The 72,089-nt window shown below is 30.9% G+C and overlaps 1 protein-coding gene across 1 annotated transcript; it reads right to left on the bottom strand.

The window, feature by feature from the left end:
- Window positions 1–18,100: 18,100 nt before the first annotated feature.
- Window positions 18,101–40,877, bottom strand: LOC101894963 (uncharacterized). The gene is made up of 10 exons (XM_059122532.1): window positions 39,911–40,877; window positions 32,620–32,998; window positions 32,113–32,549; window positions 31,959–32,038; window positions 26,761–26,859; window positions 23,960–24,216; window positions 18,980–19,171; window positions 18,738–18,907; window positions 18,488–18,664; window positions 18,101–18,411 (listed from the first exon to the last, which is right to left on the bottom strand). The coding sequence occupies exons 1-10, from the start codon at window positions 40,875–40,877 to the stop codon at window positions 18,104–18,106; spliced, it is 3,066 nt and encodes a 1,021-aa protein (XP_058978515.1). The 3' UTR covers window positions 18,101–18,103.
- Between the last annotated feature and the right edge of the window lie 31,212 nt (window positions 40,878–72,089).

The raw sequence follows: 72,089 nt of genomic DNA, 5'->3' as shown, positions 1-72,089 counted from the left end.
TGGCTATGTAAGCATGGATTTTTTTAAATACTTTTTTTCATGGCTATAAAAGCGTTATTTTTTTTAATATTTTTTTGGGTGCCTATATAAGCGTGGATTTTTTTTGTGTGCCTATATTAAAAATTATCCTTGCTCAAGTATATTCAAGTATTATCCTTCCAAAAAATATTCCTAAAACTATCCTTGCTTCAATATCCTTTCAAAAAATATTTAAAAAATTATCCTTGTTTAAATAGCCTTTCAAAAAATATTTTTAAAATTATCCTTGCTTAAATATCCTTTTAGAAAATATTAAAAAAATATTTTACTTAAATACCTGTTGGATTTTTTTAAATACTTTTTTTCATGGCTATATAAGCGTTATTTTTTTTTTAAAAAGTATTTTTTTGGGTGCCTATATAAGCGAGGATTTTTTAAAAATACTTTTTTTGGTGCCGATATTAAAAATTATCCTTGCTCAAATATCCTTTCAAAAATATTCCTAAAACTATCCACGCTTCAATATCCTTTCAAAAATTATTTAGAAAATTATCCTTGCTTAAATATCCTTTCAAAAAATATTTCTAAAGTCATCCTTGCATATCCTATTAGAAAATATGTGAAAAAATTATTTTACTTAAATATCCTTTCAAAATATCATTAAAAAATTATCCTTGCCTAAATATCCTTTTAAAAAATATTTCTAAAGTTATTCTTGATTAATTATCCTATTAGAAAATATGTAAAAAATTTATTTTGCTTAAATATCCTTTGAAAAAGTATTATAAAAAATTATCCTTGCCTAAATATCCATTCAAAATATTTCAAAAATTATTCGTGCTTAAATATCCTATTAGAAAATATTTAAAAAAAATTTAAATAATTTTGGAAAGGATATTTAACCTTTCCAAAATTATTTAAAAAATTATTCTTGCTTAAATATCGTTTCAAAAAATATTACAAAAATTATTCGTGCTTTAATAACCTTTCAAAACATATTTCAAAAATTATCCTTGCTTAAATATCCTCTTAGAAAATATAAAAAAAAATATTTTACTTAAATATCCCTTGGAAATTTTTTTAAAAAATTATCCTTGATTAAACAACCTTTCAGTAATCATTTAAAAAATAATCCTTGCTTAAATATTCTTCAAAAACTATTTCTAAAATTATCCCTGCTTAAATATCCTTTTAGAAAATATATAAAAAAATTATTTTGCTTAAATATTATTTAAAATATTTAAAAAAATATTTTGCTTGAATATCCTTTGGAAAATTATTTAAAAAATTATCTTTGCTTAAGTATCCTTTCAAAAAAATTATCTTTGCTTAAATATCCTTTCAAAACATATTTCAAAAATTATCCTTGCTTAAATATTCTTTCAAAAAATACTTCTAAGATTATCCTTGCTTAAGTATTCTATTAGAAAATATCCTTTCAAAAATTATTTAAAATATTATCCCTGCTTAAATATCCTATTAGAAAATATGTAAAAAAATTATTTTGCTTAAATAACCTTTCAAAAATTATTTGAAAAAAAATATCCTTTCTTAAATATTCTTTCAAAAAATATTTCTAGAATTATCCTTTCTTAAATATCTCTTAAAAAATTATTTAAAAATATTATCCTTAAAAATTATTAAACAAATTATTCTTCCTTAAATATCCCTTCATTTTTTTTTCTAAAATTATTCTTGCTTAAAAATTATCTCTAAAATATTTGAAAAAAAAAAAAATAATTTGGCCTAAAAATCTTTCAAAAAAAAAAAAAAAAAAAAATTAAGTTTTGCTTATTGCAATATGTTTTTAAATAAATATTTTAGGTTTTTTGTTACAAAAATATGCTTTCAATAATATTGTAAAAAATTTCCATGCACCCAAATAATACCCACATCAACTTGAATAATATTTATTTATACTACCACCAATTTGTTTAATAAACTCAACAACAATGTGATTGAAATTGAGCAGCATCGAAGGAATACGATGAAGACCAACTATATTAATGTCATTTTGTTTATCAAACATACTGACACTTCATATTTCCACACAAACTCATTCATCATTTGCAAGTCCGCATGGTTGGGTTCGGTTGCTTGGCTCGGGACATGGGCTATCTATCAGCCGGGGCATGACTTGTAACAGAAAATCATCATCAGCAGCAGCAGCCACAGCAGCCAACACCAGCATCATTATAAGCTTCATTATTAACAACACCAGTAGTGTACTGGGAATTGTGAATCCGCATGCATCTCTATGAGTGACAGACATATTCAATTTACCCACACCACGGCGAAGGACGTGTTTTTGTTTATCCCTCATCATCGTCATCATCAGAGCCTGACTTCTGTTGTTGCTCTGCGTTCGGGTTTTTTTTTTTTTTTTGCTCGCATAACAGGCATGTAGATGGTATTTTTTCTTTCAATTTATTCACAATTTCCATTAAATATACTTGATGTCCTTTTATGTTTATATTCACAGGCAATTCATTTATCATCAGCCATGGGAAGACAAGGAAATGAGGAAAATGAAATATATATATAAAAAAATAAAATAATAAAAAAAAAAAAAAAAATAATCATGGGAGTGCTTTAAATAAAAATATTTTTTGGATGCCTCCATAGGTCTGGATTTAAAAAACAATTTTTTTTTGAATTCATACAAATATTTTTGGATTCGTTTATGAGCGAGAATTTATGAGAATTTTTGAAAAAAAAATATTTTTTTTTGGATGCCTATATAGGCGTGGATTTTTTAATTTTTTTCATGGTTATATAAGTGCGGATTTTTAAAAAAAATATTTTTTAGATGCCTATAAAAGCGTGGATTTTTTAAAAAATATTTTTTTTTGCATGCCTATATAGGCGTGGATTTTTTAAAAAAATATTTTTTGGATGCCTATATAGGCGTGGATATTTAAAAAAAAAAATATTTTTGGATGCCCATATAGGCGTGGATATTTAGAAAAAAAAATATTTTTGGATGTTTTTATAGGCGTGGATTTTTAAAAAAATATTTTTTGGGATGCTTTTATTGGCGTGGATTTTTTAAAAATATTTTTTTGGATGCCTATGCCTAAGCGCCGAATTTTTAGAAAAATATTTTTTAGATGCCTATATAAGCGAGGATTTTTTAAAAAATATTTTTTTGGATTCCAATATAAGCGGGGATATTTAAAAAAAAATTTTTTGATGCCAATATAAGCGTTGATTTTTTAAAAAATATTTTTTTTGATGCCAATATAAGCGTGGATTTTTTTTAAATATATTTTTTTGGATGCCAATATAAGCGTGGATTTTTTAAAAAATATTTTTTTTGATGCCAATATAAGCGTTGATTTTTTAAAAAATATTTTTTTTGATGCCAATATAAGCGTGGATTTTTTAAAAAATATTTTTTTGGATGCCAATATAAGCGTGGATTTTTTAAAGGATATTTTTTTGGATGCCAATATAAGCGTGGATTTTTTGTGGATTTTTTAAAAAATATTTTTTTTGGATGCCAATATAAGCGAGGATTTTTTAAAAAAATATTTTTTTGGGTGCCTATATAAGCGTGGATTTTTAAAAATACTTTTTTTGGGTGCCTATAGAAGCGTGGATTATTTAAAAAATATTTTCCTTGGATGCCAATTAAGCGTGGATTTTTTAAAAAATATTTTTTTTGGATGCCAATATAAGCGAGGATTTTTTAAAAAAATATTTTTTTGGGTGCCTATATAAGCGTGGATTATTTAAAAAATATTTTCCTTGGATGCCAATATAAGCGAGGATTTTTTAAAAAAAATATTTTTTTGGATGCCAATATAAGCGTGGATTTTTAAAAAAAATATTTTTTTGGATGTCAATATAAGCGTGGATTTTTTAAAAAAAATATTTTTTTGGATGCCAATATAAACGTGGATTTTTTAAAAAATATTTTTTTTGGATGCCAATATAAGCGTGGATTTTTTAAAAAATATTTTTTTTTGGATGCCAATATAAGCGTGGATTTTTTAAAAAATATTTTTTGGATGCCAATAAAAGCGTGGATTTTTTAAAATATATTTTTTGGATGCCAATATAAGCGTGGATTTTTTAAAAAATATTTTTGGATGCCAATATAACCGTGGATTTTTTAAAAAATATTTTTTTTTGGATGCCTATATAGGCGTGGATTTTTTAATTTTTTTCATGGTTATATAAGTGCGGATTTTTAAAAAAAATATTTTTTAGATGCCTATAAAAGCGTGGATTTTTTAAAAATATTTTTTTTTGCATGCCTATATAGGCGTGGATTTTTTAAAAAAATATTTTTTGGATGCCTATATAGGCGTGGATATTTAAAAAAAAAAATATTTTTGGATGCCCATATAGGCGTGGATATTTAGAAAAAAAAATATTTTTGGATGTTTTTATAGGCGTGGATTTTTAAAAAAATATTTTTTGGGATGCTTTTATTGGCGTGGATTTTTTAAAAATATTTTTTTGGATGCCTATGCCTAAGCGCCGAATTTTTAGAAAAATATTTTTTAGATGCCTATATAAGCGAGGATTTTTTAAAAAATATTTTTTTGGATTCCAATATAAGCGGGGATATTTAAAAAAAAATTTTTTGATGCCAATATAAGCGTTGATTTTTTAAAAAATATTTTTTTTGATGCCAATATAAGCGTGGATTTTTTTTAAATATATTTTTTTGGATGCCAATATAAGCGTGGATTTTTTAAAAAATATTTTTTTTGATGCCAATATAAGCGTTGATTTTTTAAAAAATATTTTTTTTGATGCCAATATAAGCGTGGATTTTTTAAAAAATATTTTTTTGGATGCCAATATAAGCGTGGATTTTTTAAAGGATATTTTTTTGGATGCCAATATAAGCGTGGATTTTTTGTGGATTTTTTAAAAAATATTTTTTTTGGATGCCAATATAAGCGAGGATTTTTTAAAAAAATATTTTTTTGGGTGCCTATATAAGCGTGGATTTTTAAAAATACTTTTTTTGGGTGCCTATAGAAGCGTGGATTATTTAAAAAATATTTTCCTTGGATGCCAATTAAGCGTGGATTTTTTAAAAAATATTTTTTTTGGATGCCAATATAAGCGAGGATTTTTTAAAAAAATATTTTTTTGGGTGCCTATATAAGCGTGGATTATTTAAAAAATATTTTCCTTGGATGCCAATATAAGCGAGGATTTTTTAAAAAAAATATTTTTTTGGATGCCAATATAAGCGTGGATTTTTAAAAAAAATATTTTTTTGGATGTCAATATAAGCGTGGATTTTTTAAAAAAAATATTTTTTTGGATGCCAATATAAACGTGGATTTTTTAAAAAATATTTTTTTTGGATGCCAATATAAGCGTGGATTTTTTAAAAAATATTTTTTTTTGGATGCCAATATAAGCGTGGATTTTTTAAAAAATATTTTTTGGATGCCAATAAAAGCGTGGATTTTTTAAAATATATTTTTTGGATGCCAATATAAGCGTGGATTTTTTAAAAAATATTTTTGGATGCCAATATAACCGTGGATTTTTTAAAAAATATTTTTTGGATGCCAATATAACCGTGGATTTTTTAAAAAATATTTTTTTTGGATGCCAATATAACCGTGGATTTTTTAAAAAAAATATTTTTTGGGAGCGAATATAAGCGTGGATTTTTTAAAAAAAATATTTTTGGATGCCAATATAAGCGTGGATTTTTTTAAAAATATTTTTTGGATGCCAATATAACCGTCGATTTTTAAAAAATATTTTTTGGATGCCAATATAACCGTCGATTTTTAAAAAATATTTTTTTTGATGCCAATATAAGCGTGGATTTTTTAAAAAATATTTTTTTGGATACTAAAAAAATTTAAAAAAATATTTTTTAATGCCAATATAAACGTGGATTTTTAAAAAAATATTTTTTTGAATACCAATATAAGAGTGAATTTAAAAAAAAAATATTTTTTGATGCCAATATGAGCTTGGATTTTTTAAAAAATATGTTTTTGGATGCCAATATAAGCGTGGAGTTTTTAAAAAATATTTTTTTGGATGCCAATAAAAGCGTGTAGTTTTTTTAAAAATATTTTTTTTTTGGATGCCAATATAAGCGTGTAGTTTTTTTTAAAAATATTTTTTTTTTGGATGCCAATATAAGCGTGGATTTTTTAAAAAATATTTTTTGGATGCCAATATAAGCGTGGATTTTTTTAAAAATAATTTTTGGATTTTTTAAAAAATATTTTTGATGCCAATATAAGCGTGGATATTTTTAAAAATAGTTTTTAGATTTTTTAAAAAATATTTTTGATGCCAATATAAGCATGGATTTTTTAAAAAAATATATTTTGGATGCCGATATAAACATGGATTTTTTAAAAAATATTTTTTGGATCGCATATGTGGGTGAATTTTTTAAAAAATAATTTTTTTGGATAGCATATGAGGGTGGATTGAGTCCATTTTTTTTATAAAATTAAAATATATTTAAGAATTTTCATTAATTTTTAATTTAATTCCATTCCGAACAAAAATAATTTCCCTTGAGGTGGTGTCACACCAATGCTTTTGAAAGAAACTGGCATTTATGCAGAAAAATTCTGGCTGGCACACACTCTTAATTAATTAAATATCCCTGTAGTCCTTTGTGTATTTGTATACGTGTGTGTGTGTGCATAATTGTGTTGTGTACAGACGCCTTTGTCCGTTTTCTTTTTCTCTTTTTTCTTTTCTTTAGTCTCTCATTAAATTATGTATTTTCATGCTTTACTTGCTTTATGGTTAATTCAAGTGAAAAGTTTTCATAGATTTAAAAGTTGGGGTTTTTCTTCTGTTGAGTCTTCTTCTTTCCTCTGGTTGTCCTTTGGCATCTGCCGAACAGAAAGTTGATGTCTGGTTTCTTTGGAAATTTTCATTTTCAAGTGCGAGAGAGTGGGAAACAATTTCTTTCAACTGCTAAATTTTTGTGTCAGAAACTTAAACCCTTTTCTGCCATCTGTTTTCTGCTGTTTGGGCTAAATGTTTGATTTAATTTTTAAATTTATGTTTCCATCCACTTTCCTCTTTCAGAAGTCCCTTTGAATTAAATGTAGCTGTTAAATTAATTAACACAATTAAATTTATATAGTTGTTGGCGAACATTTTACATTTTTCTGGAATGGATGAATGAATGATGAATGACCGTCAGCTGAAGGAAGGCTGGGCAAAATAAAAATAATAATGAGTATGGTCTTACTTTAATTGGTGTTAATGCAAATAATGTTGCCGATAATTATTTTGGCGAAATTTAATTTTCATCTTTTGAAGGACAGGCTGGAAGGGTATTAAATTTTGAATGAGAAAGGGAAGGGATTTTTTTTGAGGAAAATTTAATGAATGCGGTTATTTTATGGAGGAAAGGACCAAAAGTGGATTTTTTTAAAGTTTTTTTTTAAGGACCAAACAAGGATTTTTAAAACATTTTTTTTCAAGGACCAAACGTGGATTTTTTAAAGAATTTTTTTCAAGAACCAAACGTGTATTTTTTTAAATAGATTTTTTCTCAAGGACCAAACGTGGATTTTTTAACGATTTTTTAAGGATCAAACGAGGATTTTTAAATGAATTTGTTTTTTCAAGGACCAAACGATGAGTTTTGAAAGATTTTTTTTCAAGGACCAAAGTGGATTTTTTTAAAGAATTTTTATCAAGGACCCAAGCGTTAATTTTTTAAAGAAATTTTATCAAAAACCCAAACGTGGATTTTTTAAAGAATTTTTCTCAAGGACCAAACGTGGATTTTTTAAAGAATTTTTTTCAAGGACCAAACGTGGATTTTTTAAAGAATTTTTTTCAAGGACCAAACGAGGATTTTTAAAAGAATTTTTTTCAAGGACCAAATGTGGATTTTTTAAAGAATTTTTTTTTCAAGGACCAAACGAGGATTTTTAAAAGAATTTTTTTCAAGGACCAAACGTGGATTTTTTAAAGAATTTTATTTCAAGGATCAAAGGTGGATTTTTTAAAGATTTTTTTTTCAAGGACCAAACGTGAATTTTTTAAAGATTTTTTTCTAAGGACCAAAAGTGGACTTTTTAAAGCTTTTTTTCAAGGACCAAACCAGGATATTTGAAAGATTTTTTTCAAGGAGCAAACGTGGATTATTTAAAGAATTTTTTTCAAGGACTAAATGTAGATTTGTTAATTTTTTTAAAGGACTAAACGTGGATTTTTTAAAGAATTTTTTTTTAAGGACCAAACGTGGATTTTTTTTGAAGAATTTTTTTTAAGGACCAAACGTGGATTTTTTTTGAAGAATTTTTTTTAAGGACCAAACATAAATTTAAATTTTTTTTCAAGGACTAAACGTGGATTTTTTTAAAAATTTTTCTCAAGGACCCCAAGATTAATAAATGCGGATTTTTTAAAGAATTTTTCTCAAGGACCCCAAGATTAATAAACGTGGATTTTTTAAAGATTTTTTTTTAAGGACCAAAAGTGGATTTTTAAAGCTTTTTTTCAAGGACCAAACCAGGATATTTGAAAGATTTTTTTCAAGGAGCAAACGTGGATTTTTTAAAGAATTTTTTTCGAGGACTAAATGTAGATTTGTTAATTTTTTGGATTTTTTAAAGAAATTTTTTTTAAGGACCAAACGTGGATTTTTTTTGAAGAATTTTTTTTTAAGGACCAAACGTGGATTTTTTTTGAAGAATTGTTTTTAAGGACCAAACATAAATTTAAATTTTTTTTAAGGACCAAACATAAATTTAAATTTTTTTTAAGGACCAAACGTGGATTTCTTTTGAAGAATTTTTTTTAAGGACCAAACATAAATTTAAATTTTTTTTCAAGGACTAAACGTGGATTTTTTTAAGAATTTTTCTCAAGGACCTCAAGATTAATAAACGTGGATTTTTTAAAGAATTTTTCTCAAGGACCTCAGGATTAATAAACGTGGATTTTTTAAAGAATTTTTCTCAAGGACCGCAAAATTAATTTAAAACCTTCTCCCAATCTCCGGCCAATAACTGCCTTTGAATCCTTTCTCAATATTCTTGTTACGGAAATGTTTCTAATTAAGCCAACATCTCAAAGGGCTTTCCTATGGAGTTTATATTGAATCTGCATGGGTGTTATACCCATGTGAGTTCTAATTCCAGTTACGTATTCAGATATTGGCATTGTTTTCCAATTTCCTCCATACGGAGCATGACTTGTGAAGAAGTACTTCTCAGCATTGTGGAGAGGGTATGGAAGTCCTTTTCTGTTTACAATTGGCTTTTGGTTTATTGTTGTGTTTGTTTTTGTTCGTTTTTTTCACAAATCCTTAGGCAGCTGAGCCATCGAGGAAGTTATGTGGCCACTGGGTAGTCTTTCATGATTTTATCCAGTCAAAGTTGAGTGATGATGGTCTTTGGATTGAAAAGTAATAATAACAACAACAACAATAACGACAACAAGAACAATGCTAAGAATAATTACTGCTGGCATCATGGACAAATGGAAAAAGGGGCTAGAGTTGCCAATTTTGTAAAAACCGATCAATATTAGAAATGTCCAAAAAATCGTAATATTTTCAAGAGATAAACATGAATTTGTTACAGATTTTTTTGAAGGATCTGTAGGACAAAACGCGAATTTTTAAAAGTATTTTTCTAAGGACTAAACCTGGATTTTTTAAAGATTTTTTTTCAATGACTAAACGTGGATTTTTTAATGAATTTTTTCAAGGATTTGGAACTTGGATTCTTTAAAGAAATTTTTTCAAGGATCATCAGATCAAGAAACTTGGATTTTTAAAGAAATTTTTTCAAGTACCATCAGACCAACAAAAGTGGATTTTTTAAAGATTTTTTTTCCAGGATCATCAGACCATGAAACGTGGATTTTTTAAAGAATTTTTTCAAGGATCATCAGACCAAGAAACGTGGATTTTTTAAAGAATATTTTTCAAGGATCATCAGACCAACAAACGTGGATTTTTTAAAGAATTATTGACAAGGATCATCAGACGTGGATTTTTTAAAGAATTATTTTCAAGGATCATCAGACCATGGAACATGGATTTTTTAAAGAATTATTGACAGGGATCATCAGACGTGGATTTTTTTAAAGAATGTTTTTAAAGGATCATCAGACCAAGAAACGTGGATTTTTTAAAGAATTATTTTCAAGGATCATCAGACCATGGAACATGGATTTTTTAAAGAATTTTTTTCAAGGATCATCAGACCAAGAAAAGTGGATTTTTAAAGAATTTTTTTCAAGGATCATCAGACCAAAAAACGTGGATTTTTTAAAGAATTTTTTTCAAGGATCATCAGACCAAGAAACGTAGATTTTTTAAAGAAAAATTTTCAAGGATCATCAGACCAAAAAACGTGGATTTTTAAAGAATATTTTTCAAAGATCATCAGACCAAGAAACGTGGATTTTTTAAAGAAAAATTTTCAAGGATCATCAGACCATAATATATAAATTTTCATGGACCCTCAACCCTAAAACTTGGACTTTGTAGAAAATATTTATCAGGGATCATCAGACCATAAAGTATAAATTTTCAAGGACCCTTCGGAACTTAAAGTGTTTTTTTAAATGAATTTTTTTTAACGACCCTCAGACCAAAATACTTTATTTTAAGAATTTTTTTCAAAGACAAAGCCTGGATTCTTGGAAAAGAAAATGAAGGACAAAACGTGAAAGAATTTCTTCAAGGACCAAACTTGGATTTTTTTAGAAATTTTTGAAGGACAAAATGTGAAACAATTTCTTCAAGGACCAAACGTGGATTTTTTTAGACATTTTTTGAAGGACAAAATGCAGAATAATTTCTTCATGGACCAAATGTGGATTTATTTTGAAGGACGAAACATGGAAGAATTTCTTCAAGGACCATACGTGGAATTTGAAAAGCATTTGTTTGAAGGAAGTGGATTTTTTATAGATTTTTTTTTGAAGGAGCAACAGTGTTTTTTTATTGTTTTTTTTTTTTTTTTTTTAAGGATGGATTCTTTAAAGAGTTTCGTCATAGACCTAAAATTAATCCTTTAAAAAAATTCTTCAAAGACCAAACGTGGATTAAAAAAAAAAAAATTATCGGAAATTTTTTTAGGGAGTTTTGTTATGGACCTAAAATGGATCCTTTAAAGAATTTCTTCAAGGACCTAAAATGAACCCTTTACAATTGTTTTTCAAGAACCAAACATGGATTTTTGTATATTATTTTTCAAATACGTTATAAAGAATTTTCTTAAAGGGCCTATAAGAGATACTTTAAAGAATTCCTCCAAGGACCTAAAGTGAATCCTTTAAAAAAATCTTTAAAGACCAAACGTGGATTTAAAAAAAATTATAGGGGATTTTTTAGAGAGTTTTTTTTTAAGGACCTAAAATGAATCCTTTAAAGAATTTCTTCAAGGACCTAAAATGGATCCTTTTAAAAATGTTTTCAAGGACCAAACGTAGATTTTTAAAGATATTTTTTTTTGGAAATACGTTATAAATAATTTTCTTAAAGCGCCTATAAGAGATCCTGTAATGAATTTCTTCAAGGACCTAAAATGAATCCTCAAAAAAAATCCTCAAGGCCCATAGATTTTTAAAGATTTTTTTCAAATACGTTATAGAGAATTTTCTTAATGTACCTAAAATAGATCCTTTTAAGAATTTCTTCAAGGACCTAAAATAAATCCTTTAAAATTTTTTTCAAGGACCAAACATGGATTTTCGTAGAATTTTTTTCAAATACGTTATAGAGAATTTTTTTGAAGGACCTAAAATGGATCCTTTTAATAATTTCTTAAAGAACCTAAAATGGATTCTCTAAAAAATTTCTTTAATGACCCAAAATGCATCCTTTAAAAAAATATCGAAAATTTTTAAGAGAGTTATTTTTTCAAGGACCTAAAATGGATTCTTCTTTATTAAAGGACCTAAAATGGATCCTTCAAAAAATTTCTGCAAGGAACAAACGTGGATTTTTAAGGAATTTTTCAAAGACCAAACTTGTTTTTTTAATTTCTTTTCAAGGACCAAAACAAGGATTTTTAACTATTTTTTTCAAGCAAACATAGACATGCATTGATGAAAGTTTTTTTTTCCCAAAAATCTCCAAAAAATGGCAACTCCCATGCCTTTAGCTTTTCGGCTCAGTTGGAAGTTGATTATTGTTTGCATTTGTCAGGCACGAATCGTTTAGTTTGTTTGTGTCTAGCTGCCAACATTGACGCCATTGGATTATGGGGAGTCATGACCAACCTAGATTTTTTTTCTTTTTTTTTTGGTTTGGCTGCCATGGTAATTTTGTATTAATTTTCGATGGCTGTGCACGCTGTTGGGCCTAAGATGGAGATGAAAAAAGAAAAGCCAAACAACAAACAATGAAAAGACGTCAAATGTTAAATCTAATTTAAAGACGATTTTTCTTCATTTAAAGGATAATGATGTTGTTATTAAATCAATGTTGCTGCCTGGGAAAATGAAAAATCCAGATTGGATATTTTTCCCATTAGGAAAAGATTTTGCCAAAAAGTAGGCAATATTTTTGTAATACTATTAAAGTAGTTAAAGGTTGTTTGCCTTAAAGTATACAAGAAGTTATGATTTTTGTTATTAAAGATTGTGAGATATTTTTTTTATTGGGGAAAAATATTTGCCTAAAAGTAGGCAACAATTTTATGATATTAAAATTTCCTAAAAGTAGGCAACATAATTTAAGTTTAAGAATTTTTTTTAACCATTTCCTTTTATATATTTTTTAAAGATTTTCCCTAATACAGCCTGAAGGTATGCAGCAAATTTAAATTATTTAAACTTCCAAATTGAGTTTAAAAAGCGGAACCTTGAAAAAAGAGGATTTCATTTTAACATTTCCTTTTCCCTGGATCCTTCGTGTTTTCATAAAGAAATATTTTCAAAGAATACTTTCCTTTTTCTTTGTCTTCTGTTTTCTAAACCAGTTAAGAGGATAATGGCTATTGGAAAAAAAGGAAAGATTTTGTTTGGTTGTCTTAAACCCTGACGTTGGTATAACAACAAATTGCTGTTATTACCCCCAGCATGAAGTGCAAAACGTAAACTTCGGCGTTTTTTTCTCGCCCCTCACTTCATTACATGCCGTTTAGATATTTAAAGTTTTTGTATTGTTATAGGGCTGCTGAAAGGACTACCGGGAGTCCTTGGATTCGTTTCGGAGCGTAATTATGAAAAAGTTTTCAGTTTGTGAAATTGTGTGCCGGCATTATCATTAAACAGCTGTTAAAAACTAATAGACTATGGGGATTTTACACGCGATGAGTTCAGTTAATTAGCTGGGAAATTTTCATTAGTGAGTTGCCTAAAAGTAGGCAACATTTTCTATAGATAGCAAAGGAAACACCACATCATACGGGAAAAAATATATATAAGGATTGCTTTAAGGAACATTATACCACAAAATCTGGATTTTTTTCAGGATTTTTTAAGGATCTTCAGACCACAAAACTTGGATTGTTTAAATAATTTTTGGAAAGATTTTTTTAAGTAAATTTTTTTAGAGAGAAAAAAAAATAAAAAAATAATTATTTCAACAATTTAGAACCTATTTTGTAAGATTTTTTTTAAGTCTGGAAATTTTGTTTCTTTGGAGACTTGTGGTGAAATTTGGTGTAAAAAATATTTGTCATTGGCAATCATTTTCGAAAATTAATTTTGGGCCACTTTTGGCCGACTATATATAAGGATCCCAAGTTAGACCCAAATAATATTTTTACTCTTTTACTCTTAAATATCCGATATTTGAGGGGTATATGTTATATCTACCGATTCTGTTTCTTTGGAGACTTATAGTAGAATTTGCTCTAGAATATTTTTGTCATTGACATCAAAGCTCTAAAATGAAGTGTTACACCATTTTTGACCAAAATTGAAAAAATATACTAAAATGGACCCAAAATAAACTAATATTTTTATTTTCCCAACTTGATGACTTTATTTTGTTATTAAACATTTAATATACCGACATACCTTCTTTGGAGACTCCTAGTGAAATTTAATGTAGATTAAATTCTCCATTGACATCTATTGAAAAAAATTGTGTCTTGTTGAATTTTTGGGCGATTTTTGAAAAAGGTCTAAAATTACGCTGCAAAAAATGTAGTCAAATTGAACTAAATTTTTTATTATTAAATATTAAATGAAGAGACTCCATTTCTTTGGAGACTTGTGGTAAAATTTGATGTAGAGCATATTCGCCATTGACATTTAGAACGTAAACTGAGGTCTTGTGGGAGTTTTGGGTAAAAATTTAAAAGGGATTTGAAAATAGACCCAAAAAATTTGTTGTTTTATATTCTCATTTTAGAATCGATTTATATTGCTTTGTGATATATTTACAGATTTTGTGTAATTGGAGACTAATAGTAAAATTTGATGTAGAATATATTTTTCTTTGCAACTGATCTTCTAAAATAAAGTCTTGAGGGAGTTTTGGCCATGAATTAAAAAGTGGTCTTAAGTTAGACCCAAAAAATTATTTTTTTTTATTTTCTAATTGAGAACCCTTTTTTTTATAGATTTTTATTATTCTAACAGATTTTTTATTTAAGAGAATTATAGTGAAATTTGACATAAAATATAGTCTCCTTTAATATCAGTCTTCTAAAATTAAGTCTTATGGCACTTTTGAATAAAATAATTGATTGTCTTTAAAAATATATTTTAATAATCCACCAAATTCGGCCCTTGAAAAAATTCATTAAAAAATCCAAGTTCGGCCCTTGAAAAAATTCATTAAAAAAAATCCAATTTCGGCCCTTGAAAAAATTCATTAAAAAAATCCAAATTGGGCCCTTGAAAAAATTCATTATAAAATCCAAGTTCGGCCCTTGAAAAAATTCATTAAAAAATCCAAATTGGGCCCTTGAAAAAAAAAAAATCTTTAAAAAATCCAAATTGGGCCCTTAAAAAAATACTAATTGGGCCCTCGAAAAAAAATCTTTAAAAAATTCAAATTGGCCCTTAAAAAACGTTAAAAAACACTAATTGGGCCCTTGAAAAAAATCTTTAAAAAATCCAAATTGGGCCCTTGAAAAAAAAAAATCCACGTTTGGCCCTTAAAAAAATTCTTTAAAAAATCCAAGTTTGGTCCTTAAAAAAATTTATTAAAAAAGTCCTTAGAAAAATTTATCCAAAAATCCACGTTTGGTCCTTAATTTTTTTTTTTTAAAATCCAAGTTTGGTCCTTAATTTTTATTTAAAAATCCACGTTTGGTCCTTAATTTTTTTTTAAAAATCCACGTTTGGTCCTTAAATTTTTTTTTAAAAATCCACGTTTGGTCCTTAAATTTTTTTTAAAAATCCACGTTTGGTCCTTAAATTTTAAAAATCCACGTTTGGTCCACGTTTGGTCCTTAAATTTAAAAATCCACGTTTGGTCCTTAATTTTTTTTTTTTAAATCCACGTTTGGTCCTTAAAAAAATATATTTAAAAATCCACGTTTGGTCCTTAAAAAATATATTTAAAAATCCACGTTTGTTCGTCAGATGGTCCTTGAAAAAAATTGTTTAAAAAATACACGTTTGTTGGTCAGATGGTCCTTGAAAAAAATTGTTAAAAAAAATTCTTTAAAAAAATCCACGTTTGATCCTCAAAAGAATTTCTTAAAAAATCCACGTTTGTTGGTCAGATGGTCCTTGAAAAAAATTCTTTAAAAAAATCCACGTTTGATCCTCAAAAGAATTTCTTAAAAAATCCACGTTTGTTGGTCAGATGGTCCTTGAAAAAAATTCTTTAAAAAAATCCACGTTTGATCCTCAAAAGAATTTCTTAAAAAATCCACGTTTGTTGGTCAGATGGTCCTTGAAAAAAATTCTTTAAAAAAAATCCACGTTTGATCCTCAAAAGAATTTCTTAAAAAATCCACGTTTGTTGGTCAGATGGTCCTTGAAAAAAATTCTTTAAAAAATCCACGTTTTTAATCTTGAGGTCCTTGAAAAAAATTCTTTAAAAAATCCACGTTTATTAATCTTGGGGTCCTTAAAAAAAATTATTTAAAAATCCACGTTTGGTCCTTAAAAAAATTTATTTAAAAATCCACGTTTGGTCCTTAAAAAAATTTATTTAAAAATCCACGTTTGGTCCTTAAAAAAATTTATTTAAAAATCCACGTTTGGTCCTTAAAAAATTTTACCTAAAAATCCACGTTAAAAAAATTTATTTAAAAGTCCACGTTTGGTCCTTAAAAAATCCACGTTTGGTCCTTAAAAAAATAATTTAAAAATCCACATTTGGTCCTTAAAAAAATTTATTCAAAAATCGACTTTTGGTCCTTAAAAAAATTATTTAAAAATCCCCGTTTGGTCCTTAAAAATTGGCATTTGAAAATCTACGTTTGGTCCTTACAAAATTTTATTTAAAAATCCACGTTTGGTCCTTAAAAATTTTACTTAAAAATTCACGTTTGGTCCTTAAGAAAATTTATTTAAAAATCCACGTTTGGTCCTTAAAAAGATTTATTTGAAAATCCACGTTTGGTCCTTAAAAAATTTATTTAAAAATCCACGTTTGATCCTTAAAAAAATTACTTAAAAATCTACGTTTGGTCCTTAAAAAATCCACGTTTGGTCCTTAAAAAATTCATTTAAAAATCCACGTTTGGTCCTTAAAAAAATTTATTTAAAAATCCACGTTTATTAATCTTGGGGTCCTAGAGAAAAATTCTTTAAAAAAAATCCACGTTTATTAATCTTGGGGTCCTTGAAAAAAATTCTTTAAAAAATCCACGTTTATTAATGTTGGGGTCCTGAGAAAAATTCTTAAAAAATCCACGTTTATTAATCTTGGGGTCCTTGAGGAAAAATTCTTTAAAAAATCCACGTTTATTAATCTTGGAGTCCTTGAGAAAAATTCTTTAAAAAATCCACGTTTATTAATCTTGGGGTCCTTGAAAAAAATTCTTTAAAAAATCCACGTTTATTAATCTTCAGGTCCTTGAGAAAAATTCATTAAAAAATCCACGTTTATTAATCTTCAGGTCCTTGAGAAAAATTCATTAAAAAATCCACGTTTATTAATCTTCAGGTCCTTGAGAAAAATTCTTTAAAAAATCCACGTTTATTAATCTTCAGGTCCTTGAGAAAAATTCTTTAAAAAATCCACGTTTATTAATCTTGGGGTCTTTGAAAAAAAATCTTTAAAAAAATCCACGTTTATTAATCTTGGGGTCCTTGAAAAAAATTATTTAAAAAACACACTTTTATTAATCTTGGGGTCCTTGAGAAAAATTCTTTAAAAAATCCACGTTTATTAATCTTGGGGTCCTTGAAAAAAATTCTTTAAAAATCCACATTTATTAATCTTGGGTTCCTTGAGTAAAATTCTTTAAAAAATCCACGTTTATTAATCTTCAGGTCCTTGAGAAAAATTCTTTAAAAAATCCACATTTATTAATCTTGGGGTCCTTGAGACAAATTCTTTAAAAAATCCACGTTTATTAATCTTGGGGTCCTTGGGAAAAATCCTTTAAAAATCCACGTTTATTAATCTTGGGGTCCTTGGTAAAAATTCTTTAAAAAATCCACGTTTATTAATCTTAGCGTCCTTCAGAAAAATTCTTTAAAAAATCCACATTTATTAATCTTGGGGTCCTTGAGAAAAATTCTTTAAAAAATCCACGTTTATTAATCTTGGGGTCCTTGAGAAAAATTTTTTAAAAAATCCACGTTTATTAATCTTGGGGTCCTTGAAAAAAATTCTTAAAAAAATCCACGTTTATTAATCTTGGGGTCCTTGAGAAAAATTTTATTTTTATTCCCAAAAACATTGCCTAATTTTAGGCGTCTCTAACAAATATTTCAATTGTTTTTATTTATTTTAATGGGATAAAAGTTACAGCTATTTACAGGCATTTCAATTAAAAATAGTATATTTTTTTTAATTATATATACATTAAAATTATTTTTCTTATAACAAAAAATTAAAAAAAAATTATACAAAATAAAATTTAACTATTTTTTATTAACTATTTTTTTTTTGACATAACAAAATTTACCGTTTACCACTTAAAGACAACATTTTCAATATTTTTTTTTTTTTTGTTTAACAATATTTAACAGTCACTAGATTTTGCTTATAACAAAAAATGGTATATAAAAACTATTAAATATATATTTTTATTTTTTTTTCCTATTATTTATGAAATACTATTTTCAGAAGCCGTATGACTGGGGCCTCAAAGGCCACCGATATGAAGAAGGCGGCTATGAACGACACAACGGCATTGCCGAAAAAGATGACGGTTATAAAAATGGCATTCAAATGAATGGTGCCATCCATTTGATAGCCGGTGATTAGCATTATAACGGGATGTATGAGATAGGCACAATAGGTGAGGCGCGACAGGGGCCAAAGGCAGCGATAGGAGAGTATGCGATTCAGGGTGGGTGATAAATTCCAACAGCATGACAGCACAAGCCATATGAGAGCGGCACCAAAACCTGTAACACAAAAATAAGGGAAAAATTAAGAAAAACAACAACACCAACAACAACAATGTGCCAAATTCCTACACACCTGTGTGAGCTATGCTAACATAAAATGCCGTGGATACCTCGCTCAGCTCCCCCTGCCACACGCCACAAATTATGAGAATTAATAAGCCAAAACTCAATGAGCACAGCAAGGCATTCAGGCGTCCCGAAACTTTGGGTGCTGTACGCACTTTGCTCATAATATAACCGGTTAACATACCTGCAGGGTGAGAAAAGGGGAAGGAAGGTGTTTTATAAAATTAAATATAAACCCATTAGCATTTCAAAGTTACCCATGATATAGGGGCCCACTCTCTGCCAGGGTTTGTCATACAAAAAGTCAAAGGACTCAAAGGGATTGGAGACCTTGTGGGTGTAGTGGTAGCGCAGTGATATCATGCCCGACACCGCCCAGGAGGAGGCCAAAAATGTGGCCAAAGTTAGCAAGACGGCCTTGGAATATCTGAAAAAAGAAACAGAAAAAATTACAATTCCCATAAACCGCCAGTTTGACTTGTGTCCTCCCTCCTCTCACCTGGTGGAGAACATCAGCAGTATGGAGGCCATAATGAAGAACTGCATATCATTTGCCATATACCAACTCCAAATCATGCAAATCTCACTCAGCGGATAGAAATTGTTGATGAACAAAATGTTGCGCCACCAGTATTTGCCACAAGTGTTGGGTGGCACGGTTGGCTGGAACACCGAATTGTCAAAGGTTTGTCTAAAAATAAATAAAAAAATGGAGGAAAGAGGAAACGGATTAAAAAATGATTTGTGACAAATTGTGTTTGTGTTTGAGTTTTGCGGTAGATAAAACACACACACACACAAACAAACAATCAATTCTAAGCATGATTGATTGATATTTGTATTGACTTGATTTAGGGTTCATTTAAAACACAAGATTGATGGGTTTATTCATAACAGGGTCATAAGGGCGTATGATTATTGGCGGTAATCATACGCTCCAATGGATTTCTTTTGAAAATTATGGATAATGGAAATTGGGAGCCCACTCTAGCTCCAGCGAAAAATTCAAATGATAAGGTAAATTTTTTCTGTTAAGGAAAAATATATTCCGGAAAAATTCGTTATTTAAAATGTATTTATTTATACCCAGTTTGATACCCATTTTTTCTTGATCCATGTCATAGCTACAGATTTCATTTCCTCAGTGACTTATAGTGAAATTTGATGGAGAATATTTTCTTCTTTGACACCATTTTCAAAAAATTACGTTTTACATGATATTTTGGGTCAAATTTAGAAAAACGTTAGAAATCGACCAAAAATGACACATTGGTATGCCAAAATTGAATTTGCTATTTCAGGGTTATGTATCGAATTTACGGATTTCTTTTGCATGGTGACCCATAGTGAAATTGCCTGCGGAATATTTTTTCCATTGACAGTTTTCCCCTAAAGTAAAGAGAATCGGGAGATTTTGGTTCATAGTCAGACGTATACCAAAATGAAACCTTAAAATCTTGTCTAGAAACATACCAAAATTGATGCATCAGTTTGACTGAGATATTGCACAGATACAGAATCTTGGTCTTTGGTGAGTTATAATAAAATTTGATGGAGAATATTTTTTCCTTTAATATCATTTCCAAAAAAGTAAGTTTTACATGATATTTTGGGTCAAATTCAGAAGAAATGTAAAAATCGACCAAAAAATGACACATTGGTATGCCAAAATTGAATGTTCTATTTTTGGGTTATATATTGAATTAACAGATTTCTTTTGCATGGTGACCCATAGTGAAATTGTCTGTGGAATATTTTTTCCATTGACAGTTTTCCTCTAAAGTGAAGAGAATCGGGAGATTTTGGCTCATAGTCAGTCATATTCCAAAAATGAAACCTTAAAATCTTGTCTAGAAACATACCAACATTGATACACCTGTTTGACTGATATATTGTACAGATACAGAATTGTGGTCTTTGGTGAGTTGTAATAAAATTTGATGGAAAATATTTTTTTCTTTGATATCATTTCAAAAAAATTGAGTTTTAAGTGATATTTTAGGCAAATTTAAAAAAACTTTACAAATCGACCACAAAATGACACATTGGTATACCAACATGAATCATGATATTTATGGGTCACGTATCAAATCTACAATTTTCTTTTTCAAGGTGACTCATAGTGAAATTGTCTGCGGAATATTTTTTTCATTGACAGTTTTCCCCTAAAGTGGAGAGAAGTGGGAGATTTTGGGCCATGTTCACACTTAATTTCAAACTATCAAAAAATTTTTTTTTTTTTTTTTTTTTTGTCAGACCCAATTTTGTGGGTGTGTTTGACTGATATATGGTGCAGATACAGAATCTTGGTCTTTGGTGAGTTATAATAAAATTTGATGAAGAAAATTTTTTCCTTTGACATCATTTCCAAAAAAATTAAGTTTTAAATGATATTTTGGGTCAAATTTAGAAACACTTTACAAATCGACCAAAAAATGACACATTGGTATACCAAAATGAAACATGATATTTTATGGTCACGTATCAAATTTACAATTTTCTTTTTCAAGGCGACTCATAGCCAAATTGTCTGCGGAATATTTTTTCCATTGACAGTTATCCCCTAAAGTGGAGAGAAGTGGGAGATTTTGGGTCATGTTCACACTCAATTTCAAACTAAGTCCAAAAAATCTTTTTTTGTCAGACCCAAATTTGTGGGTGTGCTTGACTGATATATTGTGCAGATACAGAATTTTGATCTTTGGTGAGTTATAATGAAATTTGAAGGGGAACATTTTTCCCTTTGACATTATTTACCAAAAATAAAATATTACTTGAAAATTTGGGTCAAATAAAGAACAAATAATAAAAAATAGAATAAAAATTTTATTTTTGTGTACCAAAATTGAACATGGTTTTTCAGGCTCACATATCGAATTTTCAGATTTCTTTTGCAAGGTGACCCATAGTGAACTTGTCTGCGGAATATTTTTTTCATTGACAGTGTTCCCCTAAAGTGGAGAGAAGTAGGAGATTTTGGCCTATGTTCACACTTAATTCAAAATTATGTCTAAAAAAATCTTTTTTTTTGTCAGATCCAAATTAGTGGATGTATTTGACTGATATATTTTACAGATACAGAATCGTATTCTTTGACGGGTCACTACAGAATTTGATGGAGAATATTTTTCCCTTTGACATTATTTACCAAAAATTAAATATTATTTGAAATTTTGGGTCAAATTGAAAAATAGACCAAAAAATTTTTATTTTGGTATACTAAAATTGATTATGGCATTTCAAGCTCAAATATTGCATTTTTATATTTCTTTTGCAGGGTGAACCATAGTGAAATTGTCTGCGGAGTATTTTTTTCATTGACAGTTTTCATCTAAAGTGGAGACAAGTAACAGTTTTGGCCCAAGGTTGAAGTACAATAAAAATTTTACCAAAATATTCACTTTTTTAAACTATACCAAAATTGATGAGGATTTTTAACTGATATATTGTATAGGTGCAGAATCTTGGTTTTCGGTGACATATAGTGGAATGTTCTGTAGAACATCTTTTCGTTCTACACCAGTTATCAAAAATAAAATAAAACATAATATTTTGGGTCAAATTGAGAACAAATGGAAAAATGGACCAAACATTTTATTTTTATATACCAACAATTAATTTGGTATTTCATGCTCATATATCAGATATAGAGATTTCTTTTACAAGATGACCCATAGTGAAATTATCTGTAGAACATCTTTCTCATTGACACTTTTCCCCTATACCATAGATAAGTTTGTGTTTTCGACCAAAAGTTGGATTATTATATTAAATAGCACAAAAATGACTTTTTCAAACATTCCCAAATTGATAAACGTTTTTGAGTGCTATACGGTAACGATACAGATTTTCATATTGAGGTTACTCATAGTGAAATTTCATGGAAAATATTTTTTCTTTTTGCAACAATTCTGAAAAATTCAGTTTGGTACGAATTTTTGGGCCAATTTCAAAAATTCCGAAAAACGTTCAAAAATTTAATTTTTTCATACCAAAATGAATATTGATATTAAAGGGTTATATAAATAAGCTACAAATTTCCTATGTATGGTGACCTATAGTGGAATTCTATGTAGAATATTTTTTTCCTTCACACCTCTCCCTTAAATTAAAGAGATGAGGGAGTTTTGAGTCGAAATTCAGGCTCAAGTCGAAAAATCATGTTTGTGGAATATCCCCAAATTGGCATTTGAATTTGACTGATATGTGGTACAGGTTCATTGATAAGTATTCATAAAAATGCCGAAATATAGGAAATTTTGGAGTAAAGTCAAAAATGTCTAAAATATAATTCTGAAAAATTCAGTTTTGTACGAATTTTTGGGCCAAAATCAAAAATACAGAAAAATGTCCAAAAATTTAATTTTTTTATACCAAAATTAATATTGATATTTAAAGGTTATATAAATAAGCTACAAATTTCCTATGTATAGTGACCTATAGTGGAATTCTATATAGAATATTTTTTGCCTTGACACCTCTCTCCTAAATTACAGAAATTTGGAGTTTTGATCAAATCAAGTCGAAAAATCACGTTTTTGGAATTACCCCCAAATTGGCACTGAAATTTGAGTGATATGTGGTACAGGTACATAAATTTGTACTTTAGCGACCCATAGTAAAATTCGAAGTAGAATATTTCTTTCATTGATAAGTATCCCCAAAAATGCCGAAATCTATGAAATTTTGGGGTATATTCAAAAGTGTTCAAACAATTTTTTTTTGATTTTATATAAAATTCCCGAATTGGTAGAGGAATTTGAGTGCTATACAGTAACGATACAGATTTTCATATTGAGGTGACTCATAGTGAAATTTCATGGAAAATATTTTTTCTTTTTGCAACAATTCTGAAAAATGAAGTTTTGTATGAATTTTTGGGCCAAACTCAAAAATACTGAAAAATGTCCAAAAAAAATATTTTTTTTTTCATACCAAAATGAATATTGATTTTTAAAGGTTATATGTATAAGCTGCGGATTTCCTATGCATGGTGACCTATAGTGGAATTCTATATAGAATATTTTTTGCCTTGGCACCTTTCCTCTAAATCCCAGAAATGTGGGAGTTTTGGGCCCATATTCAGTTTAAGTACCAAATTAAGTCGAAAAATCGCATTTGTGAAATATCTCCAAATTGGCACTGAAATTTGAGTGATATGTGGTACAGGTACACAAATGTGTACTTTGGTGACCCACGGTAAATTTCGAAGTAGAATATTTCTTTCATTGATAAGTATCTCCAAAAATGCCGAAATCTATGAAATTTTGGCGCAAATTCAAAAATGTACAAATTATTTTTTTTTTTTGATCAAAATTAATATAGATTTTTTAAGGTTATATTTATAATCTACAGATTTTTTTCGTATGGTGACCTGTAGTAGAATTCTATATAGAAAAAAAACTACTCATATTAGCCCGATATTTGTCCAATTTTATTCTTGAAATATATTCCTTCCCCAATTTTTTTTAGTACTCACCTCGTTGCAAAATCATTGAAAAAGATCACAAACAAATATGTGGGCGTCAGGCGTATATAACGATAGATAATCACAATGGATGTGTCCACAAAGCCTTTCTTCATAAATTGGCCAGTTCGATCGGGCACCTTACGTTCTTGTTTCAGATATAGCAACGTAACCAAGAAGCCGCTGATAAAGAAGAATGTATCCACCGAGAAAGTGGCATTGCCAACAAATTGATACCATAGGGTGCGTTCGGTTATGATGCGAGTGAACTGGAAGGAGATGAAAAAAAAAAAAATTAAAATTATTTTAAAAATAATAATAATATTTAATAATAAAAAAATAATTTAAAAATAATATTTTAAAAATAATATATAATTAAATAATTAAAAAATAAGAAAATACTCGAAGAAAATACTTCTTTTTTTCTCATTTCCACTTAAAAAAAGACATTTTAAAGAACACAGACGGTGGCGTATGATTTACGACAGCACGTATACGCCTCCTCTTTCATGATCTAGCAAAGGTATGCAGTGGCGTATGATTTACGACAATAATCATACGCTACAGTAGTCTAGAGTTTGTCATTTTTTTAGCCAAATGATATGAAACACTTCAGACTGCGAATGATTTATGCATTTAGACCCAAAATATGATTCCCCTTTGAAAATATACTCAGGGTGAGATAAAAAAACTGCAACGAAGTCAAATGCCATAGTTTTTATATTTTTTTTAATTTTATTGAAGGAAAGCAAAAAATATCGGAAATACCATCAAATTTTAGAATAAGTTTAGATTTGTTCGAATTGATCACCTTTGGCACGAATTATGGCCTTCAAACGGCCAATGAAACCGTCACAAGCTGTCCGAATGTTGCTCTGCGGTATTTTGGCCCATTCCCGGCGAAGCGCTTGCTTGAGATGATCGACTCTTTGTTAGTTTTTAGTGTCAACCTTACTTTCCAAAAAATTCTCCAGACACAATAGTCCAAGGGATTGGTATCCGGAGATTTTGGTGGCGCCATTGTGTGCTGGAAATGAAGCAAGGAACCTCATTTTGTAATTATTCTTGGGTGGCGCGTGCTGAGTGCGATGGTGCTGAGTGCTGTTGGAATTTCTAAGGTCTGCGGCCAAGATGTTTGCGTGCCCAAGGCTCTAATACACCCTCCAGAATATTTTCACGGTGCCTTCCAAAATACTCCAGATAAAATAGTCCAATCGATTAGTATCCAGAGATTTGGCGGCCATTGTGCGCTGGAAATGAAGCGAGGAACCTCCTTTTGTAACCATTCTTGGGTGGCGCGTGCTGAGTGCGAGTCCTGTTGGAATGTCCAATGTCTGCGGCCTTAATAAACCCTCCAGAATATTTTCACGATAATATTCGGCATTTATTCTGATGCCACGGTCGATTAATAAGAGCGAGAGCGACCATCGGCTGTTATGGCGGCCCACATCATCACCGTGGCCGGCGCTTGAGTTCTGGTGGCCACATTTTCAGCTGACCTCTTTGGCAAGTAAACAGGATCATTTTGTTTGTTTACAGACGAATGTTTTCTCATCGGATAAAACCAAATTCGGCAGTTCACCACTTTCGGCCAAGCGAAGAAATTCTTTAGCTCTTTTGAGTCTATTTTCTTTCAGTTGCGGTGTAAGTTCTTGCACTTTTTGGAATTTCAATGGCTTTACCCCGCCCGATCTCATTTTTCTATATTTTCGGAATGCAATATTGCGATATGTTCAGCTCACGAGCCATTTTTCGCCCACTGCGACGTGGGTTTCGATCAAGTCGTTTCTTTACATTTCGAACCATATCTGCTGATGTTGCTGTTTTTTTTTTTTCGTCCACTTCTTTGACGTCGGGCTACGCTACAAGTATCACCTTCACGTAAAGACCCATGGTACAACACACAAAAAATGTATTCACATTTAAATGCTGGAGTGCTCTAACGATACCCACTTGTGGTTTTCCAGCCAAATATAGCGAAATCACACTATCACGCCGGAATTCCATCACAAATAACTTTTTTTCTGGAAAATTCTCAGCAAAATTCTTTTGTACGCTTGTAAACAATATAATGAACTGTCACTGAAATAAGTTTAACAGCTGTCGGACGAGTGGCTTAGAAATGACAGCAGTCTGAAATTGGTTGCATTTTTTTCATCTCACCCTGAATTTGGACTAAAAATATGATTTCCATTTTTAGATGTGTGAAAATTCATAAAAAATTATAAATAAAATATTTTAAAATAAAGTGTTTTGAAAATATATTTATTTTCCATACATTTCTACTTAAATTTAAAGAAACAAGCAACGCATATGGTGGCGTATGATTCACAACATCGCTTATACGCCACATTTCCCATGATTCAGCCAAGGCAACGGGTTGCGTATAATCTACGACAGTAATCATACGCTACAGTGTACTTAAATCATATTACATGTTATTAGACAAATATTAGGAGACTTTAAGCCCTCTGGGGAAACTAAAAAAAACTCTTCATTCTGCTGTCTGTCTACTCAAAATATTTGTCTTCCTTTTGTCACTTTTTCTTGGAAAAAATAAAACTTTGCATCACTCCTTCTAATAACATTAACATAGAATCACATACGCAAATATTTCCATAGCATTTTTTATATGTTCCGGCAACTTATAACGGAAACTACAAACATCTTGCACATTTCCGGCTTAAGGTTGTATTTTTTTGATGATACAAATTTTTCTTCGCTTTATATTTTTTTCTCAAAAAAAAAAAAAAAAAAAAAAAAAAAAAAAAAAAAAAAAAAACAATAGACGAAATATTCATCTGCATACATACCCGATTTTCTCCAATGTTGAATATTTGCAGATATGTATGTACCATTATTGTCCATAGAACGGATATGACGCGTAGTCCATGAACACAGGATGTTTGGGTCTGTAAAGGAAAAAAAAAGAGAAAAATATTTAGAAAAGTAAATGTGTGTTTCTTTTCCCGAGTAAATTAGGCAAATGTGTTGGCGAAATTTTATTGAAATTGTATTTTTTATGGTAGCACTAAAATTATATGGGAATTTTGGACAATTTTCTTTTTTGGAATTATGATATGTATAGATTAGGTTCTGTGCGACTTGAATACCAATTAAGGTGAGCTAATAAAGAGATATTGTAAAACCTGCTCAGACGAGGTCATTGGGAGCGTATGATTATTGTCGTGCATCATACGACCCATGTGACATTGTTCAGTCCTATTTTAGTTCGACGACAGAAGTTAATGCTGACTAGAATTTGTGTTGATGCTTTGAAAGTCTCTGGACTCCATTGGGCTAAGAGGAAAATAACTTCTTAGAGATCCTAAAAACAGGGAATTTATTTAATGAACTTCAATTGGCCTATAATGGAATTTCAATGAAATGCCTTAGAGCGTATGATTGATAACAGCAGCCATACGCCATATACTGCAAACTGAAAATATAAAAATTAAACGATTCCTCATTCTAAGGGCCATAATTGAGGCCCTGGTCCGATTTTATGGCTCTAAAACATATTTTCTAGAAGAAAGAGAATCCTATCTTGATGTTAAATAAAATTTTGTAGATATAGCTTAAAAAATGTCGGAAATATATTGCAAAGAGCATCATTACTTAAAATCGAGAGATTTTTGTAAGTTTTGCGCATATCCCTTCCATGAGCCATAACTTCTGAGGTAGGCCATATATTTTTGTGAAATAAACTGAATGTGAAAGCTTGGACCATGGGCTAAATAACATATAACCTAAGCAGGAAACACTGTTTGATAATATTCGAATAAAATTCAAAATAAAATTCAAGTATGCCGAAAAAAACTGCAAATATAAAAATTAAACGATTCCTCCATCTAAGGCCATATTTAAGTTCTTGGTTCGGGTTTATGGATCTAAAATATACTTTCTAGAAGGGAGAAAAACCCATCTTGATGTTAAATAAAGTTTTGTAGATATAGCTTCAAAAAATACCCGAAATATATTACAAAGAACAACATTACTTAAAATCGAGAGATTTTTGCTAGTATTACGTATATCCCTTTCATGAACCATAACATCTGAAGTAGGCCATATATTTTTGTGAAATAAACTGAATTTGAAAGCTTGAAACGTGGTCTAAATAATATACACCCGAAGCAAGCAATAACATTTGATAAGATTCGAATAAAAGTCCAAGGACTAAGCTTGCTTAAAAACCTGAAAATATAAAAAATAAAGGATTCTTCACCCTAAGGGCCATATTTAAGTTCCTGATCCGGCTTTATGGGTCTAAGATATATTTTCTAGAAAAAAAGGGAATCTCGTCTTGATGTTAAGTTAAATTTTGTAGATATAACTTAAAACAAGTAAAAAAACATTAAGTTCGGCCGGGCCAAACTTTTAATACCCTCCACCCTAGGGTAAAAGAACATTAGAAAAAATGTGGCAAAAAACATTAAAATGCGAATATCGGGAGGTACCGTTAAAAAGGGGGCTACACCAACACGTGCACCTATAATTACAATGTTTCGCCACACGACCTAGGACCCATTATGACCCACAAATACCAACTTTTACACAAATCAGTGAAAAAATATGGCATAAATCATCAAAATACCGAATATCGGGAGGTACCGTTATATGGGGACTATACCAGAACGTGGACCTATACATGCAATGTTTTGCTACACGCTCAGGGACCCGTTGTGACCTACAAATACCAATTTTCAGACAAATCCGTGAAAAAATGTGGCATAAATCATCAAAATACCGAATATCGGTAGGTACCATTATATGGGGGCTATACCAAAACGTGGACCTATACATGCAATGTTTTGCCACACGCTCAGGGACCCGTCGTGACCTACAAAAACCAATTTTCAGACAAATCCGTGAAAAAATGTGGCATAAATCATCAAAATACCGAATATCGGTAGGTACCGTTACATGGGGGCTATACCAAAACGTGGACCTATACATGCAATGTTTTGCCACACGCTCAGGGACCCGTCATGACCTACAAATACCAATTTTCAGATAAATCCGTGAAAAAATGTGGCATAAATCATCAAAATACCGAATATCGGGAGGTACCGTTATATGGGGACTATACCAGAACGTGGACCGATATATCTCATTTTCAATACCAACCATCCTAGGGACAATACACACACTTGTGCCAAATTTCAAAGGTCTACGTCAAATAATGTGTGCTCTATCGTGATTTCAACAGACAGACAGACAGACGGACAGACAGACAGACAGACAGACGGACAGACAGACAGACAGACGGACATCGCTAAATCGTCTTAGAAATTTATGCTGATTATGAATATATATACTTTATGGGGTCTACGACGAATATTTAGAGGTGTTACAAACGGAATGACAAAGTTAATATACCCTCCTACCCATGGTGGAGGGTATAAAAATATCAGAAATATACTGCAAAGAAAACCTTTACTGAAAATCGAGACATATTTGCAAGTTTTGCGTATCCCCCTTCCATGGGCTGTAACTTCTTAACCAGGCCACATATTACTGTAAAATAAACTGCATTTAAAAGCATGGATCACGGGCTAAATAATATAGACCATAAGCAAGAAATAATATTTTATAAGAACCGAATAAAATTCAAAGGACCAAGTATGCTGAAAAAAAAAAACTGAAAATATAAAAATTGAATGCATCCTCTTTTAAGGGTCACATTGTAGCTTCCCGACCAGCTGTGTGCATGGAATTCATATTTTCTGGAATGTAGAGAGCCTAAGCTCAATAATAAAAACAAATTGTAGACTTACTTTAATAAATACACGTGATATACTGAAATAAACACATGTTCCCAAAAGCGGCAAATTTTTGGCTATTTTGCGTAACCATCAACCCATAGACCAATAATTCCGGATTTTTAGAGAAGTTTAAAGCGAATGGTTTTGTATTTTTAAAAAAAAAAACATTTTTGGAAGATCCTTCGGCCTCTGTCCGTGTTTTTGCTTAACTATTTTGAATACATTTTGGAATTTCTTTAAAATCAAATAAATAAAGTGCTTTGGTGCGTATTATTGACAACAATAGTAATACGCCCCAAGGGACCAGGAGTAATTTGATCATATATTCAAAACAAATTGAAAATTTCCAAAGAAAATTATTTTTTTGAGGAACCCACAGATCAATTTTTCGGGATTTTTAGAGAACTTTAAGCCAATAGTTTTGTATTAAAAAAAAGCTTATTTTGGAAGATCCTTAGGCCTCTGTCCAAAATATTTTGAATAAATTTTAGAATTTCTTTAAAGTCAAAAATATAGTGCTTTGGTGCGTATTATAGACAACAATAGTAATACGCCCCAAGGGGTCAGGAGTAATTTGATCAGATATTCAGAACAAAATACAAATTTCAAAAAAAAAAAAAAAAAAAAAAAAAAAAAAAAATGGGGAACCCATTGACCAATGTTTCCGGATTTTTACAGAAATTTAAGGCCAATGGCTGTGTATTTAAAAAACAGATTATGGATGATCCTTAGGCCCTTGTCCGCGTTTTTTACAAAATATTTTGAATACATTTTAGAATTTCTTTAAATATATATAATATTAAATATAATATATTGCTCAGTACAGTGCTTTGGTACGTATTATTGACAAAAATAGTAATACGCCCATAGGGACCAGGAGTGATTTGATGAGATATTCAGAAAAAATTGAAAGTTTCAAAAGAAAATTATTTTTTTTTGGGAAACCCATAGTTCAATGATTCTGAATTCTTAGAGAACTTTAAGGCCAATGGTTTTGTATTTTAAAAAAACATTTTTGGAAGATCCTCAGGTCCTTGTCCGCGCTTTTTTTAACAAAATATTTTGAATAAATTTTAGAATTTCTTTAAAGTCAAAAATATAGTGCTTTGGTGCGTATTATTGACAACAATAGCAATACGCCCCAAGGGACCTGGTGTAATTTGATCAGATAATCAGAAGAAATTACAAATTTCAAAAAAAAAAAAAAAAAAAAAAAAAACGAGGGAAAAATGGGGGACCCATAGACCAATGTTTCCGAATTTTTAGAGAAATTTATGGCCAGTTTAAAAAACAGTTTTGGCCCTTAGGCCCTTGTCCGTGTTTTTTTTTACCAAAATATTTTAAATAAATTTTAGAATTTCTTCGAGTAAAAAAATATATTTTTAAATAGAGTGCTTTGGTGTGTATTATAGACAACAATAGTAATACGCCCCAAAGGACCAGGAGTGATTTGATGAGATATTCAGAACAAATAACAAATTTAAAAAAAAATTGGGCAACCCATAGACCAATTATTCCGGATTTTTAGAGGACCTTACGGCCAATGGTTACGTATTTAAAATAAACTTTTTTTGGAAGATCCTTAGGCCTTTGTCCGTATTTTTTTTAACAAAATATTGGGCAACCCATAGACCAATTATTCCGGATTTTTAGAGGACCTTACGGCCAATGGTTACGTATTTAAAATAAACTTTTTTTGGAAGATCCTTAGGCCTTTGTCCGTATTTTTTTTAACAAAATATTTTGAATAAATTTTAGAATTTTTTTGAAGTCAATAAATATATTGCTCAATATAGTGCTTTGGTGCGTATTATTGACAACAATAGTAATACGCCCCAAGGAACCAGGAGTAATTGATCAAATATTCAGAACAAATTGAAAGTTTCAAAAGAAAATAATTTTTTTTGGGAAACTCAAAGACCAATTTTTCGGAATTTTTAGAGAATGGTTTTGTTTAAAAAAAAAAACATTTTTGGAAGATCCTTAGGCCAAGAGTAATTTGATCAGATATTCCGAACAAATTACAAAAAAGAAAAAAAAACATTTTGAAAGATCCTTAGGCCTCTGTCCGTATTTTGTTAACAAAATATTTTGAATCAATTTTAGAATTTCTCTAAAATCGATAAATATACTTTGGTGCTTTGGTGCGTATTATTGATAACAATAGTAATACGCCCCAAGGGACCAGAAGTGATTTGATCAAATATTTCGAAAAAATGAAAATTAAAAAAAAAAACTCTACCCACCTCCTTGGCCTCATCCACATTCAAAATGCTGGTGGCATTCGTTTGAAATGCAAAACACAATAAGACCTGTTCATGGAAACCTAAAAAAAAAATACCAAAAAAAAAAAAACGAATCAATTTTTATGCTCAATAAAGAATTTGTGTCCATATTTACCCAACTGCTGTTTGGCCTCATAGGTTTCCGTGGCTCCAGCATTGCTGGTGGTCTCTATGCGATATTCACTGTCATGTGGGGTATGTCTGCCATTATTGCTGCCATTTGTGTTACCTGCTGCTACCTCCGAATTTCTATTGGAATTAATATCTAAATCCTGTTGGCCATTCGAATAGGGCGATTTTTTGCCATTAACATCACCGGCTGCCGGTGCCTCCAAAGGGTTTCCGTTATTATTGTCATTCAACGAGGACATTTGATACAATTCAAAGGATTTGCCATTATCCGAAGAGGGCGAGATGTGCTGCATATTTGCCGAGTCAACCTTAGAGCCGCTTATCACCGCAATATTGGGATGTTTGAGATATTGCTCATTCAAATGGGACTGATACCAGGTGGCGGCTATTATCAGGACAATCAAGGTCAAAAGGAAGCTCCTGGAAATGGAAAGAGGATTTTATGTTTTTTTTTTTAATTAAAAAAAAATGTGATATTTTCTGAACTCACGCAAATATCTGAAACTTCAGCTCCCGCCAATAGCTATACAATCCCGGCACCGTCCTGACCCTCATGATTTTCACCATCGCCATTTGTGTGTGATTTAGCGTGCTCAACATATTGGCATGTGGATCCAGTTCCAACAAATGCTGGACATCCTGGGCCGTACAGGATTTCGGCAAACACTCACCAATTTGTAAATTAGCCACAAACTTTTCGGGCAGCTGTAATCTGAAGGCAATCAGGGCCACATAGAATTCAAATTCGAAATGTTTGCGTTTTTCAGGATCCAGCTGGCGATTGAGTTCATAGCAGAATTGTCGTTGACCCAGCCATTTGTCATTGCCAAACAATAGCTGGCCTCGATAACGGGCAGAGGCATCATAGGCTGTTAAAAGAAAAGAATAAAAAATTGAAAAAAAAATGATGGCAAAGAATTCCAAATTTCCACTTCAGTGAGTTTCTCTTGGGTTTTAAAGAAAAAAAAAATTCCTAAATCGAATTATATGCCTCATTTCCATTTAATGTTGCTCTGTCTGTTGTTCGGATTTTTTTTTTAACTGCCAGCCATTGTCTTGTCCATTGAAGCGTAGTAATTGTCTTGTTATAAGCCGCAAACTATTAATTGACCGTTAAATGTATTGTCTTTTGGTTGCGAATTGTGCCAACTGAAAGATAGGCAGGAGAGAGAGAGAGAGAGAGAGAGCGAGAAACTGCTGATGATTGAAAAGCCACCACGAAGTAATGAAGCGGAAATAATTACTGGGATTTAAACAAATAAATTATGAAGACAATGGGAAAAATCACAAAACTGAAAATATAAAAATCATCACTGATTGAAAAAATTATATTTGAGATTTTCAGGGTCAACAAGGAATTCAAAAATAAATTTTGGGAAAAATTTGAATGAAATAATAGACCACTTTGAAATTCATTGGTGAAATTCTCAACAATAACTTGTTGGCATATTTCAAGTATTTTAAGAGACAACTTTTTATAATTTTTTGTCAATTTAAATTTCAGATGTTCCTCTGACAAAATCTAAACGATTTGTTAAGAAACTTTCAGATATTTACCTGATTATGAACCTTTCAAGTAAAAGCGGATTATTTCATATGAAAAATTGGATTTTTGCGTCAATGGTTCCTAAAATTTTAAAAAATTATCTACAAGAAATTTCTCACTGATGTAAGGCCTGAATCAAGCTTAGGAATTCTTGTTTCAAATAAAATTTATTTCACTCAAATCCCTTAGACCATTCCAAAGTTATGGGCACTTAAATACGGTTCCGAAAAAAATTCATTATGAGTAGAAAAATGTGCTTTACATAAAAATGGTGCCATATCTCCAGTATTTAAGTGGCACCAAAACATAATTTGTTGTACATTTGAAGATCAGATACTCCTCCGGTAAAATCTTAACGATTTTGTTGGAGACTTTCAAGAATTGGTCAGATTGTGAACCTTTCAAATGAAATCCTATTTTCTCATATGAAAATTTGATTTTTGCGTCAATGGTTCCTAAAATTTTTAAAACAAGTTCTATGAGGAATTTTTCTCTGAATTTGCACCTAAGTAAAGTTTAGGATTTCTAGTTTCAAATAAAATTTATTCCACCTAAATCCCCTAGACCGTTCAAAAGTTATAAACACTTCAACATGATTACGAAAAAATTCATAAAAGTAGGAAATTGAGTGAAAAGATTCTGATTTTTTTTTTTAAATTAAAAAGGAAATAACAGAATAAGTAAATAAATTGAACTGGACGAAGAAATCGCATCGAAAATTGTGTTCTAATATCTCCCTGCGAAATATGTAGAGGCGTATAAATAACGATATTACTCATACGCCCCATCCAAAAAATCATTAAAAATCGGGCAGACATTGTGTTCTTAAATATCTGAACGCAATATGTGAAAGCGTATAATTGACGATAGTACTCATACGGCCCTCTGCCTTAATAAAATCCTAAAAAGTAGAGGGAAATCTTAGAAAAAAAAAAAATAAATAAAAAGTCGTTAAAAGGTATTGAAAAAAATCCAGAGAGGACCAAATTGAAATCAATTTTTTCTAATGGCCTTTCGTTGTGTAAGGGGAGTATCATTCGCCAGAGATTCTAAAAAAAGTGGAATTTGTTTAATAAATGTTTAATAAACAGCGAAATTCCATCAAGCGTATGATTAACGGCAATACTCATACGCCCCATAGAAATTAGTTGAAAATTGGGTAATATCTTTGAACTTTTGAAAATTCTTAGGGAAATATACGAATAAATGGGTAAATTGGACTTGAGGAGGAAATCGAATCGGAAATTGGGTTTTAATATTTCCCGACGTAATATATTGAAGCGTATAATTGACGACAGTACTCATACGCCCCATTTCCAAAAATAAATAATTAAAAATAGGGGGGGGTATCTTAAAAAAAAAAAAATAAATAAATAAAATAAATAAATAAATAAAATAAATAAATAAATAAAAAATTAACGTATTTTAGAAACAAATCGTTTGAAATTAAAATCAAAATTAATTCACAATTTTCCTTATGGTCTGCAAACCTTTGAAATTCGTTTGGTAAGGGAAGAATCACTCGCCAGAAACTCTCGAAAAAAAATAAGTTTTTTTTTAATACATTGTCATTGTCTTGCTTTTAAATTCCATCGGCAGTTATTGGAGCGTATAATTGACGGCAGTACTCATACGCCCCATTTCCAAAAATAAAATCATTAAAATAGGGGGATATCTTAGATAAATTTATAAAAACGGCGTATTTGTTAGAAAAATAATCCTTGAAGGGTCTTAAAATAATTTTAAAAGAAAAGACCAATGAAACAATTTTAAAAGAAAATACGAAATTAAAATCAATGCCAATAGCAATTTTCCCCATGGTTTGCAGGTCTTTGGAATTCGTTGGTGAAGGGAGAATCATTCGCCAGAGTCTACCTAAAACAAGACATTTATTTAATATACTGTCATTGTCCAGCTGGGAAAATCTATGAAAAAATCTGGAAGCGTATGATTGACGACAATACTCATACGCTCTATAGAAGTTAGTTGAAAATGGGGTAATATTTATGAAAATTGATCTACGAAGAAATCAAATTGAAAATTGTTTTCTTTTATTTTCGAACGCAATAAGTGAAAGCGTATAATTGACGAGGGTACTCATAAACTCTCTCACCAGAAACTCTCAAAAAAAAAAAACAAGTATTTTTTTTAAATAAATTGTCATTGTCTTGCTTTTAAATTCCATAGGCAATTATTGGAGCGTATAATTGACGACAGTACTCATACGCCCCATTTCCAATATTAAATCATAATAAAATGGGGGGATATTTTAAATAAATTGATAAAAAAGGCGTACTTGTTAGAAAATAATCCTTGAAGGGTCTTGAAACTGAATTTTAAAAGAAAATACCAAATTAAAATTGAATGCAAACTGAAAATTTTTCCCAATGGTTTGCAGGTCTTTGGAATTCGTTGATAAAGAGAGAATCATTCGCCATACTCTTCCTAAAACAAGACATTTATTTAATATACTGTCATTGTCCTGCCGTGAAATTACATGGAAAATTCTGGAAGCGTATGATTAACGACAATACTCATACGCTCTATAGAAGTTAGTTGAAAATGGGGTAATATTTATGAAAATTGATCTACGAAGAAATCAAATTGAAAATTGTTTTCTTTTATTTTCGAACGCAATAAGTGAAAGCGTATAATTGACGAGGGTACTCATACGCCTCCTACCAAAAATAAAATAATTAAAAATTGGGGTATATCAGAGAAAAAATTATTAATAAAAAGGTGTATATATCAAAGAAAAATAAATAAAATAAAATAAAATAAATAAATAAAATAAAAAATAAATTAAAAAAGGAACGTATTTTAGAAACAAATTGTATCAAATTCAAATCAAAATTAATTCAAAATTTTCCTAATGGTCTGCAATCTTTTGAAATTCGTTTGGTAAGGGAAGAATCACTCACGAGAAACTCTCAAAAAAAAAAAAAAAAAAAAAAAAAAACAAGTATTTTTTTTAAATAAATTGTCATTGTCTTGCTTTTAAATTCCATAGGCAATTATTGGAGCGTATAATTGACGACAGTACTCATACGCCCCATTTCCAATATTAAATCATAATAAATAGGGGGGATATTTTAGATAAATTGATAAAAAAAGGCGTATTTGTTAGAAAATAATCCTTGAAGGGTCTTGAAACTGAATTTTAAAAGAAAATACAAAATTAAAATTGAATGCAAACTGAAAAATTTTCCCAATGGTTTGCAGGTCTTTGGAATTCGTTGGTAAAGGGAGAATCATTCGCCGTGGTCTCCCTAAAACAAGACATTTATTTAATATACTGTCATTGTCCTGCTGTGAAAATCCATGGAAAAATCTGGAAGCGTATGATTGACGACAATACTCATACGCACCAAAGAAGTTTGTTGAAAATGGGGTAATAAATATGAAAATTGATCTACGAAGAAATCAAATTGAAAATTGTTTTCTTTTATTTTCGAACGCAATATGTGAAAGCGTATAATTGACGAGGGTACTCATACGCCTCCTACCAAAAATAAAATAATTAAAAATTGGGGTATATCAGAGAAAAAATTATTAATAAAAAGGTGTATATATCAAAGAAAAATAAATAAAATAAAATAAAATAAAATAAAATAAAATAAATAAATAAAATAAAAAATAAATTAAAAAAGGAACGTATTTTAGAAACAAATTGTATCAAATTCAAATCAAAATTAATTCAAAATTTTCCTAATGGTCTGCAATCTTTTGAAATTCGTTTGGTAAGGGAAGAATCACTCACGAGAAACTCTCAAAAAAAAAAAAAAAAAAAAAAAACAAGTATTTTTTTTAAATAAATTGTCATTGTCTTGCTTTTAAATTCCATAGGCAATTATTGGAGCGTATAATTGACGACAGTACTCATACGCCCCATTTCCAATATTAAATCATAATAAATAGGGGGGATATTTTAGATAAATTGATAAAAAAAGGCGTATTTGTTAGAAAATAATCCTTGAAGGGTCTTGAAACTGAATTTTAAAAGAAAATACCAAATTAAAATTGAATGCAAACTGAAAAATTTTCCCAATGGTTTGCAGGTCTTTGGAATTCGTTGGTAAAGGGAGAATCATTCGCCGTGGTCTCCCTAAAACAAGACATTTATTTAATATACTGTCATTGTCCTGCTGTGAAAATCCATGGAAAAATCTGGAAGCGTATGATTGACGACAATACTCATACGCACCAAAGAAGTTTGTTGAAAATGGGGTAATAAATATGAAAATTGATCTACGAAGAAATCAAATTGAAAATTGTTTTCTTTTATTTTCGAACGCAATATGTGAAAGCGTATAATTGACGAGAGTACTCAGACGCTTCCTAACAAAAATAAAATCATTAAAAATTGGGGTATATCTGAGAAAAAAATTAATTAAACAAAACATCAAAAACGAAACAAAACAAAAAACCCAAACAAAAAAAAAATTCGTTAATGGTTTTGAAAAAAAATTAATAGAAAAACAAATTTAAAAAAAGTGAAAAAGCTGTAAGTTTGGCCGAATACCCTCCATCATTGAGAACGCATTTGCAATAATAATATTCTGATGCGAAACTTGAAAAAAAATCGGTGAAAATGTTGCTGAAACGATCAAAATATCGGGAGGGATCGTTATATGAGGGCTATACGAAAGCGTGGACCTGCATAGACAATTTTCTGTCATAAGCTCTAGTATCCATTTCGAGCTTCAAGTACCAAATTTGAAACAATTCCGATGAATAATGTCGCTAAAATCATCAAAATACCGAATATCGGGAGGTACCCTTATATGGGAGCTATACGAAGACGTGAACCTGTACAGATAATTTTCTGTCTTAGGCTGTAGTATCCATTACGAACTTCAAATGCCAAATTTGAAACAATTCTGGTGAATAATGTCACTAAAATCATCAAAATACCGAATATCGGGAGGTACGGCTATATGGGAGCTATACGAAAACGTGGACCTGCACAGACAATTTTCTGTCATAGGATGTAGTATTTATTACGAACTTCAAATACCAAATTTGAAACAATTCCGGTAAATAATGTCGCCAAAATCATCAAAATACCGAATATCGGGAGGTACGGCTATATGGGAGCTATACGAAGACGTGAACCTGTACAGATAATTTTCTGTCTTAGGCTGTAGTATCCATTAGGAACTTCAAATGCCAAATTCGAAACAATTCCGATGAATAATGTCGCTAAAATCATCAAAATAACGAATATCGGGAGGTACCCTTATATGGGAGCTATACGAAGACGTGAACCTGTACAGATAATTTTCTGTCTTAGGCTGTAGTATCCATTAGGAACTTCAAATGCCAAATTTGGAACGATTCCGTTAAATAATGTCGCTAAAATCATCAAAATACCGAATATCGGGGGGTACCCTTATATGGGAGCTATATGAAGACGTGGAAGTACATAACCCATTGTCAATACCAAAAGTCCTGCAGACATAATATACATTTGAGTAAAATTTTATCGACCTACTTCATTTCGTTCGGAAGCTAATTCGTGCCAAAGGTGACCAATTCGAACAAATCTAAACTTATTCTAAAATTTGATGCTATTTCCGACAATTTTTGTCGGAACTAAGAGAAATTTGGGAAAAAGAGGTTAAACTTGAATTCATGACACACAAAGTGGCGCCCAACATTGGCTTAAAAAAGATATGTGGGTGTACCGAATTTTGTATGTGGGAAAATAACACATATTTTGAATCGATTTTTTAAAATTGGCGCCCAACGTGGGATTTGCTGAGATATAGTATTTTTGGGTTTCCGTATTGCTAATGATTTTATTTTTTCATTGTTTTTCAATCTAAATACATTTTCGTTGTTAACAAAAATAATTTTTGAATTGGCGCCCAGTTTGGGTTTCCTGATTGTTAAAAATAGAAATCATTTTCATGACCGATTTTCTGTTCCAAATGAATGCTTCTTCTTTTAAAAAGGAAAAAAATCTTTAGAAGGAAATAAATACATCTTTGTGCCATAAGGGACAAAGTGGCGCCCAACGTGGTTTTTATAAATTGATTTTATTTCTGGGCATATTTTGGTTATTAAAATTATTTTGTTTGTCATGAGGACCCTAGGGATCAGTCAATCTACGACTTTGGTCCTCAAATTATTGGAATTTGCGTCTAGTCTAATTTTTCGTGATCTGTAGCAAAAAATTAGTCTTTCAAACCAAAATGTAATCTCTGTTATCTGAAATATAATCTCTACTCACCCGCTTGGGCCCATCGATAATTGCCATGCAGCGCTGTGAGGTAGGCCTGCACCTCCAGACCACAACCGGTGGAGACCTTGTTTCTAATATCCGATGGCTGCCAATAGAAGTGATCGTAGAGATTCGTTATGATCTGGAAGACATTGGCCAATTGCAGACTTTCCGCAGACTGATTATTGCCCCCAGTCGTATCCGCTGGTGTCAAATAATGATTGAGGCTGTTGTGGTTATTCAACTGGCCCTTGGGGTGCAGGTCATCATGCTTTAGAAGCTCTCTGCCTTTTTTGTTGGATTTCATTTTGAAAAGTTTCAAAATATGCGGACTAACAATTGTTGTGGAGGAATATTCCGGGGAGGCGCTAGTACCAGGTGTTGTTGTTGTAGAGATATCAAGAGAGCCTACTTGCTTCTCTGGCGTAGTTGTGGTTGTGACAATATCCACCTGGACGGATAGATCATCTTGCAAAGTTTCCGAATCGGGTATCTTGACATCTTCGCTGTAGGTTAGGGTTGGACCCACCTGAACATTTGCCGCCTCAGTATCTCTGAGTAATAACTTCTCCTCGGCACTTAAATCCTTTTTCTTGAAATTCTCATGTTCCAGATCCTCCAAATCGCCCAAATTGAAATCAAATACCACCGGATGTAAATCGACCTCCTTAATGGGCTTGGGTTTCTCATGGGAATTTGTCGGTTTTTCCAGTGGCAAATAGGGTTTCTTTTTCGAGTTCTTCAGGGGTAAAACATCTGGATTTGGCGGCTTATCCTTTTTCGTGGAAAATCCCTCCTCGTGTACCTCATGGAGTATGGTAATATTGGGATTGTGTGGATGTTGGACAATTTCATCATTGAGCAGGGTGAGATTTGTTGTTGTACCGACAGGGAGTTGACTTAAGATGAAAACTAGATGTAGTATTAAACCGAGTAATTGGAAGTTCCACATTTTGAGGGCCGCTATTAGAGACATATTTTTACTGATTTTTGTTTTTTTTTTTTTTTTTGGTAAGTATTTTATTTTTTGTTTTTAAGTGAAATATTTTTTTTGTTTAAATATTATTTCATTTTCAAAATGTCCATGGTTATCTCCAATATAGCAGTAGCTTGTTCATATCTGGAATTTTATTACTTCTTAGTTGGATTTTTTATTAAAAAAAATTTATTGAAATTGATGATCGCATGCGCTTTCTGTATTTGGAAAAAATAAAAAAAAATTATTTGTTAGTTGAAACACCTGAAAAATAAATAGATATTAAAGTACGACAGTGGCGCCCAACGTGGGGTTGCAAGTTAAAATTCAGGTTTGATGATATTTGTTCCTTCATAGAAAACTATACAAATCGGGAATCTGAATCAGGACGACATAAACTATTTTGTACGTTTAAATTGGCGCCCAACGTGGAACTAACTCATTTTTTGTTTGTATTTATGTAGATGGCTATATGTCTCTGTGGATGTATTTGCTAAAGTTCGCGCCATGTTCGCGCTACCTTGTTTCGACACTTCTCTTCAATATTATTATTTACAAGGACCTGGTCACCAATAAACTTGGATTTTGTACAGAATTTTTTTCAAGGACAAAATGTGGATTTCTGCGGAATTTTTTCAAGGACTAAACGTGGATTTTTTTGAATTTCTTGAAGAATTTTTTTCAAGGACAATTAGACGTGGATTTTTTAAAGAATTTTTTCAAGGACCATCGGACTTGGATTTTTTTAAGGATTTTTTTCAAGGACCATCAGACGTGGATTTTTAATTTTTTTTTTTCAAGGACCATCAGACTTGGATTTTTTTAAAATAATTTTTTTTAAGGACACTCGGACTTTATTCATGGACCAAACGTGGATTTTTTAAAGATTTTTTTTCAAGGACCATCGGACGTGGATTTTTTAAAGAATTTATATCAAGGACCATTAGACGTGGATGTTTTAAAAAAAATATTTCAAGGACCATCAGAGTTGTTTTTTTTTAATTTTTTTTTTTTCAAAGACCATCAGACTTAATTTTTTTAAAAATTTTTTTCAAGAACCAAAAGTGGATTGTTCAAAGATTTTTTTTCAAGGACTAAACGTGGATTTTTTAAAGAATTTTTTTTTCAAGGAACATTAGACGTGGATTTTTTAATTAATTTTTTCAAAAACCATTAGACGTGGATTTTTTATAGAATTTTTTCAAAGACCATTAGACGTGGATTTTTTAAAGAATTTTTTTTAAGGACCACCAGACGTGGATTTTTTAAAGAATTTTTTTCTAGGACCATCAGACGAGGATTTTTAAAGAAATTTTTTGTAGAACCATCAGACGTGGGTTTTTTAAAAATTTTTTTCTAGGACCATCAGACGTGGATTTTTTAAAATTTTTTTGTAGAACCATCAGACGTGGATTTTTTAAAATTTTTTTGTAGAACCATCAGACGTGTATTTTTTAAAGATTTTTTTTTTCAGGGACTAAACGTCATTTTTTTTGAAGAATTTTTTTTTCAAGGACCAAACGTGGATTTTTTAAAGAATTTTTTTTTCAAGGACCAAACGTGGATTTTTTTAAATTTTTTTTTCAAGGACCAAACGTGGATTTTTTAAAGAATTTTGTTGAAGGACCAAACGTGGATTTTTTTAAGATTTTTTAAAGGATCAAACGTGGATTTTTTTAAGATTTTTTAAAGGATCAGACGTGGATTTTTTAAAGAATTTTTTTCAAGGACAATCAGACGTGGATTTTTTAAAGAATTTTTTTCAAGGACCAAACGTGGATTTTTTTTAATAATTTTTTTTCAAGGACCAAACGTGGATTTTTTAATGAATTTTTTTTCAAGGACCAAACGTGGATTTTTTTAAATGAATTTTTTTCAAGGACTATCAGATTTTGAATTATTTTCTGAAGGACCAAATCCACGTTTGGATTTGGAAGTTTTTTTCAAGGACCGTCATACGTGGATTTTTAAAAAATTTGTTTAAAAGACTAAACGTGGATTTTTTAAAAAATTTGTTTAAAAGACTAAACGTGGATTTTTTCAAGGAACATCAGACGTGGATTTTTTAAAGAATTTTTTACAAGGACCAAAAGTGGATTTTTGAAAATTTTTTTAAAGAACCAAACGTGGATTTTTTATGATTTTTTTAAATTTTTTTTGTTTCAAGGACTGAACGTGGATTTTTATTGAATTTTTGTTTCAAGGACTAAAAGTGGATTTTTTTTAACAAATTTTTTAAAGGACTAAAAGTTGATTTTTGACTGACTAAATGTGTCTTTTTTGGAGAAATTTTCAAAGGATTTGAAAATGATTTTTAAATTAATTTTTTTAGTTTTAAATTAATTTATTGAACGACTAAACGTGGATTTTTTCAAGGACTAAACTTCGTTTTTTTAAAGAAATTTTTCAAGAGTAAACGTGGACTTTTAAAGTTTTTTTTTTTTTTTTTTTGACGGATTATATCGTTAAGACGTGGAGAGATTTGTTTGGAGGACTATCAGATTTGGATTTTTTAAATAATTTTTCTTTGGAGAGAATTGTTTTAACCAGAAAACGTTGACTTTCTAAAATTTTTTTTGAAGGACTATCAGATCAGAAAACGTAGACTTTTTAAGGATTTTTTTTGAAGGAGTATCAGAAACGTGGACTTTTTAAAGATTTTTTGAAGGGTTATCAGATCAGAAAACGTGAAAGAAAGAAATTAAAGAATTTTTGAAGGACCAATAGATCGTAAGACATTGAGGTATTTAGAGATATTTTCAAGGACCATCAGACCATCAAACGTAGATTTTTAAAGTTTTTTATGGAACTTCAGACCAATAAACGTGGATTTCTAAAGCATTTTTCTGAAGGACCTTTTGACCAATGAACTTTAATTTTTAACGATTTTTTTCAAGAATATGTTGACCAATAAACGTCAAGAATATTTTAAAGGATCAAACGTAAATTTTTTAAAGGACAAACATGGATTTTTAATGGACCAAATGTGGAAAAAAGAAAATTTCCCAAGGACCTAGAAAATTTCTCAAGGACCTATTGACTAACAAACGTAGATTTTTACAGAATTCTTAAGGACCCGAAGACTTATACGCGTGGATTTTTAAAGAATTTCTTCAAGGACCTGGTGACCAATAAGCATATTTTTTTTAATATTTTTTTCAAGGACCTATTGACCAATAAACGTAGATTTTTAAAGGAGTTTTCTCAAGGACCTGTTGACCAATATACGTTAATTTTTGAAGAATTATTATTAAGGACCTGTGGACCAAGAAACGTGAATTTTAAAGAAATTTTCTCAAGGACCCGAAGACTAATTAACGTGGATTTTTAAAGAATTGTTCTTAAGGACCCGGAGACTAATACATGTGAATTCTTAATGTATTTTTTCAAGCACCTGTTGACCAATAAGAGCGATTTTTTAAGAAATTTTTTTCAACGAACTGATGACCAATAATCGTGACGTTTTTCGAGGACCTGTTGATCAATATATGCGGATTTTTTTTAAAAATTTATGTTTCAAGGACCAGTTGTGAATAAATGTGGATTTTTTCAAACATTTATTTTTCAAGGACCGGTTTCAAACAATTTTTCCAAGGGACCTTGAGACCAACAAACAGGATTTTCTCAAAACAAGATGTTTTCAGGAATCTTCTAAAAAATTGTAGGCAGTTTTTGAAGGTCCGGTTGGTTCTGTAGAACAGTGAAGAACATTTTTAAAAAATTTTATTTTTCGGATTTAAATTTAGATAACATTTATTTTGTAGAACAATTGAGACTTTTTTATATGGAAGCCCTTTATTAGGTCTTCCATTTTTCCGCTCAAATTCATTTCATTATCACCAGCATTTTCAAAACACTTCCTGGTTTGTTTTTTGTTTTTGCACGCATTTTTATGGTATTTCATTATCCGGTACTGGTTTTGTTTTTTTTTTCTACCACTTCTTCTTTGCTTGGCTTCCTGATGGTGTCCGACAAAATCTATTAATGCAAACCTGACCTAAAATAACCTGTTGTTGTTGTTTTCGAATTTTTTTATTCAAAAAAAAAAAAAAAAAAAAAAAAAACTTGAAATTGCGTAACATTAATGGTCGCGTAAAGTGGAAAAACAATGAAAATGTCATGAAAACGCATCACTTTGGTGTTTTCATTTCGCTTGTTTTACTTTCTTTCGTTTCTTGTCACTTTTTGTTACTTGGGTTTTGTTTTTTTTACTCCTTGATTTTCCATTCATTGTTTGTTGCTTTGTGTTGTTGTATGTTTGGGTCTTGACATTAATTTCCATTTAACTTGTTTTCTTTTGAAATTGTCTCCCCTGATTATCAGGGAGTGGAGGATAGGGGGTCTTCTTTTGTTTACCTTTAATCACTGATACTTCAGATCCGTTGAAATCAATTGTCGGTGTTGATTTTTGTTTTGTTATTGTTTCCACTTTCTTTCGGGTCGATTGTCTCATTAACACCAATGACAGGTGAATGATAAAATTCGAATTCGTTGATGGATGATTTGGAATTGATGGAGGGGACATAGGAGATAATAGATGACCTCTGAAAAATATTTGTTTTTATCCACGTTTATGGCTGACCTTTTAAAAATATTTTTTAAGAAATCCACTTCTATGCCTGACTTGGAAAAATATTTTTTTAAAAAATCTACGTTTATGGATGACTTTATAAAATATTGTTTTTAAATCCACGTTTAAGGATGACTTTATAAAAATATTTTTTTAAAAATCTACGTTTATGGATGACTTTATAAAAACATTTTTTAATAAATCCACATTTATGGAAGACCTCTTAAAACTATTTTTTAAAAAATCCGCGTTCATGGATGACCTCTAAAAATATATTTTTTTTAAATCCACGTTTATGGATGACCTTTTAAAAGTATTTTATTAAAAATCCATGTTTTATGGAAGACTTTATTAAAATATTTTTTAAAAAATCTACGTTTATGGATGACTTTATAAAAATATTTTTTAAGAAATCCACTTCTATGCCTGACTTTGAATTTTTTTTTAAATCCACGTTTATGGATAACCTCTTAAAAATATTCTTTAAGAAATCCTGACTTGGAAAAATATTTTTTTAAAAAATCCACGTTTATGGATAACCTCTTAAAACTATTTTTTAAAAAATCCACTTTTATGGATAACCTCTTAAAACTATTTTTTAAAAAATCCACTTTTATGGATAACCTCTTAAAACTATTTTTTAAAAAATCCACGTTTATGGATAACCTCTTAAAACTATTTTTTAAAAAATCCACGTTTATGGATAACCTCTTAAAACTATTTTTTAAAAAATCCACGTTTATGGATAACCTCTTAAAACTATTTTTTAAAAAATCCACGTTTATGGATAACCTCTTAAAACTATTTTTTAAAAATTCCACGTTTATGGATCCCCCTGAAAATTAGTTTTTAAAAAATCCACGTTTATGTATGACTTTATAAAAAATGATGACTTGGAAAAATGTTTTTAAAAAAATCCACGCTAATGGATGACTTGGAATTTTTTTTTTTAAAAATCCACATTTATGTATGACTTTATAAAAAATGATGACTTGGAAAAATATTTTTAAAAAAATCCACATTTATGGACGAGTCTTAAAATATTTTTTAAAAAATCCTCGTTTATGGATGAGCCTTAAAATATTTTTTAAAAAATCCTCGTTTATGGATGAGCCTTAAAAATATTTATTAAAAAAAATCCACGTTTATGGATGAACCTTAATATCTTAATTTTTTTAATATCCACGTTTATGGATGAGTCTTAAGACTATTTTTTAAAAAAACCATGTGTATGGATGACCTTTTAAAAATATTTTTTTTTAAAAAATCCACGTTTATGAATCTCTTATATAAAAATATTTTTTAAAAAATCCACGTTTATGAATCACTATATAAAAAGTATTTTTTTTAAAAAATCCACGTTTATGAATCTCTTTATAAAAAATATTTTTTAAAAAATCCACGTTTATGAATCACTTTATAAAAAATAATTTTTAAAAAATCCACGTTTATGAATCACTATATAAAAAGTATTTTTTAAAAAATTCACGTTTATGGATGGTCTTTTAAAAATACCTTTTTAAAAATCCACGTCTGTGCGTGACCTCTTAAAAGTATTTTTAAATAATCCACGTTTCTAGATGGACTTTAAAAATATTTTTTAAAAAAATCCTCATTTATGGAAGACCTCTTAAAAATATTTTAAAAAAAATCCAAATTTTTTGGTTGACTTGGAAAAATATTTGTTAAGAAATCCACTTTTAAGCGTGACTTGGAAAAATATTTTTTTAAAAAATCCGTGTTTATGGATGGCCTTTTAAAAATATCCCCGTTTATGGATGACGTCTTAAAAATATTTTTTTTTAATCCACGTTTATGGATGAGCCTTAAGAATATTTTTTTAATATCCACGTTTATGGATGAGTCTTAAAAATATTTTTTAATGTCTTAAATTTTAATATCTTAATTTTTTAATATTCACGTTTATGGATGAGTCTTAAGACTATTTTTTAAAAAAAACCATGTGTATGGGTGACCTTTTAAAAATATTTTTTAAAAAATACATTTTTATGGACGACCTTTTAAAAATATTTTTTTTTAAAAAATCCACGTTTATGAATCTCTTTATAAAAAATATTTTTTAAAAAATCCACGTTTATGAACCACTTTATAAAAAATATTTTTTAAAAAATCCCCGTCGTCTCTACAGTCTCTCAGGAATATTTTATTAAAATTTTATTTTATGGATGAACTCTTAGATTTTTTAAAAAAATCCATGTTTATGTATGACCTTTAAAAAATATTTATTAAAAAATCCAAATTTATAGATGATTTGGAAAATATTTTTTAAAAAATCTACGTTTGTAGATGACTTGGGAAAAATAGTTTTTAAAACATCCACGTTTATTGATGACTTGGGAAAAATAGTTTTAAAACATCCACGTTTATTGATGACTTGGAAAAATATTTTTAGAAAAATCCACGTATATGTACGACTTGGAAAAATATTTTTGAAAAATCAATGTTTATGGATGACTTGGAAAAATATTTAAAAAAATCCACATTTTTGGATGCGTGACTTGGAAAAATATTTTTAAAAAAATTCATGTTTATGGATGACTTTAAAAAAATATTTTTTAAAAAATTTACATTTATAGATTTCTTGGAAAAATATTTTTTTAAAAATCTACGTTTGTAGATGACTTGAAAATAAGATTTAGTGTGGTAGATAAAAAAATATTTATTTTTAAAAACATTAAAGTTTATTGGTGTTCCATATTTTTTTTAAACCAGGCTTATATGTGACCTGGTAAAATATTTTTTATATAATCCACTTTTGTGGATGGTCTTTATATTTTTTTTTTTGTAAAGACATCGCTTAATGTTTTTTTAAATCCACATTTATTTATGGCCTACAAAAATATTTTTTTGGACTCAACCTTTTGGATTCCCCATAAAAATATTTCTTTAAAAATCATCGTTCAAAGATGGTCTATAAAAACACTTTCTTTCAAATCCACATTTGTTAATTACATATAAATATATATAATTTTTTTTTTAAATTTCAGAAATTTGATGACCTCTACTATTTTAATGTCATTGCAGCTGCGATTTGTGTACCACTAACCCACACATTAATACACATGGTATTTATGTCACCTGAAAAGTTTTGTTCAATAAACTATCCAAATTTCGTACACTTAATTGAACATCAATATTTTTTTGTGTTTCGTTAAATTCATGTTTCATTCCCACCCCCCTCTTTTCACCGCCACTCCACAACTACTCATAATTTCAGAAATATTTCATTCACATCCTCACCAACTTAATTCGCTTATGGCATCAATCCTGTATAGCATAACTGAGCTATCAAATTCATTTGAACGAAAAATGAATTGAATGGAGCCGTAGGGTGGGGAGGCAGTGAGAGAGTGCGAGAGCAGCACTGCAGAAATCAATAACGCAATGTTATTTTAGTTTCGAATAAAACTTGAAATTCATTTATTAACGGTTATGGCAGACAGGCTGAAAGACAGGGGGACTCACGGACATACAGTCAGACCAACTGACAGATGGTAGCATATAAATTTCATGACATGCCTGAAACTGAAATGCATTAAATGTTGAGTGACATAGAGGAGAGATTTTGTGAAATTTGAAGCAAAAGGAAATTTTGAAACAAAATTTAATTTAAAAAATATAATTTTCAGAATTCTCGTAATTATTTAATTAAAAGAAATTGGAATTAAATGTCACTACCAATTTTATTAGAGTAGCTATCCTTATAGGATAATGCTGTAGTGTTCTTGGAAATATTGCATAATCTAACCGAAATATTCTAAAGTTAGGGCAAATATAAAAGTTTTCTGCAATTTGTAGTTCAAAATTTGAATAGGCGACATCTAGTGGTCATAAATGTGAATATATTTTTATTATAGTAAAAAAAAAACATATTTATGGATTACCTTTATTTTTTTTTTTAAATCCACAATTATTGATGACCTGGAAAAATATTTTTAAAAAATCCACGTTTATGTGTGACCTCTTAAGAATATTTTTTAAAAAATTCACGTTTATGGATAATTTGTTAAAAATATTTTTTTCAAAAAATTCACAATTTTAAAATATTTTTGAAAAAAAAAACACGTTTATGGAGGACCTCTTAAAAACATTTTTTTAAACAATCCATGTTTATGGATGACCTAAATTTTTTTTTTGAAAAAATCCACGTTGTTAGATGATTTGGAAACATATTTATTAAAAAATCCACGTTTTTAGATGACTTGGAAAAATATTTATTAAAAAATCCACCTCTATGGATGACATGGAAAAATTTTTTTTTTTTTAACAGATCAACGTTTATGCATGACCTCTTAAAAATATTTTTAAAAAATCCACGTTTATGGATGTTCTGGAAAAATATATTTTAAAAAATCCACGTTTTTGGATGACCTTGAAATTTTTTTTTAACAGATCAACGTTTATGTATGGCCTCTTAAAAATATTTTTAAAAAATTCCACGTTTATGTGGGACCTCTTAAAATATTTAAAAAAAATCCAAGTTTATGAATGACCTGGAAAAATTTTTTTTAACAGACCAACGTTTTTGTGGCACCTCTTAAAAATATTTAAAAAAATCCATGTTATGGATGGCCCTTTAAAAATATTTTTAAATAAATCCACGTTTATCTGTGACCTCTTAAAAATATTTTTTTAAATCCACGTTTCTGGACGACCATGTTTATGGATGACCTTTTAAAAATATTTTTAAATAAATTCACGTTTACGTATAACTTCTTAAAAATTTAAAAAAATCCACATTTATGGACCTGGAAAAATATATTTAAAAAAAAAATCCAAGTTTATGGATGACCAGGAAAAATATTTTTTAAAAAATCCAGGTTTATGTGTGACTTCTTAAGAATATTTTTCAAAAAATCCAGGTTTATGCGTGACCTCTAAAGAATATTTTTTTTATAAATCCACGTTTATAGATGACCTCTTAAAAATATATATTTTTTTAAATCGAGGTTTATGTGTGACCTCTCAAATTTTTTTTCTTTTAATCTATCTTATGGATGACCCATTAAAAATATTTTTAAAAAAATCGACGTTTATGTGCAACCTTTTAAAAATATTTTTAAAAAATCGACGTTTATGTGTGACCTCTTAAAATGTTAAAAAAACACGTTTATGGATGGCCTGGAAAAATATTTTTTAAAAATCCACGTTAATGGATGAGCTCTTAAAAATATTTTTTAAAAATCCACGTTAATGGATGAGCTCTTAAAAATATTTTTTAAAAATCCACGTTAATGGATGAGCTCTTAAAAATATTTTTTTTTTTAAATCCACGTTTATGGATAACCTAAATTTAATTTGAAAAAATCCACTTTTATGGATGACATGGAAAAATTTTTTTTAACAGATTAACGTTTATGGATGACCTCTTAAAAATATTTTTTTTAAATCCACGTTTATGGATGATCTCTTAAAAATATTTTTTAAAAAATCGACGTTTATGGGTAACCTTATTATTATTTTTTTTCCATGTTTATGGTGATCTGGAAAATTGTTTTTAAAAAAATCCACATTTATGGATGACCTGGAAATTTTTTTTAAATACACGTTTATGTTTGACCTCACGATTTTTTTTTAATTACACGTTTATGTTTGACCTCATAAACATTTTTTTTAAATACACGTTTATGTTTGACCTCATAGAAAATTTAAAAAATCCACGTTTATGGATGAACTCATAAAAATATTAAAAAATACACGTTTATGGTTGACCTGGAAAAATATTTTTTTTAAATCCACGTTTATGGTTGTCCCATTAAAAATATATTTTTTTTTAAATCGAGGTTTATGTGTGACCTCTCAATTTTTTTTTTTAAATCTATACTTATATAAATACACGGACGATCATGCTTATATAAATTCACATTTATGGGTAGAATATAAAAATAAAAAAATAAAAAAAATAAAAAATAAAATTTTGAAAAAATCCACGTTTATGGATGACCTGGAAAAAGTATTTTTAACAGATCTACGTTTATGGATGACCTCTTAAAAATATTTTTTTTTAAAAAAACCAGGGTTAAAATCAAGTATAAAAATATTTTTAAAAAATCCACGTTTTTAGATGACTTCTCAAAAATATTTTTAAAAAAATTCAGCTTCATGAATGACCTCTTCAAAATAAAAAAAATCTACGTCTATGGATGACCTCTTATTTTTTTTAAAGTGCACGTTTATGTGTGACCTTTTAAGTATATTTCTTTAAAAAGTCCACTTTTATGGATGACCAGGAAAATGATTTTTTAAAAAATCCACTTTTATGTTTGACCTCTTTAAAATATTTTTTTAAAAATTCACGTTTATGGACGACCTCTTAAAAATATTTAAAAAACACGTTTATGGTTGACCTCTTAGAAATATTTTTAAAATATGGATAACGTTTATGGATAACCATTTAAAAATATTTTTTTAAAAAATCCACGTTTATGTGTGACCTCTTAAGAATATTTTTGAAAAAAGTCCACATTTATGGGTAGTCCATTAAAAATATATATATTTTTTTAAATTCACATTTTATGACATTTTCAAAATAGTTTTAAAAATCCACGTTTATAAGTGACCTCTTAAAAATATTTAAAAAAAAAATCACGACTATGAATGATCTGGAAAAATATTTTTTTTGAAACCTACGTTTATGGATGAACAGGGAAATTATGTTTTTAAAAATCCACGTATATAATATTTTTTAAAATAAAAATATTATTTAAAAAATCCACGTTTGTGAGTAGTCCATTAAAAATAATTAAAAAAAGACACGTTTGTGGGTAGTCCATTAAAAATATTTTTTTTAAAAATTCCACGTTTGTGGGTAGTCCATTAAAAATATTTTAAAAAAATCCACGTTCAAAAGAAGTCTGCATATTTTTGTGATTTCAACTGATTTTGAAAGCTTGGTCATTATTCTCCAAAATTTTGTGCAATATTGTAAATTGAGACTTCATTAAAATTGTGGCAACATTTCAATTTTTTTTTTTTTCAAAATTCTTCTTCTTCATAATTTCAAGCTTATAAGTCCGCAATTATTTCTTCTATAATCTGCACAAAAAGCCATTATGGTTGCGGCAACAATGCCATTATGGCATTGCAAAACATGACCATTGTGGTTCTGAAATTGTTATTACAAAGTTTTCATGTTTATGTTCCCCAAAAAACCGAAACTACTGCAATATTCCGGTCATAATAAACTGAGACAACTGAAAATTAAGAATTTTATTGCAAAGTTTTCAGTTGTGCTAACTATTCGGAATATGGAACAATTGAATTGTTGGAGTGCAGGCAGAGAGTGGAGTTGTTCGAATGGTCAAGAGGAGGATGTTGGATGGTTGAGAAAAAGAAATAGAACCAAAATAAATGAAAAAATATAAAAAAAATAAATAAATAAATAAAGTAGATATAAAGGGTGTTGCTATTTGCGGACTGTCTTGATGGGAGTTACCTGAATTCTAAAATTGTAAATTTTAAATCAAACTCTAAATAAATTTTAAGTTTTCTTAAGGTCAGAAAATTTTAATATTATTTTTTTTGCAATTGGCATAAAAATCTGTACTATGTGGTCTAAATCGTTATATGTAACCAAATCGTTATATATACAAAATAAACAAGGGCTTAGTGTTGTCGCATATGGGGTATTGAAGAGAGAAATTTACAGAGAGCGAGAGAGAGAGAGAGAGTACGAGGAACCTGTAGGATCATGATGGTGGCTTAAGTCTCTAGAGCAGCCTTGCTCTCACTATATGCTTTGGAAGTGGCAAGAGACTCTCTCGCTCTGCCCAATCTATGGTAAATGAAAATCGAGAGATAATGCGTATGTTTTGTTTACACTTTCTCTTTCGAGGCCACCTATGGAATTATCCTAAAGATTTCCCTCTCTTCAATACCACAGATATGCCAACTCCACGCCCATGACTATTTCTCTATATTTTGTTGTTGTTTTTAATTTTTTTTTTTGTTTTGTTATTTGTTACAGTTGCTCTCAACTTGTTTTGGGGAATTTTTTTTTCAACAACCACCGACCACTGCTTTCAGTTGGCGTTGGCCAATGTGTTGCTGTAGCCGAAACTGGTGCTATGAGGCGTCCAAGTCGTCATCGATATAAAATGCTATAATAGTAAACAGGACATAGATATTACACAATCGACTGGCATAGACAGGTGTTGCAACTGGTCAAACAAGAAAACAATGTAGATAACAAACAAATATACAAATGTTTATGAAGATATGGTGAGTTGAGAAAGAGAGAGAGATCCAATCTGTTAGTTATGAGTGTCTAAAGACACCTACTCCACAAAATTGGCCAAAGGCGCAGTGGGGGTCTCTGAGGCACGTACTCTACAGTAGGGGCCTGTGGGGCCAGCATCTCGACAGTAGAGGCCTCTGCAACTAGATATTCGGCAGTAGGGGCCTCTACGGTAAAGCAATCTAAACTAGTGGCTTCTGAGGTCAGTTTCTAAACAGCAGGGGATTCTGACAATCCGTAAGTTATGGATATCTAAAGACACCTACTCCACAGAAGTGTTCTCTGGGGTCAGCTACTGGGCAGTAGAGGTTTCCGAGACAGTTACTCTACAGTGGGGGCCTGTTGGGCCAGCAACTCGGCAGTAGAGGCCCCTGCAACTAGATACTCGGTAGTACAGGCCTCTAAGGTAAAGCAATCTAAACTAGTGGCCTCTGAGGTCAGTTTCTAAACAGCAGGCACCATTGACACCATTTTCTCCTCAGTAGGGGTCTCTGACACTCTGAGACCAGTTAGTCTATAGCAGGGGTCTCTTTGGCTAGCTACTCTACAGAAGTGATCTCTGAAAGCAGCCACTCTATAGTAGAGGCTTCTGAGGCCAAGTACTCTAAACTAGAGGCATCTGAGGCCAAATATTATAAAGCAGTGACCTCTGACACCAGCTAATCACAGTAGTGGCCACTGAGGCTAAATACTTAACAGCAGCGGACTCTGGGCCAGCTATTGAACAGCAGTGACCTCTGAGACCAGCCACTCTACAACAGTGGCCTCTTAGGCCAAGAACACTAAACTAGTGGACTCTGAGGTTAGTTACTTAACAGCAGCGGACTCTTAGAATATCTTCTCATCAATAGGGGTCTTTGAGGCTATCCTGAGGCCAGCTACTCTACAGTAGCGGCCTCTGAGGTCAGTTACTCAACAGTAGAGGCCTCTGACACCAGCTAATCACAGCAGTAGCCTCTGAGGCTAGTTGCTTAACAGCAGCGGACTCTAGGCCAGCTATTCAACAGCAGTGATCTCTAAGACCAGCCACTCTACAGCAGTGGCCTCTAAGCCCAAAAACCCTAAACTAGTGGACTCTGAGGTCAGTTACTCAACAGCAGCGGACTCTTAGGCTGTCTTCTCATCAATAGGGGTCTCTAAGGCCTTCTACTCCACAGTATAGGCCTCCGAGGCCAGCTACTCTACCGTAGGGGCCTCTAAGGCCCGCTGTTCTACAGAAGTGACCTCTGAGACCAGCTAATCAGAGCAGTGACCTTTAAGACCAAGAACTCTAAACTAGTGACATCTGAGGTCAGTTACTCAACAGTAGAGGCCTCTGACACCAGCTAATCACAGCAGTGGCCTCTGAGGCTAGTTGCTTAACAGCAGCGGACTCTGGGTCAGCTATTCAACAGCAGTGACATCTGAGACCACCAGCTCTACAGCAGTGGCCTGTTAGGCCGAGAACTCTAAACTAGTGAACTCTGAGGTCAGTTAATCAACAGCAGCGGACTCTGAGATCATCTTCGCGTCAGTAGGGGTCTCTAAGGCCAGCTACTGGCCTACAGTAGAGGCCGCTGAGGTTAGCTACTCTAAAGTAGAGGCCTCTGAGGCCAGCTACTGGCCTACAGTAGAGGCCGCTGAGGTTAGCTACTCTAAAGTAGAGGCCTCTAAGGCCAGCTGCTCGGCTGTAGGGGCCTGTGGGGATAGCAACTCGGCAGTAGGGGCTACTAAAGCCAAGAACTTTAAACTAGTGGACTCTGAGGTCAGTTACTCAACAGCAGAGAACTCTGAGACCATCTCCTTGTCAGTAGAGGTCTCTGCGGCCAGCACTCAGCCCTCAAGGGCCAGATAGTAGCCTCTTGGGCCAGTTACCCTATAGCAAAGGCCTCTGGCCCCATCTACTATACAGCATTGACTTCTGGGTCCACCTTGTCGACAATGTTGGTTTCTGATGCGTGCTACTTTATAGGAGTGGCATTTGGGACCGGCCACTCTAAACCAGTGGCTTCAGACGGTGGCCAGGTCCACGTCTTCGTATAGCCCCCACATGACGGTAGCTCTCTATTTTCGGTATTTTGGAAGAAATCAACGTTTGTACAGATCGCCATCTTTTGAAAAATATTTTTTTTTAATTAAAAACAATTAAAAACAATTAAATTTTATGAATTTTTTTTTTAAGAAATCTTTTTTTAGAAATCGATATTTTAAAAAGACAAAAAAAATTAAAACAAGTTTTTTGGTATATTTAGAAATATTTTATAGATCTACTGTTTGTATTATCACATACAGATGGCGTTCTTGTGAATATCATAAAACATTTTAAGAAAAATATAATTTTAATTAATTTTCAATTATTTTTTTAAAAAAAGTGCATATTTTTAGAAAAAAAAGTATTTTTTAATATGTAAAAAATAAATTAAAAAAAATATTTATTTTTTTTTATTAAAAAATATTTTTTTATTAATTTAAAAAGTTTTTTGTTTATTTTTTTTACTGTAATTATTTTAATATTAAAGAAAATAAATTAAAAAAAAAAAAATATTATTTTTATTTATTAAAAAAATATTTTTTTTATTAATTTAAAAATATTTAGTTTTCCGTTTTTTTTACTGCAATTTTTTTAAACATTTAAGAAAATAAATTTAAAAATTATTTTATTGTTTTTATTGATTAAAAATATTTTTTTTTATTAATTTAAAAATATTTAGTTTTTTGTTTTTTATTGTAATTATTTTAATATTTAAGAAAATATTATTGATTAAAAAATATTTTTTTTATTAATTTAAAAATATTTAGTTTTTGTGTCTTTTATTTCACCAGTAATATTTTTTATTCCACAAAAATATTGTCTTGTTTCTAAATTCAGAAATATTTACAAAAATACTATAATTTTTCAAGGACTGTATCGTTTTAAAAATATTTTTTTTTATAAATTTGTTAATATTTTTTTAAATATTTTTTTTAAATATTTTTTTTAAATATTTTTTTTAAATATTTTTTTAAATATATATTTTTTTAATTTAAAAATATGTTTGCAAAGTAAAGAACACTTTTCGATATAGTACAATGTAAAATATTAATTTTTTTATTTGTTTCTTATTATTTCTTACAGTAAATATTTTTTTTTAATTTCTATAAAATTTATATTTTATGACTTCATAATCGGTCTCCAAAAAAAAAAAAAAAAAAAAAAAAAAAAAATTGGATATAGTACAATGTAAAATATTTTTTTTTATTTTTATAGTTTTTTTTTTTTTTTGGCTTGTTTTTCTTATAATTTGTTACAGCAAATATTTTTTTTTATTTCAATAAAATTTATATTTTTTGATTTCATCTTCGATTTGCAAAAAAAAAATCGATATAGTACAATTTAAATTTAATTTAAATTTAAAATTATTTTTTTTATTTTTTTTTTGTTTTGGTTTTATTTCTTATTATTTTTTACAACAAAGATATATATTTTTAAATTTTCAATTTAATTAAATTATTAATATTTTTTTATTTCATCATTGGTTTGCAAATTTTGTTTTTGTTTTCATTTTGTTTTTTTTTATTTTTCACAATCCCCTCAAATGTGGCAACTGGAATTCCAATTCAATTGCAACACTTTATTTCATTTTATGATTCATTTAACGAAAAAAAAAAAAGAAAACACACAAAGCAATTTCCTTAAAGATTTTCATTTTCATTTCGTTTAACACTGCGAAACATGTTTTTGGCTCTTACACACCGAAGTTGATGTTGTTGTTCCCGTTCGAACACTCCAAACACACTTGCCACATACGGGTTTCAAACGATTATATAACACACGTTTAACATCTTTTATCGAAAAAAAATTTACGTAATTAGTTTGATTTGAAATTTTTTTCCAAATTTTAATTTTTTTTATATATTTTGTTTTTTTTTTATATATATAAAAATATATTTGTTTTTTTTTAATATTTTTTTTTAAATATAAAATATTTTTATTTTTAATATTTATTTTTTTATTATAAAAATAATATTTTTTCCTTTGTTTTTAATAAATTCAAATCCTCAACTCTAATGTAAGCTTTTTTGCAAGAACCGCTCGAATGAAAGTAAAAACCGCAACTGATCATGCGCACTGGCTGCAACATTTGCAATAGGCCTGGCTCTTTTGTTGTTTGCCTGTCTTGCCTGGCTGGCTGGCTGTCTGTCTACTTTGACTAGACCAGCCCGTAATGTGCAAGACCAGCCAAAGCAAGCTGTTAACGCTCAACGACAGCTTTTAACCGAAGTTGGCAAAAAAAAAATAAACAAAATAACTAAAGACCTGCAACAAGTACAAATGGTCTTACAATTTGGCAACAAGGAATTCGAAATACCTTACAACAAAAATCTATTGTTCTTAATTAAAAAAAAAAAAAAAAAATTGTCCTGATTTTTTATCACCTGCAACACTATGTGCTAGGGGTTATTATATTTATACCCTACACCCTAAACAAGGTGGCCAGGGTATTTTGTCCTTGGGCATTTGTTTGTAACAGGCAAAAGGAAACGAGATAGACCCATAATTCCTTTTGAAGATCTGCATACAATCGCATTCTGAGTCGATTTATGTATGTCCGTCCGTCTGTGCGTACGCCGTCCGTCTGTCCATCTATTTTTGTGAACAAAGTAGAGTTCGCATTTATTACCCCATTCAGATGAAATTTTGCACAAATCATTTGTTTGGCCCAAGGACGAACCCTATTGAAATTCGAGATAATCGGTAAAAATTTGGATATAGCTCCCATATATAACTTCGTCCGATTTTCTTTTTATTGTGCACCAAACGTGTAATATCAGCCCGAATAGTTTGGAATTTTGCACATGCAACCAAATTAGGCCTGCACATAAGTATGCTAAATTTGATCGAAATCGGTTGAGATATAGCTATAGCTCCCATATATATTATTCCGCCGATTTGTTATTTTAGTCCTTCGCAGCCATAATATGCACTCCGTAACAAAGATATTCAGGGAAATATATCAAATACAGCTCAGAAATACTTTAGCTAAATTTTAATGAGATCGGTTCAGATCTGGATATGGCTCCCATATATAACTTCGTCCGATTTACCTTTTATTATGCACCAAAGGTCTAATATTTGCCCAAATCGGATGAAATTTGGCACATGCGACCGAATTGAGTCTGGAATCTAGTATGCCAAATTTGGTGAAGATCGGTTCAGATTTGGATATATCTCGCATTAGTAACTTTGTCCGATCTACCTTTTATTGTGCACCAAACGTCTAATATTTGTCCAAATGGGATGAAATTTGGCACTTACGACCGAATTGAGTCTAGAAGCTAGTATGCCAAATTTGATCGAAATCGGTTCAGATATAGCTATAGCTTCCATATATATTATTCCGCCGATTTGTTATTTTAGTCCTCCGCAGCCACAATATACACTCCGTAACAAAGATATTCAGGGAAATATATCAAATACAGCTCAGAAATACCTTTGCTAAATTTTATCGAGATCGGTTCAGATTTGGATATATCTCCCATATATAACTTCGTCCGATTTACCTTTGATTGTGCACCAAACGTCTAATATTTGTCCAAATCGGATGGAATTTTGCACTTACCACCGAATAGAGTCTAGAAGCTAGTATGCTGAATTCGGAGAAGATCGGTTCAGATATAGCTATAGCTCCCATATATATTGTTCATCCGATTTGTTATTTTTCTACTCCGCAGCCGTAATATGCACTCTGTAACAACAATATTTGGGGATATATATCAAATAGAGCTCAGAAATACCTTTGCCAAATTTTATCGAGATCGGTGCGGATTTGGATATATCTCCCATATATAACTTCATCCGATTTGCCTTTTATTGTGCACCAAACGTCTAGTATTTGCCCAAATCGGATGAAAATTGGCACTTACGACCGAATTGAGTCTAGAAGCTAGTGCGTCAAATTTGGTGAAGATCGGTTCGGATATAGCTATAGCTCCCATATATACTGCACATCCGATTTGTTATTTTAGTCCTCCACAGCCGTAATATGCACTCTGCAACAACAATATTTTGGGAAATATATCAAATACAGCTCAGAAATACCTTTGCAAAATTTCATCGAGATCGGTTCGGATTTGGATATATCTCCCATATATAACTTCGTCCGATTTACCTTTTATTGTGCACCAAACGTCTAATATTTCCCCGAATGGGATGAAATTTGGCACTTACGACCGAATTGAGTCTAGAAGCTAGTATGCCAAATTTGGTGCAGATCGGTTCAGATTTGGATATATCTCCCATATATAACTTCGTCCGATTTACCTTTTATTGTGCACCAAACGTCTAGTATTTGTCCAAATCGGATGAAATTTGGCACATACGACCGAATTGAGTCTAGAAGCTAGTATCTCAAATTTGATCGAAATCGGTTGATATATAGCTATAGCTCCCATATATATTGCACATCCGATTTGTTATTTTTGTCCTCCGCAGCCGTAATATGCATTCTGTAACAACGATATTCAGGGAAATATATCAAATACAGCTCAGAAATATCTTTGCCAAATTTCATCGAGATCGGTTCGGATTTGAATATATCTCCCATATATAACTTCGTCCGATTTACTTTTTTTTGTGCAATAAACGTCTAATATTTGTCCAAATCGGATGAAATTTGGCACTTACGACCGCATTGAGTCTAGAAGCTAGTGTGTCAAATTTGATCGAAATCGGTTCAGATATAGCTATAGCTCCCATATATATTATTCCGCCGATTTGTTATCTTAGTCCTCCGCAGCCGTAATATGTACTCTGTAACACTAATATTTGGGGAAATATATCAAATACAGCTCAGAAATACCTTTGCAAAATTTTATCGAGATCGGTTCGGATTTGGATATAGCTCCCATATATAACTTCGTCCGATTTACCTTTTATTGTGCACCAAACGTCTAATATTTGCCCGAATGGGATGAAATTTGGCACTTACGACCGAATTGAGTCTAGAAGCTAGTATGCCAAATTTGATCGAGATCGGTTGAGAGATAGCTATAGCTTCCATATATATTGTTCATCCGATTTGTTATATTAGTCCTCCGCAGCCGTAATATGCACTCCGTAACAAAGATATTCAGGGAAATATATCAAATACAGCTCAGAAATACATTTGCAAAATTTCATCAAGATCGGTTCAGATTTGGATATATCTCCCATATATAACTTCGTCCGATTTACCTTTTATTGTGCACCAAACGTCTAGTATTTGTCCAAATCGGATGAAATTTGGCACATACGACCGAATTGAGTCTAGAAGCTAGTATCTCAAATTTGATCGAAATCGGTTGAGATATAGCTATAGCTCCCATATATATTGCACATCCGATTTGTTATTTTTGTCCTCCGCAGCCGTAATATGCACTCTGTAACAACGATATTCAGGGAAATATATCAAATACAGCTCAGAAATATCTTTGCCAAATTTCATCGAGATCGGTTCGGATTTGAATATATCTCCCATATATAACTTCGTCCGATTTACTTTTTTTTGTGCAATAAACGTCTAATATTTGTCCAAATCGGATGAAATTTGGCACTTACGACCGCATTGAGTCTAGAAGCTAGTATGTCAAATTTGATCGAAATCGGTTGAGATATAGCTATAGCTCCCATATATATTGTTCATCCGATTTGTTATTTTAGTCCTTCGCAGCCGTAATATGCACTCTGCAACAACAATATTTTGGGAAATATATCAAATACAGCTCAGAAATACCTTTGCTAAATTTGATCAAAATCGCTTCAGATTTGGATATACCTTCCATATATAACTTCGTCCGATTTACCTTTTTTTTGTGCGCCAAACCTCTAATATTTGCCCGAATGGGATGAAATTTGGCACTTACGACCGAATTGTGTCTAGAAGCTAGTATATCAAATTTGATCGAAATCGGTTCAGATATAGCTATAGCTCCCATATATATTGTTCTGCCGATTTGTAATTTTTGTAATATGCACTCTGTAACAACAATATTTCGGGAAATTTATCAAATACAGCTCAAAAATCATTTGCAAAATTTCATCGAGATCGGTTCAGATTTGGATATATCTCCCATATATAACTTCGTCCGATTTGCCTTTTTTTGTACACCAAACGTCTAATATTTGTCCAAATGGAATGAAATTTGGCACTTACGACCGAATTGAGCCTGGAAGCTAGTATGCCAAATTTGGTGAAGATCGGTTCAGATTTGGATATATCTCCCATTAATAACTTTGTCCGATCTACCTTTTATTGTGCACCAAACGTCTAATATTTGTCCAAATGGGATGCAATTTGGCACTTACGACCGAATTGAGTCTAGAAGCTAGTATGCCGAATTTGATCGAAATCGGTTGAGATATAGCTATAGCTCCCATATATATTGTTCATCCGATTTGTTATATCTGTTACCCATAGACGTAATATGCACTCCATAACAACGATATTCAGGGAAATATATCAAATACAGTTCAGAAATATCTTTGCCAAATTTTATCAAGATCGGTTCAGATTTGGATATAGCTCCTATATATTCCAAATGGGCAATACAAGTCCGGCCCCGCCCGACTTTAAGATTTTCTTTACTGTTTTTTTTTTATAAAATTTTAGAGTAGATCTTAAAAATTTCTTCCTTGGCAGAAACACATGCACTAACAAACCCACAATACCCTCCATCCACTACGAAGTGCATTTTTTAAAAAAAAAACCTGAACGCTCATTTAAACGTCTGGCCAAAAAGAGTCCATTCATTTGTTCATTCATTCAACATGAAGTTGCACAAAAGCCACAAACAACCAGAGTCAGTCACATACAGCCCAAACACACAGCCGCACTCACACACACTCGCACACACATTGTGCGTTGTTGCAGCAACCACACCGCACAACATGAATGCAACACACACGCCACACACTCGCACTCGCACTCACAACCCAAACCAAGTCAAGCCAAACCAACACAACGAGCGTCAAATGTATTTATAAATATTATAATATTGCGTTAGGTGGTGGCGTCTCGTCAAACGGCTGTCCGTCCGTTCGTCCACAACTCAGTTAAGAGCTACTATCAAATCTTCGCCGCTCAAATGAAAACCAAAACTATTTTGTTTTTCCCATTTTATTTTTCCATTTGATGTGATCTTCATTTTCATTAGAGTTTTATTTGTTGTTGCTGTTGGTTTCCGTAATGGCTTTATTTTTGGCTGTGATTATGGTAAGGATGGGTGGGGGGAAGGAAGAGGGAGATGTGAAGAGATTACATTTTATTTAAGTTTCATTTCAATATTTTTATGACCGAATTGATTCTCTTGCAATCCAAGACCACCTCAACCGAATATTTCGGAACCGAAAGAAAAAACCCCAAAAATTTCCGAGCCGACACAACCGAGCTTCGAACCATACATTGCCAACCTCTAGTGCAAACCTCTGAGAAGACAGAAATTCGGATACATTCGAGACGAAAGCCAATTACCCCCAAGTCGGATTCAACCGAGTATTTCTGAACCGAAAGAAAAAATCCCAAAATTTTCGAGCCGATACAAAACCATCCATTTAATTCCTGGCCGACAGCAATTAATTATACAACCGAGCTTCGAAGCATACACTTCCAACCTCTGGTGCAAACCTCTGAGAATACAGAAATTCGTATACATTCGAAACGAAAGCCAATTATTCCCAAGTTGACCTCAACCGAATATTTCTGAACCCAGAGAAAAAACCGTTATATTTCCGAGCCGACATAAAACCGTCCATTTAACTCTAGGCCGACAGCAATGCTTATACGACCGAGTTTCGAACCATACACTTCCAATATCTAGTGCAAACCTCTGAGAAGACAGAACAAACGCTAACCTCCTGATATTTCCGAGCCAACACAAATCCATCCTAGAGTTAGGCCGACAGCAGTCAATTATACAACCGAGCTTCGAAGCATACACTTCCAACCTCTAGTGCGAACCTCTGAGAAGACAAAAATTCGGATACATTCGAGACGAAAGCCAATTACCCCCAAGTCGACCTCAACCGAATATTTCAGCGCCGAAAGAAAAAATCCTAATATTTCCGAGCCGACACATAACCATACATTTAACTTTTCCTTTATACAACCGAACTTCGAACCATACACTTCCAACCTTTAGTGCAAACCTCTGAGAAGACAGAAATTCGGATATTTTCAAGACGAAAGCCCCAAGACGACTTGGGGGTAAGTCGACCTTAACCGAATATTTCTGAACCGCAAAAAAAATTATTTCCAAACCGATATCAAACAATCCATTTAACTCTAGGCCGACCGAACTTTAAACCATACACTTCCCACCTCTAGTCCAAACCTCAGAAAAGACAAAAAATCGGATATATTCGAGACGAAAGCCAATTGCCCCCAGGGCGACCTCAACCGAGTATTTCTGAACCATAAGAAAAAAGCCGAATATTTCCGAGCCAACACAAAACCATCCATTTAACTCTAGGCCGACAGCAATCCATTATACAACCGAGCTTCGAACCGTACAATTCCAACCTCTAGTGCAAACCTCTGAGAAGACAAAAATTCGGATACATTCGAGACAAAAGCCAATTATCCCCAAATCGGATTCAACCGAGTATTTCTGAACCGAAAAAAAAATCCCTATATTTCCGAGCCGACACAAAACCATACATTTTACTCTAGGCTGACAGCAATCCATTAAGCAACCGAGCTTCGAACCGTATAATTCCTCTGAGAAGACAGCAATTCGGAAACTTTTCGACAAGAGGCAACCTCTTGATTACCACCAAACTGAGAGAAATCCCAAATACTTTCGAGTCTAAGCCACGCCTTCGTATTCCCCTCAACTTCTATGTCGATTTAGCGATAAATGAAAGAAAGAAAGAATTGAAGTAGATTGATACAATTTTACTCAAATGTATACTATGTCTGCAGGACTTTGGGCCATGTAGATCCACGTTTTGGTATAGCCCCCATATAACGGCACCTCCCGATATTCGGTATTTGGATGAGTTTAGCGACATTATTCACCGGAATTGTTTCAAATTTGGTATTTGAAGTTTGTAATGGATACTACAGTCTACGACAGAAAATTGCCTGTGCAGGTCCACGTCTTCGTATAGCCCCCATATAACGGTACCCCACAATATTCTGTATTTTGATGATTTTTGCGACATTATTCACCGGAAATCTTCCAAATTTAGTATTTGAAGTTCGTAATAGATACTGCAGCCTAAAACAAAAATTTATCTGTGCCGGACCACGTCTTCGTATAGCTCTCATATAGCGGTACCTCCCGAAATTCGGTATTTTGATGATTTTAGTCACATTATTCACCGGAATTTTTTCAAAGTTGGTATTTGAAGTTCGAAATGGATACTTTAGCCTATGACAGAAAATTATCTGTGCAGGTCCACGTCTTCCATGTCGTCGTATAGGCCCTACAATAACGGCTACATTCGGAATTTTTAAGATTTTAACAAAATTTTTAACGGATTTTTGAATTGTGGCGCGTAGTAAAGACATTAAAAATTCATAATTGGGTGCTTCTCAAAAAAATTTTGGAAATTTTAGAATATATTTTTTTTTAAGAATTTTTAGGAATTGTTCATTGTTGGTTCTCCAAAAAAATCCTTAAAAATGGCTTTTGGAGGATCCTCCAAAAAAATAATAAAAATAAATTAATTGGTGTTTCATAGAATTTATTTAAAGTCTTTTAATATCCCTTTAAAAAACATAAAAAATTGGTTCTAAATAATTTCGTCCACTAAAAACTAAAATGGCGCCCAACGTGGGGTTTATGAGGCAAACCAAAAATTCAATGTCTTGTTTGTTATCCTTACAGCTTTTTTACTTGTTTTATAAGAATTGTTAGCATTTTTAGAAATTGTTCATTGTTGGTTCTCCAAAAAATCCTTAGTAGTGGCTCATGGAGGATCCTCCAAAAAATAATAGAAACAAATTAATTGGTGTTCCATGGAAGTTCTTTAAAGTCTTTTAATATCCCTTTAAAATACATAAAAAACTGTTTCTAAATTATTTCGTCCACTTAGAACTAAAATGGCGCCCAACGTGGGGTTTATGAGACACACCAAAAATTCAATGTTTTTTTGTTAGCCTTGAGTGCACCTTGAAATCTCATAAAAATTACAATTTATGGGTACTTCTAAATATCATTAAAAATTCTCATTTTGGGTCCTTTGTGGGATCCAAAAAAAAAAAAAATAAATAAATAAAAATAAAAAATAAAAAAAATACCTAAGCCTTCAGTCTTTATTTTTTTTTTTTTTTGAATATTTTTGAGAATTCCTAATAAATTAATGATTTTTAGTCAGTTTATAAAAATATTCAAATCTATTAATATATTGTCTAAATGTCCCAAAAAAGACATTTCCACATTTTCTAGAATTTCAAGGAAAAAATTCTTCTTCCAGCCAAGGCCTTGGTTATGAAGTGGCTTTGACGTTCGATAATTTTTTTTGCTAATTTTTCTAAAATGCAATTGGCCGTTTGATTTTAGGTTCAATGCCGCCGCCAATATTCAAACAGTTCAGTGATCTCCATTCCACTTGGCTTGACTCAGAATGACTCCCCCCCAAACCTCACCTTCCTCCCTTTTTAAAGAAGGCCAACCACAATTCAAATTGTATTGAACGAACGATTTAATCACAAAATATTCATGAAAAACCATTTTTCGAAATCATGCTCGAGTTCAGCTGCAGTTTCGAGAAAAATACAACAATTCTGCAAGAAGTTTTATTGCCACAACAACAAAAACAATAATAACAAATTACAAAAATTTAATTTACCAAAGTTTTTTTTTTTTTTCGAAATTATTTCTAAATCCGCCATGGCATGGTAAGCGTATATGTAACATGATTTTCCAGATTTCTTATCGTCGACAGAAAAAAAAAATTGTTCGATTCACATAAAATAGAAGTTGCTCGTTTTTTAACAATCCATACCATGGCTATTTGGTCGCAGCAGAGAATGCAGCGGAGGAAAAAGAGAAAAAAAATCGCCAAATAACTACAAGAAAAACCTGTAGCAACGAATTGTGTTTTTTCTGCTTCTTCTTCTGTAGGCCAACGTAAAGTCCAATAGTTTTGGAAGAGAAAAAAAAAAATACAAAAATGTTATATAATTCAGAATGAGGTATTTTCCTCAGGAAAATTTCAAGTCAGCTGGGTTAAAGAGGTTTCCAAGGAAAACTTCAATTCAGCCTCGCTGGGATTTCTGGGGATCAATTTCATCACACCTTTTCTGAATTAGGATGGGTTCAATTTTTATTATTATACTCTCCGCTATCGTATGGAGGGTATATTAAGTTTGTCATTCCGTTTGTAACACCTCGAACTATACATTTTAGACCCCACAGATATATATCCGAATATCCGTCTATTCGTCTGTCCGTCTGTGGAAATCACTCTAGCTTCCGAACGAAATGAAGTAGGTTAATAACATTTTACTCGAATGCACATTATGTCTGCAGGACTTTTGGTATTGAAAATGGGTCATGCAGATCCACGCCTTGGTATAGCCCCCATATAACGCCATCTCCCGATACTCGGTATTTTGATGATTTTAGCGCCATTATTCACCGGAATTGTTTCAAATTTGGTATTTGAAGTTCGTAATAAATGCCACAGCCTATATCAGAAAATTTTCTGTACAGGTCCACGTTTAGGTACAGACCCCACATAATGGTACCTCCCGATATTCGGAATTTTGATGGTTTTAGCGACATTATTTATCGGAATTGTTTCAAAATTTGTATTTGAAGTTCGTAATGAATAGTACAGCCTAAGGTAGAAAATTGTCTGTGCAGGTCCACGCCTTCGTATAGCCCCCATATAACGGTATCCCCCGATATTCGATATATTGATGATTTTTAACGCCATTAATTACCGGAATTGTTTCAAATTTGGTATTTTAAGTTCGTAATGGATGTCACAGCCTATAACAGAAAATTTTCAGTACAGGTCCACGTCTTCGTATAGCCCCCATATAATGGTACCTCCCGATATTCGGTATTTTGTTGATTTTAGCGACATTATTTACCAAAAATGATTCAAATTTGGTATTTGAAGTTTGTAATGTGTACTACAGCCTAAGACAGAAAATTGTCTGTGCTGGTCCACGCCTTCGTATAGCCTCCATATAACGGTACCTTCCGATATTCGGTATTTTGATGATTTTAGCGATACTATTTACCGGATTTGTTTCAAATTTGGTATTTGCAGTTCTTAGTGTGTACTGCAGCCTTAGGCAGAAGGTTATCTGTGCAGGTCCACGTCTTCATATAGCCCCCATATAACGGCACCTCCCGATATTCGGTATTTTGATGATTTTAGCGCCATTTATCAGCGGAATTGTTTCAAATTTGGTATTTGAAGTTCGTAATGATTACTACAGTCTATGACCGAAAATTGCCTTTGCAGGTCCAACATATAAAGGTACCTCCCTATATTCGGAATTTTGAGGATTATAGCTACATTATTCACCGATTTTTTTTTCAAGTTTCGCATTTGAATATTGTTATGGCTTATGGCAAAAGTTGCTTCTGCAGGTCCACGTCGTCGTATAAACCCTAATATAACGGCTACATTCAGTATATTTACGATTTTAATAGAATTTTCAACGGATTTTATTTTGAAAATTGTCAAATTCTTTCCAAATGGTTCAAAGTTCGGCCCGACCGAACTTACAGCTTTTTCCTCGTTATTTCTGATTTTCTAAGTGCCCAGTGGAGGAAACCACCACCCGCCTATGAAGTTGCAAATATCACCCAGTTCTAGATTGCCACCTATCATGGCACAAGATGCCTCCACGTAATTATTCCTTAACTCCAGGATACTGGGTATATATTTCAACAAATGTTCCGCTAGTAATTCCCATTTGTCATTGTGTGTGTGTGCGAACTTATTCCTGTATGCATGTCGCCGGTGTTACATTTAATGAAGCAAAATCTAATTAACATTATAATCGCTATCAGAATTCCAAGGATAATAGAAATCAACAGGGTGTCAACGGCAATCCACAAATGCAGTGGAAGAAAAGAATGCTGAATATTTTTGAAAATTATTTTCAAGGATCAAATGAGGATTTCTTAATTTTTAAAATATTTTTTTGGCCCAAATATTAATTTTTTTTAAATATTTTTTTCAGGAGTCAAATGTGGAATTTTTTAAGGATATTTTTTAATTCTTTTAGACTAACAGGGGTTTTTCAGGGGTCAAATGTGGATTTTTTTAAGGATATTTTTTAAGTCCTTTAGACTAACAAGTTTGGATTTTTTTTAATTATTTTTTTTTTTTTTTTTAGCAGAGAACGTGTATTTTTTTCGAGATTTTTTTTTCAAACACCTATCTTGGATTTTTTGAGAGTAATTATCTCAGGACTCTTAGTCAAATAAACAAGGTTTTTGGGAGAATATCTTTAAAGGACACTCAGACTACTGAACGTGAAATCTTTGAGAAAATATTTAAAGGACATACGGACTAATAAACGTGTAGTTTTTGGAGAATATTTCTCGAAGCTGGACGAGTAGCTGGCTTTAGAGGCCACTACTATCGAGTACCTCTGCCAGTATCTGGACTTAAGGACCCAACTGTCGAGTACGTAGTCTAATGGAGAATGTTGAAGAATAATTTTAATAACCAGAGTTCAATTTTTTTAGAATGTGTTTAAAGGCCCGATTTTAATTTTTTGGTCCTACAAGGATTTGAAAAGTATTTCTTAATTTTTTTTTGTTTTGGCCCAAATGTTAATTTTTTTTTTGAAATATTTTTCTAGGATCAAACGAGGAATTTTTTGAGAATATTTTTCTAGGACCTTCAAACTAATACAGGGTGAGATAAAAAAAATTGAGGATGGACGAGTAGCTGGCTTTAGAGGCCACAACTGCCGAGTACCTCTGTCCTATTCAGAATCTGGACTTAAGGACCCAACTGTTGAGTACGTGGTCTCAAAGGAGAATATTGAATAATATTTCTAATAATCAGTTTTAATTTTTTTGAGAATAGGTTTAAAGGGCCGATTTTATTTTTTTGGTCCTACAAGGATTATATAATAAGAATATTTTTTTTTTAGTTTTTTTTTATTTTGGCCCAAATGTTAATTTTGTTACAATATTTTTCTAGGATCAAAAATGGAATTTTTTGAGAAAAATTTTTTTAGGACCTTCGAACTAAAAAATGTTGAATTTTTTGAAAAAAAAAAAAACAAATTTTTTTCACCATGAAACGTGGATTTTTGAGAATTATTTTTCAAGCATCTCTCTTGGAATTATTTGAGAATGTTTTAATATAAAAAACAAGGAATTTAGGTGCTTACTTTTCAAAGACCAATGGAAATTTTTGAGAAAATCTTTAAAGGACATTCAGCCTGGTAATCGTGGAATTTTTGAGAACATTTTTCAAGGACTTAGCGAGATTTTTTTGAAGAGTTGCTTGTAAGGATTTCATTGGAAATATTTTTTCAGAATATTGTTCATGGACCCTTAGATCAATAAACGTAGAATGTTTGAGAATATTTTTCAAGGTTCAAATGTGGAATTATGGTGATTATTTTTCGAGATTTTCAGACACACAATTTTTTTCAGAATGTCTTTTAAGGATCCTTATTTGGCATTTTCTTTTTTTGGAATATTTTGGCCATGGACCATCAGACGAATAAACGTGGAATTTTTGATAATATATTTCAGGGATAAGACGTGGAATTTTTGATAATAATTTCCATGTGTCATGTGCAGATTTGTTAACGAACTCACAGACGAATAGATACCTTTTTTTAGAATATTTCTCGAGGATCGAGGATCCTTAAAATATATTTTCAAAAATTTCAAGTTTATTGGTCTGATGGTCCATGGCCAAAATATTCTCAAAAAAAAAAATGCCAACATGAACTTTTTGCAGAATATTTTTAATGATCTAACCTTAAATTTTTCGAAAATTTTTTAGAGGCTCTTAGACTAATAAACATAGATTTTTTAGGATAATTTCCAAGGACCATGAGTAGATTTTTTCATGGACCCTCGGACTAATAAACATGGATTTTTTTAAAATATTTTTCGAATATCAAACATGCAAAATTTTGAAAATATTTTTCAAAGGCTAAACGTGAATTTTTTTAAGGATATATTTTAAGATCCCTCAGACTAAAAAAACGTGCAACTTTTGAAGATGACTTCCAAGGACCACGTGAGATTTTTTTTTTTTGAATTTTTTGAGAATATTTTTCGAGGCTCAAACATGGACACCTTTTGATTATATTTTTGAAGGACTAAATGTGAGTTTATTTAGGAATATTTTCAAGGACCCTCAGACTACAAACTTGAAATTTTTCCAGACTAGTAAACGTGGAATTTTTGAGGATAATTTCGAATAACTATGCGTATTGTTTTCATTAATCCATGGATGAAACATGGGCGAATAGCTGGCTACTACTACTACCGAGTATATGATCTACAAATTTTGGAGAATATTATTTAAGGATCATATGTGCCTTCTTTGATAATATTTTTGAAGGGCTAGATGTGAGTTTATTTAGGAATATTTTCAAGGACTCTCAGACTACAAACTTGAAATTTTTCGAGAATATTTTTCAAATGCCCGCGGACTAATAAACGTAAATTTTTTGAGGATAATATCGAAGGACCATGCGTTTTTTTTTCATGAACCCACGGATGAAACATGGGCGAGGAGCTGGCTACTACTGCCGAGTACATGATCTACAAATTTTGGAGAATATTATTTAATGACCATATGTGGCCACAAAGTGATTGATAAACAAAACCGTGCGATTTTGATACCGTTTTTAAAATTGGCAGAAAACCCCCATCAAATACAGGGTATATGTTTTGGAACCTTTTTGAAATCTTATTTTTTTTTTTGGCTGTTTTCTTGGATCCTTCTGAAAATGTTTAGCGATTTTTTAAGACTGTATAAAAAAATGGTTTCCTGTATCGTTAGAAAAAAATGGCGCCCAATGTGAGGTTCACTAAAAACAATCGAAAATATTAAAAACAATCAATGGTCTCGGATGCTTCCAAAATATTTAACAAACTCGGCGATTTTGATTCCATTAAAGGTTGAATTTAACAGCGGAAAACTTTTAGGCCCTTTAAGAAATCTTAAAATATCCGTTTTTTGAGGTCTTTTGGATGATTCTACAAATGTTGAAGTGGCATTTACGATTACGTGAAAATAATAAATTCCTATAACGATAGAAAAATATGGCGCCCAATGTGTCCAATAAAAAAAATTTAAAAAAAAAATATTCAAAACAATTCTTAGGTGCTCCCAAAGTTTTGAACACTCTCTGCGATTTTTATCCCGTCAAATTTTAAAGCAGAAAACCCCCTTCAAAATATTTAACAAACTTGGCAATTTTGATTTCATTAA

This window comes from Musca domestica, unplaced genomic scaffold, assembly GCF_030504385.1.
Source record: "Musca domestica strain aabys unplaced genomic scaffold, Musca_domestica.polishedcontigs.V.1.1 20, whole genome shotgun sequence".
In the NCBI taxonomy this organism is placed as follows: Eukaryota; Metazoa; Arthropoda; class Insecta; order Diptera; family Muscidae; genus Musca; species Musca domestica.
The sequence above is the reverse complement of the archived record's forward strand: the minus strand, read 5'-3'. Positions and strand labels throughout refer to the sequence as shown.

Excerpts from the sequence above, each read along its gene's own strand:
- LOC101894963 (XM_059122532.1), bottom strand. The coding sequence starts at position 40,877 with ATGTCTCTAATAGCGGCCCTCAAAATGTGGAACTTCCAATTACTCGGT. Across the intron at positions 32,999-39,910 it reads TTATCGATGGGCCCAAGCGG|CCTATGATGCCTCTGCCCGT; the intron begins GTGAGTAGAGAT and ends TTCTTTTAACAG. Across the intron at positions 18,665-18,737 it reads AGTGGGCCCCTATATCATGG|GTATGTTAACCGGTTATATT; the intron begins GTAACTTTGAAA and ends CTCACCCTGCAG.